This window comes from Zalophus californianus, chromosome 3 (genome assembly GCF_009762305.2).
Source record: "Zalophus californianus isolate mZalCal1 chromosome 3, mZalCal1.pri.v2, whole genome shotgun sequence".
Taxonomy (NCBI): Eukaryota; Metazoa; Chordata; class Mammalia; order Carnivora; family Otariidae; genus Zalophus; species Zalophus californianus.
In genome coordinates this window covers 169,038,314-169,095,785 of record NC_045597.1, presented here as the reverse complement: position 1 = coordinate 169,095,785, position 57,472 = coordinate 169,038,314, and the positions used below count along the sequence as shown (strand labels likewise).

General features: G+C 40.1%; 1 protein-coding gene and 1 pseudogene across 3 annotated transcripts; both read left to right on the top strand.

Annotated features, from left to right (window-relative positions):
• The first annotated feature begins 8,940 nt into the window (after window positions 1-8,940).
• Window positions 8,941-50,710, top strand: LANCL1 (LanC like 1). Of its 3 annotated transcripts, none has more exons than XM_027589715.2 (10): window positions 8,941-9,008; window positions 9,320-9,416; window positions 13,124-13,241; window positions 29,989-30,196; window positions 39,625-39,760; window positions 40,306-40,452; window positions 43,513-43,695; window positions 45,889-46,065; window positions 46,517-46,589; window positions 47,222-50,710. In XM_027589715.2, exons 2-10 carry the CDS (start codon window positions 9,336-9,338, stop codon window positions 47,296-47,298), a joined length of 1,200 nt encoding a protein of 399 aa, XP_027445516.1. In that variant the 5' UTR covers window positions 8,941-9,008; window positions 9,320-9,335; the 3' UTR covers window positions 47,299-50,710. The 3 variants fall into 3 exon arrangements, with proteins under 3 accessions (XP_027445516.1, XP_027445518.1, XP_027445517.1); XM_027589717.2 differs by lacking the exon at window positions 8,941-9,008 and adding an exon at window positions 9,015-9,145; XM_027589716.2 differs by lacking the exon at window positions 8,941-9,008 and adding an exon at window positions 9,015-9,229.
• Window positions 47,768-47,854, top strand: LOC113921057 (annotated as a pseudogene).
• Window positions 50,711-57,472: the final 6,762 nt, after the last annotated feature.

Genomic DNA, 57,472 nt, shown 5'->3' with positions numbered 1-57,472 from the left:
GACAGAGTTTTCATGGTATGGATCTGAATGATAATGATGAGCCCAGACATACGTCGCCATCCTTCCTCACTTTTCAAATAGAAAGGCTGTTTTTGCTCTAACTATGGCACTGGAAACATTATAATAATAGTTTATACTGACAACTGGCTCATCTCCCCACTAAATCAGAGGAGGTGTGTCCTTTCCTCTAACACAAAGGGGAAAGTTATACTCATGATCTAACAAACAGTATAATTCAGCCCTGATCTTTTCTTTTCTTTTTCTTTCTTCTCTTTCAACCTTGGAGAATAACCAAATTTATGCAGCTAAAAAAGAATAATGCAAGCCAGCCAAAGAAAAAGGTTGTAGAGCAAATCAGATATTTAATAAAGAAAGGAAAAGGCCATTTCAAAGCAGATTCAATTAGTTTCATGTCCAAAGGTTTCCCACAGGTCCCCAGCAAAGACCTGTGAGTTATACTGAGTGAGGTTCAGATGCCCTTTTTTTAAAGAACTAGGACATATCCCTATGGTCCCTGACAGAGGCAGGAAAACTGATTTAGTGGCCTAATTCCATTCTCAAAATTTGAAACTCCAGTATTGCATTGGTGCCTTCTGGGCATTTTCCTGACATTTCACTGATGCTAAACTGTTCTCCATTTGGCTTTTTACAAATTGATACATATAGCTGGGAGCACAAACATGTGTAAAGGTAAATTTACTATCCAAACTCTTGAATGAAGAAAGACAAACTGTGGAGGAAAGAAAACAGAAAAAGAGAAATCAGACTTAGCGTTAAAGGGGGCAGGGGTCATCACAATGTACTAAACAACACCTAAGATGATCTTAAACACAAAGACAGCAAGTCATTCAAAGAATGCCAGTGCCAAGAGGTGGCTTGGAGGAACACAGTGTAATTCCCATCAACCTCCTCATACCTCATAACTTAATACGCACAATTAATGCCTTTTCTGTCTTATGTGAAGTGTTTTGCAAATGCAGTTTGAGACAATCCCATTTTGGGTTCCACACCATGAGACAGCTGCCTGAACCACTCCCAAGTATAAATCATGGAGCTGCCACAAAACTCAGACGACTCAAATTGAATCTGTTATATAACAGGATCCACCTATCATTTGTACCAGCTACCTGTAAGACACCAGAGCGCAAATCCTCCTGTTGAATATCTAAATGGCTAAGGGCAAGAAAGAGGTGACCATAAGCTAGCGGGGAAGGGGGGGCGGGGCTCGACAGCTAGAGCCACATGAAAGGCAAGCAGAGTGGCATGTTGCTCAGGAGATTCTTCTGAGAAAGCAATGTGTAGATTCTTTAAGGAAATGAGACGGTAGAAGGTTAAGAATTTATGTGAATTAGACTTCATTTCCAGAAATTATAAGTAACTACTTACAATTACACAAAATGTGCTTTCTCTGTGTGTGTGTTTGTATAGGGCAGGATTCCTTTAGAGAGTAAGGATTTAAAGCAAGCAAAGCCAGCCATAAGTCCTGCTTTAAGCTTGGTTCCTTGAAACTGACCCTGAGAGAGAGGCTACGTGTAGGAGATGATTGCAGAGCACCCTCTGGAATGAGGATGGTGAAGGAGAAGGGGCAGACTGAGCAGTTGGAGGAGCTGATCACAATGCAGTTGCGACAGAGGACCCCACCTAACCCCTGGGCAGCTCTGGATCTAAGATGCCCCTTCAGAGTGATCCCAGATTGAAGCAAAGAGACTGGGCACTTGCAGTCCTCAAAATGACCAGTCATTGGATGCCCTTCAAAGACACTGTTAAGAAAATGAAAAGGCAACCCCCAGCACTACTCTGCCTGGCCCCTGGCATGATGGTCGAGGCTTTATGAAAGAGCTTTGAGCTAGGCCCCATGATGAGAAGGTGTAAAATGGAATTATTCCACCTGAAGAAAATCAAAGTTTTAAAACTTAAAAGAATTGTCCTGACTAGTTGTCCTCCACCTTGCTCAAAAAACGTTTAAACTTCTGGTTGAAAGAGATTTAGGTTCGATCTAAGAAAGAACTCCTGGAAGTATGAGGGTATTAAAAACCCTAATTGACTGGCAAAGGAAATAGGAATGCTCCTTTTCTGGAAGTATCTCCGGTGAAATAGCTACCCATAAGTAGAGATTGTGATAGGTCAGAGTAAACAGACATTTCTTTTTCCTTCCTTTTTTTTTTTCTTTTGTTTTGTTTTTTGTAGCCCAGGAAATACATTAGGGGTTATGATGTGTCAAATATAAACTGGAGGTTATGATAATTCACAGAATTTACTTGTTACCATTTAACACCATAATTTTTATATTCAAGATTCTCTCTCTCTCTCTCCCTCTCTCTGTCTCACCAGTTATTTTTCAAACTTTAGTCAGAAAGACATCATATGGAGAAGTTGTTTTCTTAAAAAATGCAGATTCAACCCAAATCTCCTGACTCAAAATCTGTAGCAGTGAAGTCTGAAGATCTGTATTTTTAATAAGCTCCCAAGGTGACACAATATATCAGAATTACTGCTCTAGAACTTGAAGCCACCCAGGCAAAAATTTTGTATAGCTCCTTGGACTCCAAGTTCTGTCCCTCAGGGGACAGAAAATTCAGCCTGAGAATTTGATCCTTGCTCTCTCAGCCTACCCTGAGAGAAGCCCTGGCCTCCAGCTGTGACGCTCAGCTCAAGGGTTGGATCCAGCTCCTCTCTGCAACTACAGCCCTTGATCTTGTGGCCCCTTTCGTCTGCACGGGAGTCGCTGGCTGACCTGTAATGTGATCAGTTCCAGATGATCCTACGTGGCAGTGGCTGAATTCTTGAAGTTTCCTTCCAGATCTAAGTTAAACTGCTCTATAGGAACAGCTTCTCCCACCTCTTACTATAAACTGAACTCCCATAGTTACTTGCCTGTGCATTTGAACTCTTGCCTCTCGTGGCAAATAGAAAGGAAAAAAGAAGTACAATAAACGTGGCTACCAGGCAAGTCAGAAAATTATGAAGTTTCTCTTTTAAATAACTGAAAAGTACCTGCTGGGAGGCAATTCTGAAGCTTCAAAGAGAGACTATATGGGCCATAGTGTCTCTCTGTTGGTGACTTTCCCCGCCAGGAAATAGGACTGCCAGATATGCCAAAAAAATACCTCAAAATGGGACGATATTTTATGGGGCTTTGGCAATACATCATCTCCATTCCACAGGTGAGTTTTATATGGTTGACTGGGAATGGAAGAAAATGTCATGCTCCTGATTAATAATTCACTGCTGCAAGAAGGCTACTCTTGTAAGGGACACTTTCCATTTCTACCTTCATTATGCATTTTAAGCATATAGAGAAATGGGGACCTGCATAATTTTAACAATGCAACGTAGGTACATATTTTCGACAATAAAGGGGAGAGCTTCTTTTTCATTTTGCTTGTAAAGACATGGGCTAACATGGTTGATCAAGATCCCCTCTCAAATATTAAATGCAGAGAGGAAAAGACAGTTAAAATGTTTGTACATTTTTTACCAACTTTCTGTACTCACAGTCTTTAATCTCCTAAGAAAACCCCAGCACACCTGTGTTTCACATGATCTCGGCTCTCACCCAGCAGGTACATTTAAAGAAAAGAATCTGTCAGCACACTAATAACAGTCCTGACAAGGGAGGGACAAAATGCTGCCAGCACCATAGGAAATACTATCTCTGGGAAATTAAAAGTGTATGGTCGTGTGTATGGTATATGTGTGTTTATGTTCTTATTTCCCTCTCTGGCAATAGCTCCTGTCAATCCATGAATTCTCCACTATGAATGAAATAGAAAATTGCTTCAGTATTAAAAAGTTCCAGCTGGATGTTAAGCCAACAGGATGGTGATTTTCAACTCAGCCTTAGATAACTCTTGCTTTATGCTTCTTTGGGCTGGAAAGGAAATAGTGTACTCTCCACCACAGACGCAATATTTAGGAGAAAAGTGAAAAAAGTAACAGCTATTTGCCTAATTTTGTGTGTGTGTTCTGTTTTGTGAAGGGGGAGAATTTTCTAGGGAAAAAAAGAGAGACTATGGAGTCTTCTGATCTACTTTCTACCAAAGGTCAATGACCTAGTTGCCAAGAATGCTCTAGGGAAATTGTGGGAGGAAAGGGAGAAGGCTTGGTTGCTAGAAGGTCCACATGGCAAAGGAAACACCACAGAAACGGTAAGCATGTTGCCCCTTTGATAGCAGACACATAGTAGCGGTTACTAGAACTGCCATTATGCATTGGAGCCACTAACTGGCCGCCAAAAGTAGTCCTCCCTCTTTCATTGTGGCAGGCCACTCAGCAGCTCAGCAGAAGACTTTATTTTGCAGGCTAGGACAGCTAGAGGTGGCAATGTGACTGACTCCTCATCAGGGGCATAATGTGGAAGTGATGGTTTCCACTCCCTGGTCTGGGGCCAAAGGCACGTGCACCCCTGTGCTTTCCTGACCTTCCCACAAGCTGGAATACAGCTGTGCCATGACCAGTATGGATCTTACAGGCAAGGATAACACACTGAGGGAGGAAAAAACAATAGGATGAAATGAAGAGAAAAATAAATGTATTTATTTCACTGATTATGCTTTTGAGCTTCTTTGTAACTTAGCTTCCACCCTAACTAGTACACATTATAATATTCTGAAACTAAGGTCTTAGAATAGAGCTGAAGAGCCCTCAGACCATATCCATTTTCTCAGTTTAACATAGACCTTACCAGAGTTCTAGAAGTATTCTGTTTCAAAGGCAATAATACAATGATTATTTCCTGAGAGTTTACACAAGGTACTTAAGAAAAGGAACACTATTATATTTTCTCCAAAAAAATTATTTGGAATTTATGGAATGGAATGGGCCTTGAAAAATCAACAATCAAAACTATATTAATCACAAATGTGTTCAGCCATCATAGCCACAGATGAAAATAGTACTCGTATGGGCTGAATTGTGCCCCTCCCCCCACCCCAAATTCATATGTTGGGGTCTTAACTGCCGGTACCTCAGCATGTGGCCGTACTTGGAGATATAGGTTCTTTAACAATGTAACTAAGTGATATGAGGTCGTTAGAGTAGGTACTTATCCATTATGACTGGTGTCCTTCTAAGAAGAGATTAGGAAACAGACACACAGAGACCATGTGAAGACACACAGAGAAGACAGCCATGTGCAAGCTAAGGAGAGAGGCTTCAGAAGAAATCAACCCCGCCAGCACCTTTATCTTGGATAGCCAACCTCCAGAACCGTGAGGCAATAAACTCCTATCAGTTAAGCTACCCAATCTTTTGTTATGACAGCCCTAGAAAACTAACACACGTATGTCAAGGTCAAGCATTTTTCTTTTGAGCCAGAACTAAGGAGAAATTCTTTGGGTTGCTTCTCTAACAAAATGAAACAAGACAAACAAAAGAAATGAATTCTGCATGATTTCTACTAATTCAAATCGATGGGTTCTTCTGGTTAACAAAGAGAGAACTTGTTCATACTTGGATGATATCTGAACTTTCGAAACAATTCTAGACCCTCTCCAAAATAAGTATGGATACATGCCTCATGCTATATTCAAAAGTGAACTCCAGATAGGCTAAAGACATGAATGTAAAAAGTAAAAAGATAATAAAATAAAATGCAGAAAGCCATCTTCGTAGCCTAAGAGTGGATAAAGACTTTCTGGACAGGAAGCTAAATTCTCAAATCACAATGTCGAACTTGGATGGGTTTAACTGCATTAAGATGAAGAATTATAGTACAGTGAAGGATACCCTTGAAAAAGCTAACTGACCAGAGGAGATTCTGCAACATCTAAAGCCAAAAAAGATTAGTATCTACAATAACCTACCCGCCCCCACAAAAAAACAAAAACAACTCCTGCAAATCAACAAGAAAATAATACAATACCCAATAGAAAAATTGGCAAAGGATATGAACAAGTAAATCTCAGAGAATGACCAGATATCTAATAAGTATGAAGCAAAGCTCAACATCCTTAGCAACAAAAATACTGAAAGCTTAACCATCAATGATATTTCCACATTGTCCATTAGAATTGCAAAAACTACAACACTAGATAATAACTAGTTTGGAAAGGACATGGGAATGACAGAAACTATTAGATACTATTGGAGGGAATATAAACTAGTCGAATAGTTCTGGAAAGCATTCTAAAGGGACTAGGGAAACCAAGTATAAGATGTCCTTGGATTCAGTAATCTACTTCTGGGTATAATAGTCCTCCATTATCTGTGGAAGATACGTTCCAAGATCCCCGGTGGATGCCTGAAACCACAGATAGCACCAAATCCTACCTATACTATGTTTTTTCCCCCTAGGCATACATACTTGTGATAAAGTTTAATTTACAACTTAAGCACAGTAAAAGATTAACAACAATAAGTAATGATAGAGAAATTATAAAAATATAATAAAAGTTATGTGAATGTGGTTTCTCTCTGACAAAACATCGTACTGTACTGTATTGTGCTTTACTGTACTCACCCCTCCTCTTCTTCTTATGATGTGAGATGACAAAATGCCAACGTGGTGAGATGAGGCGAGGAGTATGAAGCAGGCATCATGAGGTAGCATTAGGCTACTATTGACCTTCTGACGATTCGCCACAAGAAAGATCATCTGCTTCCAGAGCAAGGCTGACCACGGGGAACTGAAAGTGCAGAAAGCAAGACCGTGGATGAGGGCGGACTGCAGTATTTATCTCAGGGATACTCACATCCAGATCCTTCTGAGAACATGTGCCTGGATATACCTGACTGTATTATTTGTGATGTGGAAGTTAGAAACAATGCCCTTCCCTAGGGGAAAGGATAAGTAAAATGCGGTGGAGACATACTATGAAAATATACTACATTATCTAAAACAACCAATGGTACGCAGAGCAACACAGAGAGAATTAAATCACAAGTGGTTGAGTATTTGTAGCACTATTCCACTTATTAAAAGTATATACCTACAAAACCCATGATACATTTTCCCAAAAGATATACAAACTAAACATATTGTGGTGATTGCCTTCTGGAGGAGAAGAACGGGTGGGAACTGGGAATTAAGAGAAAAATTAAAATAGAATAGGGTCTTGCATGCACTGATAATGTTATACTAAAAACCAAGGAGTATAATTAGCTCATTTCTGCACCTGAGATTCAAACACAGACACACATACAACAAAACTTCCCTCCCCAAGTTCCTCCTGAATTTCTTTCAGTGCATTATTCTAGCAAGGCAAATCTTCAATGAGGACACTGGAATTAATTACACAGTTGCTTAATCTTATTAAACATTTTTGGTTACACTATCTCAGTGTTCACAAGCCACAGGCAATTTGTTGTCCCACCCCTCACAGGGATATCTGGTATTTGGCAATGTCTGCAAACATTTTCGGTTGTCACCACTTGGGGAGTGGGTGCTACTTGCTCCTGGGTGTGCAGGGGCCAGGGATACTGCTAAACATACTGCAATGAACGGGACAGGGTCCCACAACAAAGAAGCATCCTTTTCCAAATATCAACAGGGCTGAGACTGAGAACCCCTACACTATCTCACTACATTTTCCATTTACTTCTTTGGTTTTTGGGAGGCTGCCCTTCAAGCTGACCAAGATGCTCCTTTCCTCCTTCCCATCTTACTCGTCCATTACTCTCCTTCCATCTTCCCCTTCCCACTCTTCTTTTATTTCTGCTCAAGCACAATCTACTGTCTTAGGTTGCCGCTCTCCCTCTAGTAATCATTGATCTACTTAAATACCACACTGATTTTAATTGCTCATAAAACCCGTGAATGAGAAACTGATAGTAAGCCATTAATAATTAAAGACAATTAATTGATAAAATGCCCCTCGCCCCTTTTCCTCTTCTTTCTTATGAGTTGCTCTACCACACACCCATCTATTAAAATAGGAAAGGTACCAATTTGAGAGTCACTGAGGGCCTCTACTAAATCTTCATGAATTGGGTGAAGGAGCTGACTAATATCCTAGAAGACAACAGTTAAAACAACAAACTGGGCAGGAGGGGGTCAGAAGTAGACTTTGAGATGGCAGCCACAAAGGGACAATTTTGGGCCAAGGTGGGGGTGAAGTAGGGATTGAGCTTCACCAACTGGATGTTTGATGCTCAAGTCCTTCACTGAAACAAGAGGAAGGGAAAGAGCAGAGAGAGTGACTATGACTTTTTAACTGAATTCCAGAATCCTCTGAGCAACAGAATGGGACGAATGTGTCCTGAGTGGGATTTAAGTGTAAATGAAAGGACTGATTTTCAGATAATGGAGACTATTAAACATTGAATTCCAATGTTGTGGATATCCTGCTCTGTTGGACTTATTTTTTTTAAGGACTTAAGTATATTGTATTACAGTCCCATGTAGACTAATGAGCAAATCAAAATTCTTAAGAGCCGTGATTTGTGATTTTGTGTCTTTTCCCTGAAGTTTCAATTGCCATTTGATAGTTTATCCCTTGGGCATTCACATCTCTTCTTTAGTGCCTTGGAGGTTCAATTATCATAAATTATCTCCAAAGGACCCATTATCCATTTCTTCAATATACCCTGTTTTTTGTTCTTGATGCTGCTAATGGTGGCAGTGGTGTTTTATTTTCTTTCTTTTCTGAAACAAAAGAAAAAGTCTGGAAGGCCTCTGTAGAGACATTATCCTCCCCATTTTATTCAGTCTGAGCAGTAGAAATATGAATACGTTCAGGCCTCAAAGCAGTCTTTTTTCTTCTCCAGATAAATTCCTAATTCTTATGACTCATCTGGACTTGAATTAATTTTTTTAAATAAAAAAGTTAAAAGAGAAGAAAGGCAGGAAATATCGGGCACATTTGCACGTTACTCTAAGCTCCGTCCCCACTCCATCTACCCAGAAATAAACCACCGGGCGTGATACTTTAGAAATCACCCTCCTGTCTCTTTAACAAACTCTAAATGACAAGAGGGCGGGCCTCCAGAGTGTCGAAGGTTCTGATTGGTCCGGCTGACAGGAAGTGGGCAGTGAAAGCATCGCATCTCTTGGTGTCCGAGGCTGCAGGGTGAGAGGCCGAGGCCTGGCCGGGCTTCAGGACACTGAACCCGCCGCAGCTTCAAATCGTGGGAGTGGGGACGAAGGGTGCAAAACGGGGTCCCTTCATCGCGGTTGGAGCTGGGCCCTGGCAGCCTTTTCGCGGAGGTGCAGCGCCCTAGCAGCCGTGCCGCCGTGGGCCTTGGGTCCGCTTAGACCACCTAGACTGCGCAGTGGCCCAGGAGCTGGAGGGAAGGTGTTGCGCGGGCTCTGGCCGCTGCCTTCGCAACACGGCCGAGGCCCCTGTCTCAACCTAGTTTCTTTTTTTCCCCTCTTCTGCAGGCTCGCTTCCGGCGTCATGGCTCAAAGGGCCTTCCCGAATCCTTATGCCGATTTTAACAAATCCCTGGCCGAAGGCTACTTTGATTCTGCCGGGAGGGTGAGTTTGGGATACATCTGCCTGCATCCCTACCTCCAGCCCCTAGTGTTGAGAAAGGAGCTCAGTTTTTGCCTGAAGGAAAGGGATGAGCATCCCCCTTTAAAAATATACGTAATTTCAAGATAAATATATAAAATACATGTCAAAATAGGTAATTTGAGTTCTACTTCTGTAAGAAGTCATTGTTATTAATATTCATAATTGAAGTAGCCTCAGTCATTAGTAATTTATAAAAATTGGCGAATATGTCGTTTTTCTGTGATTTGGCATTTTTGATCAATTTTGGTTTGCTTTTTAAAGAGAGGGGAGGAGGGGCGTCTGGGTGGCTCAGTCGTTAAGCGTCTGCCTTCTGCTCAGGTCATGATCCCAGGGTCCTGGGATGGAGCCCTGCATCGGGCTCCCTGCTCCGCGGGAGGCCTGCTTCTCCCTCTCCCACTCCCCCTGCTTGTGTTCCTGCTCTGGCTGTCTCTCTGTCAAATACATAAAATAAAATCTTAAAAAAAAAATTAAAGAGAGGGGAGGAGTCCTGGTGGTATGTCACATATGCCATGTTATTGCTTTATATTTGTATGCAAACATGGGCGGGGTCAATGCTGAGAGTAAACGGGGATGTGTGGTAAAGACATCTTTAAACAAAGTGCTGAGAAAAATTAGGGACATAGGCCTGAAATTCTTCCTACTTCTGCCACTCTTTGCAGGACATCCCCACAACTTGGGGGGTGGAGAGCAGGGTGATAGTAACTTAATGTTACTTATAAGCCACAGAGCAAAAGAGAAGCTGGATGTAAGGTACCCCACAGGCCTGTTTGAGTGAACATAATTCTCTCATGCCTCTTTGAGTGAACGTAATTAAGAGGGAATACAATTCTTTTTAAGAATGCCTAGCTGAGAAATTATAAGAGTGTGTTAGGTTGGAAGAGTGATCTCTTTAAAGTACACACATTTTTTTTTTAATTCTACCAGTTTATTTCTTCTAAACTCACCATACGAAAAGCGCTTCACATGAGATATAATGGCCTTAGAGATTTCGTATCTGCCAAGTTAACTTTATGTGGCTCTTTCAGTTCTTCCCTGGAAACATTTGTCATAATGGATTAATTTAACATCAGTAATACAAGTAGGAGGAATGAAAGAGCTGGAGAAGAGTTGTAGGATAGAAGGGTACCAAAATACATAGGAATCGAGTCAATCTGATTTTTTTTTTTTAAGATTTTATTTATTTATTTATTTGAGAGAGAGTGAGCTAGAGAGGGAGAGAGAATCTGAAGCAGACTCCACACTGAGCGCAGAGCCCGACTTGGGGCTCAATCCACAACCAGGAGATCATGACTAGAGCTGAAACCAAGAGTCAGATGGTTAACCGACTGAGCCACCCAGGCACCCCTGATTTTTTTTTTTTAAGACCAAAATTGAACTACACAAGCAAAGCTTCTTTTAATGATCTGACGTCAGATGGCTTCCTTTTAGCCATTTGGACCTGTGTTCTGTCTACCTCTGCAGATCCTGATTTTTTGTCCTGTCTTGTTGGAGGAAGACCTGCTGTTTCATGCAGACTTGGCAAAGAGAACGCTTGAGGGTTTATCCTAATTACAGAAGCCTTCAATAAAATAGAGCTCACTATTCAGACTTTTTATAAATTAAATCCTTTTACAAATTTAACCATTTTAAGAGAGAAAAAAAGATATTCACACATTTAAACTCTGACCCAAAAATAATAAAGTAATTTATCACCTAACACATGGTTTTGGACAGATTCCAGAAAGAAACTAGCATACCAGTTCTAAAATTGTTTAATGTTAAACATCAAGATTCAGACCCTGGAGATCTGTCCTCCTTAATTTGTTAACACATTTCAATAAGGAATTGGTCTGTTTTCTGGCATCCATCAGAAAAAAAGGGCTTTTGGAGACTACAAATTATTGCTAGAGTTTAATTTTGTGGTCTGCCAAAGCAATCAATATTCTCTGGCAGGTCACCTTTATTAAATGCAGTTATGTGACAAATAGAAAGTAACTTCCTTTCCTGAGACTGAGGTGTTCTCATTCTTGGTCTCAAAGTAAGGCCAGGCAAGATGATAAATTATCCATGATCTATGAACAGAAGATGACATGTTCTCATATAGATGTACTCCTCTGTCTAGTTGAGATTTATAGACCTTTTATATTAATATTGAAGTGTATTTTATTAAATGTATTTTCAAGACTTGTTGAAATCTTAACCTCTTGGCAGAAATTGTTAAATAATGGGAGCGTGTCAGTCAAACGATGTGGTTTCTTCTTCAGAGTGTGAAATAAGGGATCATGGTACTTAAGAAAAATTATCCAGATGTGGTTGATAGTCTGATTTGCCTTATCAGAGATGCTCTTCAGAAGTAAAATTTAATATATTTTATAATAATTCTGATACTGCCTTCTTTCTTGTTCCAGTGTTAATATGCCCTCTTTAAAAAATGAGATGATGATGTTAACAGGTAGTAGTTAGGTTTGTTTTTATAATCCTTACATGGTGAAGTGAAATGTTTGTGCCCATGTAATATTCCCCAACATTGTTTTGAAATTTTACTGCTCTGTAAATACTGGGAATCACAGCAGGTTTCTAAAATTGTGGAGAGATACAGTAAAGTGACCTTTTAAGACACTTCATGATTCAGTGTATACAGAACTTGCAAAATATTTTTCAGTTGCCTTTAGGATGAATAAGAGTGCTTTTGTGGACCTCACAGTTTGCCCAGCATCTGTGGGCCTTCGTATGGCCTTCACTACCCCACAGCCCCAGCTTTCGTGTGCTTTTTAAATCCATACCCAAATTATTACTTGTTATAGACCCTTGGACTGCTTAAAATTATAAAAATATCAACAGTTACATCCCTGAACGTGAGAGACCTTAGGCACACGATCTCACTTGATCCTCAAAGTACCTTTTGAAATTGGTGGGGCAGGTATTACTATCCTGACTTTATAAAGGTAATTGAAGCATAAAGAACTTATGAGTAGAGCGCGATCACTTAGCTAACGGTGGATAAAGATGTAGCCAGCCTCATTCATTGGGCAGTATTTATGAAGCCCCTCCTCTGCTAGGCACTGTGCTGGGCATGGGTTTTGTGCTGCTAGGTCTGATGTTCTTGCCACTCTGCCTGAGCCTCCTGATGTCCGTGAATTTATTTTGACTTTCTTATGCTACTTCTACAGTTTTTAAAAATTGTTTATCCATTTTTTATAAATGGATTTTTATAAATGTTTATCCTTATTTTTTAAATAACAAAAGCAACGAGAGTGTTTCCTTAGGGAATTAACATTGCTGCTGCTTGAATAGCTGGAAAATAGCAAACATCTTCTGACTTGTGCTTAATTTATTAAGATGACTTTTATTATAATAAAAAATATCGGCTTAAATAACAGATGCTCCCTATTAATTGGAAATTACTGCATGCCAGTTTTTCATCAGCAGTCTACTTTAGTATTTAATTATAAATTTGATGTAAGACATTTAGTTACAAAATATTTCCTGCCTTGAGTAGGAAAATGTCATAGCATTTTAAAGTTTTATATAAATTTGTGGTTATTAAGAATAAAATAATTTTCCAGTTCTCCCAGGCGGTAGGAGTGGCCTAAGTGGAAATGAAGTACCCTCCTGTGTTGATAGCCTGTAGTCCAGGAAGTTGAGCAGTCCATATTTTTTGATACTTGTTTTCCCTTTAATATCTACAGCTGACTCCTGAGTTCTCACAACGCTTGAACAATAAGATTCGAGAGCTGCTTCAGCAAATGGAGAGGGGCTTGAAGTCGGCAGACCCCCGGGATAGCACTGTTTATACTGGCTGGGCAGGTAGGAAGTGCTGACTGTGAGCTGGCATAAGCAACGTAGAGGAGAGCCAAAGCATCACCTTGGGAGAATGTCTGACTGACTGGGACACCCTCACATGCTTCCTGTGTCTGTGAATGAGTAATTGCTTCCAGGAAAATGTGGTGCTCTCAGCCTCGCCTTGGGATTTGGGTCTCTAACAGTGCTCTGAATCTAGGGCAAGGGAAGCATATTCATGGAATTCATACCTGCCACAAATTTGGATGGCTGCTTGTGGAAAGAAAAATTGATGTTTAGCATTACTTAGTTAATTTGGAGATGGAATGTCAGTGGGAAGAGTTGGGAAGAGTCCCAGAATACAGTGTGTGAAAGAGAAGTAAGGAGAATTAATCCACAGAAAATAAAACATGCCCAGATGTGTCATTTTTTTAAAAAAAGTTACCACATAACAGGGATCCATACGTGAACATAGAGTAAACCAGAGATTCCATGAACTAATCATCTTAATAGTCACTGCTGGTTGGTTTGCATTCACTGTTTTGCTAGTCATTGAGAGGTTGGAGAAAGTTTGGGAAGAAATAGTACATAGATGTCAAAGAAGTGAGAGAGACAGATGAAAGAAGGAACGTTGAAGAACTTCAGTTAGTTTACTAATGAAGAGAGACAGAAAGATAGCTTTATAATCTCAAAGAAGCACAGTTTAGAGACTCAGTGTTTTCCAGTTACTCTGAAAAGGAGATAAGGTGGAACAACCTTTCAGCTCGAGGAATTTAAATTTCATTTTAAGGCAATGGTGCTTGTCATGAGCATGCAGGTTCCTGAGCCTCACAGTGGAGATAATCAGTGTCATAGATCTTGAGCAAGGCCCAGGAATATGCATTTTGCGAGCCTCAGTGGTCCTGATGTAGATAGTCTTCTATGGACTGCACTTTGAGAGCTTTTCTCTGGCAGGAATTTACTAAAAGCAAACCTTTTGGTAATGGCAAGTGATTCTGTCCTTGTGAAGACAGGAAGGCAGATAAAAATCAGAATAAAATTATACTCTCAGGGATGTTTAAAGTCAGTATTTTATAAAGTAAGAGGAATGGACTAGTTAATGTTGGGCCCTCCCTCTTAGCTTAGTTTTATGATTTGGGGTGATTTTAGAAACTTAACACATGATGTGTTAAAGATGAGAATAAATGTGAAAGTATTTTGCTTCAAGAAGGAAGTTATAACAACAGTTAACATTTAAGTGAACATTACTATTCTCTATTTAAAATTATGAGAATTTGAACAAAATAGGACAGGTACAATGCATGGTTATTTTTAGCTTTCCTCTTGATTTCCACATTGTTTAAAGCCCAGACTTGTAGATCTTTTCCTAATAGGAGTTTTTATTATTTTGTTATTCCTGGCAAAAAAAAAAAAAAAAGATACTGAGACAGATGGCTAGATTTAATTCCCTGTCTATAAAAAGAATGAATTAAACCTCTATCCTATTTACTCATTCAGGTGAGCTTATATTATTACATATTATAAGGTACCTTGCTTTAGGGGGAAAAGAAGTAGAGATTGACTTCAGTTTTGAATTAATAGTTTGACAATGTTAGGGAAAACCATCAATCGGGCCCTCTACTGCCAGGGCTATTTGAGAAGCTAAAGGTTAAATAGAAATGGAAATGGAAAAGAAATTTGACTCCAAAGCAAAATGCAAGTGTATTTATAAATTTTTTGGCAATATGAGTTAACAGTGTCATCTCCTTTGAATGCCAGTATCCTTCGATTTTTTATCTTTAAGTATTTATGAAACTTACTGCTGGCTCCTGAAAGCAGTTTATATGGCAAATGTCTTAGGCAAATTGGCATACTAAGCAGTTTAGATTGTTTTATGATGTAGCATAAAATCTGCCAGATAGATTTGCTAATGGCTTTTGAGGCAGGGTCCTGATGTCTCTTAATTGAGCTCTGTTAAAAAAACATTATTCCCACATAAAATGGACTGTCTCCTCCAATGTTTTCATAAGTAAAATGCTTTTCTTCCCCTGCCAGTGTGTAGACAGTCTAAATAGCATGAAACTAAAGTTTCATAAGAAACTAAGCTAATTTGACACATAAAATCATGTCAATATCTTTTCTTCCCATTATTGTATCTTACCACGTATGGTGTCTTTATTATTGCAATTTTATTGCCAGAAAATGCATTCATAAACACTTTAACACAATGAAAATACTTGCTGTTGTGTGTCAAAGCGGTGTTTACATAATTATGTGTAGATTTGTATGTTACTGTGTGTTCCCCATATTATCTTCCAAAGAGTGATACCTTTTAGAAAATAAGGATTCCATTTCTTTTTTTTTTTTTAAAGATTTTATTTATTTATTTGAGAGAGAGAGAATGAGAGATAGAGAGCACAAGAGGGAAGAGGGTCAGAGGGAGAAGCAGACTCCCTGCTGAGCGGGGAGCCCGATGCGGGACTCGATCCCAGGACTCCAGGATCATGACCTGAGTCGAAGGCAGCTGCTTAACCAACTGAGCCACCCAGGCGCCCAAGGATTCCATTTCTTTAACTTTGTTCACCAAATTTAGTGTCATATTTTTATAAATATCTTGTTGCTAACTTGTCCAAAATTATATTATTTTGGGAAACACTAATTTATTGTAGAAAACCTTTAAAACTTGATCACCTTCTTCAACATGGGTATTTATTGAGCATTTGTTGTCAGTCTACAATGAAAGCTTTTGCAAGTTATCATTACGTAGTTTGTATGAGAAAACTTCATGATTATTACTAATTAGAACTTTAAATTAACATCCTATTTTGTTAAGTTTCATTCCCCAATAGAAGTATGATCTGATAGTTAATGCTCCTTCAGATAGAATTAGGATTTAGAATAGGGTTAGGTTCTGCTGCATATACCCAAAAGAATCAAAATTGCAGTGACTTAAATAAAATTATTTTTCTCTTATGTAAAAGAAGACCAGTGTAGTCCAGGGTTGATACAGTGGCCTCAGGATGTCAATAGGAGCCCAGGTCCTTTCTTTCTGTTCCATCATCCCTTAGCCACTGGCTTCTACCCCTTGGCCAGATAGCTGCTGAAGATTCATGCATTTCATCAGCTTTTCAGGCTGCAGAAAGGAAAAAGAGGCAAAAAATGCATTCCTCCCCCCTGGAAGCCCCACTCCACAATTCAATTCTACTTACGTCTCATTGGCTGGAACATAGTTACATGGTCACACCTGTTAGCAAGGAAGGATAGTAAATGTAGTCTATTAGCTGGTTATGTGAACTTGGGGATAAGACCTAGAAATCTCTGCTATTAAGTCCTATATAACAAGAAAAGTTATCCTTTTTTTTTATTCCTATGTTTGCACAAGGCATTTGGACAATGAGCCTTATTTTTTCCATCTGCAAAAAGATCTCTAACGTCTGTCCATTTGGGGGGACTTTTTGTCTATACAGAAAGTATTTTGCCTGTTTTGTGTTTCTAGGGAGACTCATATTTGGAATTTGTTTCAAAATACATATTTTTCAAAATGTATTCATTTTAATTTTGTTTTCACTTTAATAAGTAAGAGTCTTTTCATAAAGCCACCATAGAAAGTATTGTAGGAGTGCCAAATCATAAATAATTTTTCTAGAGCTAGGTGTAACTTACTTCAAGAAAGGGAGTGCAACTGGTTCTAAACTTAATACTGTGAAATGTTAGCATTTTCTCAGCTTGACTGCACACTTCTCTGCCTCCCTTCCACTTCCCCTCAGACTCTTGTTTGCTTGTCACAGGATTATGAAGTTCTTAATTTGTTTGTACCATGCATTAATACATAGTAAACCCCATAGTCATATGATTGTGTTTCTGCTTCATGACTATAAAAAAATACGGAGGTAGGCTGCCCAGTTTCATAAATACCTCATTCATGTTATGACTAGATTAGCCTCAGTTGCTCACTTGATCTTGGAAATGAAAGGAGTTTTAGTGAAGAGATGAAGTACCCATGTGTTTTTAATATTACATACGTACTTAAAACTGAAAAATTGGACTCCCATCATTTTTCCCTTTTTCTGGTCTTTTTAGGAAAAATTGAAACTAATAGTGACAAGAGATGTACTAGAATTTCTGTACCTACTATATATACCTTAGAAAGCACTGTGTGCATGATGCTTTATTGGTAAGGGGGGGTGTGTACAGGTTTAAATAAAAATTTAGAAGAAGCAAATCACTGCTTTAGAAAATACAGTCACTTTACAAACTGTTTTACAACTGAAATCATCTTGGTTTTTATGGTAGAATGGAAGCAGAGGATATAAACAGTGATGAGAACAGTTAACATAGGCATTTAATCGGATTCAGACATCATTTTCACTAAAGCCTACATAGTCACTCCTGTGGGTTGTCAGTGCAGTTTTACAATCAGTATTCCCGACTTTTAAATATTTTTATTCACAAGAGAGAGGTAAAATGCCTTGACCCTAGGAAAGAAAGGAGGAGAGAATTTTTCAAACCTCGTAGCTGTCTCGTATTGGCCAATGAGGCAGTTATGGTAATAAATCGCTCTGGGGTCTCATGCTTATCCAGGAATGAAGTATTGTGAATAATCAATTTTGTAGACAGTAATTGAGAATTAATAAATTACTACTGATGATCAGAAACAAGAATTCAGTAACTTAATAATAAAATATATTGAGTACATTTTGGTTCCCAAGGGAATGAGGATCATCAATATGCAGTTTCATGATCATTTTACTGTTAAAGGACAGGCGTAAAGATTAAAAGTGATTGCCATTAATAAAATGTTGGTAGTATCGACATTTGAATGACAGAAGCCAGAGTGTGTGTGCATGTTATCTCAGTGACTAATGTTATATGCCAGACACCATTCTAAGTGCTTTGCATTAATTAACCTAAATCTCAGAACCACCCTATGGCATGGATACTATTTGCATCCCCGTTTCACAGATGAGAAAACTGAGGCAAAACAAGGCTGAGTACCTATCGAAGGTTACAGAGCCAGTAGTGAGAAAGTTAGGATTCAGCACCTCAAGTCTAGCGTTAGAAGCCTAGTCTTTCCCCCGTGAGAGTGTTTGTCCTCATCTGTGTATATTTACTGTCCACTTCTACATCTGGGTTTACTCCATACATTTGGTAACTGAAGGTCTACTCATAACCGTAAGATGGAGTGATTTGAGCAGTGATAACGTGATGATACTCATGCTATACATTTTAGAAGTGGCTAATGACTAGTCAGTTTTAAGTGTTTGAGAAAAAAATTAAAATAGATGAAACATGAAAGGAATTTGGAAAGAAAGAGGGAAACACGAGTTAGACAGGCAAGAGTAATTACTATTTAAAAGCCTATAGGAAGAAGTTATTTGGGATTGGACGTAAAGTAAACCCTGGAAAGATTTATGGGCATTTGCAGCCAGAAAAATGAAATCTCCAGCATTTTGCTACAGAATTTGCTTCCATGCTTCCTAATCCTGAATTAATATATTCAGCGTGGTTTCAGGATAGAAAATTAACTGGGCCAAAACAGAAGTTTTTTCTCATAATCGCTTGTATTTGAAAAGGCTTGTTGATCTTCGTGTATGAAGTATCACCCATAGTCTGAAAACAGTCAGTAGCTCTTACGGCTGTTAATAAGTGATATTTGACATGAACAGGCCCAGTTGTTTTCACTGACAACCTCTTTTATAAAATTTAGTACATTGAAGTGTAATGCATCATGATATTGATGTATCACATATGCCAGCAATAAGCACTGAATTGTTCCTTCTCAGCCATAATCCTTGCCTGGTAGATCTACCAAGAGTTCTTTATAGAATGCGCTCCCAGCTTGGGAAGCAAGGCAAACATTTGGTTCTTTAGATGTTCCATCAAGAACTGGTCTTTATACCTGTGCACATAGCAGCAGACAGTGCAGAAAAAGAACAGGCATGGAAGCCCCTTAAGATCAAACACGATGGCCAGTTACGGAGTGGTCCTAAGTGGTGTTCGGGAATCTGTTGGGACTCACAGCCCCTGTTTTTGGGCTGCTCTGGGTTTTGTTTCAGGTAGCTATAGGTTCCAGGAAGGAGGAGATTTTAAAGTGCCTTATAAAATAGAAATTACAAAACATTGGTGAGGAATTGTTATTATAAAGAATTAAATGAGCAGATGAAGTATTCTCATGTGAGAAGCGTTTAGGAAAAAAGATTGCTTCCCTTGCTGATAACATAGTAGAAAAGGTAAGTAAACACAAGCGATAGCTGATCTCACTAGTGTCTTTAAGAGAGAATGAGGGAAAGTGCCATCCTCATTTAATTTCATTTTTTCCCACTCTTAACTATGATGATTCCTAAGGGAAATGATGATCAGCTCACACTCAAGGAAAAAAAAATACAGGACTCTAGGGGCTTTAGTTCTAAAAGACATAACCCAATCTTCTATAACCAACTCACAAACTTAATGAGGCTAAGATCAGCATATATTTCCTCTCTTCAAGTATTAGATAACATTTTAAATAAGAGGATATGCAGCATAATCCCTGGAGTAATATTAACTTGCGCTCTAAATGCAAGTCATTAAAGTGTTTCAAGATGCTGTTCCTCTGATCTGTCAAATGTATAGCCTTTGAGCTACAGCCTTAGCATGTGGGGCTTAGTTTCTGCTGATACCAGACTTAGTTGAAAGGAATCACTCTGGCCAGGTATCTTTTCTTTGCAATTGGTCTTTTTATTACATAGCTCTTCAATCAGAGCCAGCATTTCATTGTCTAATTTGAGCCCCAGCCAAGTGTCCTTCACCTTCATGAGAAGCACCTATGCCTCCCAGCCAGAGCTGTCAGGGCAAGCGGAAGGAATAAAGGGCATGGATTTCCACCGGGTTAATTAGAGCCCCTCACAGTGACCACTAGGTAGAGACCTGCCCCAGAATGCTGTCTTTCAGACTGCACTTTCTCTGAAGTTGACGTCATTGTACTGTAGGTTATCTCACGTGGCTTAGCTATAGGCTTGAAACAGCTGTAGGGTTTAAATGCTACCAGTGTGCTTGGGTGAAACACTGAGAGCAGGAAGAAAATGTTGATAGATCAGAAGAAATGGCAGGAGGGAAAGAAAGAAGACAATATCTAAGCAATTTGCCTTTTACAGACGACACCAAGGAGGCTGGGGCTGTGTTTTGTCATTTTTATTCCAGTAACTTGAGCATTTAACACAGTGCCAGGTCCATAGTTGGTGCTTAATAAATATTTATTGAATGAATGTGTGAATGAACTGTCTGCCATTACTATTCTATAGTATACCACCTACACAGATTAAAAACAATAAAGCAAACTAGGTGGAATGAGGAAAGAGTGGAATTCAACTCATTTCATATGTCTTAGGATGTAGAAGAGTCAGTCACATCTCCTTCCCTTGCTTCTGGTCCAATTGAGAAATGAACTCAAAAATTAGAGAGGGTTTATAATATCTGCTTTATACTTGATAAAGCTGGATAGAGAGCCTGTTGTTTAGACCTGGATGTAAAATGGGTTTCTTCTTTTTTGCTGCCTGACTTGAACTTACCTCCTTAGACTCAAACAGCATCTGGATAGTACAAATATGGATTACTACATGAGAAAAAGGAGAAAAAAGAGGGAACACCTAAAGACAGAAGACTCCCAGAAAGCTCAAGAGGAGGGCCAGATGGCACATGTATAGAGAACGTTTTTTTAGTAAGAGGAGCCAGCAAGGGTGGAGAGAGGCAGGAAGATGGGAAGACTGTGCTTCCCTCTGTACTTTGTCTTTTTCAATCGGGCATCAGAGATGAGGCAAAATGACTGATGCAGCACTGGAAATTCACAGTCTAGTGGGGTTGGGTATTTATTGAGTAGTTATTATGTGCTAGAACTTGCAATAATCAGCATGATTCACAGTAACTATGGAGTAGCTACTGTTACTTCCATTTTATAGATAAACATGCTTAGGCACAGAGCGGCTTAGTAAATGAGGTAAAAATCACACAGTGAGTTACTGGTGGCTTCAATCCCAGACATTGATTCCTGAGCCTGAGCCCTTCATGACTACTCTATTGAAAGATTTATCACCTATCAAGGGCAATCGAAATAAAAGACTAGGAGCACTTCCTATTTTGACAGTTGTGAGGCAGGGCACTGAGGGAAGGAGGAGGAAAGTATGAGGTCTCCTTTTTTTTAAGTCTACTTTCCTATTGGACAGTCAGCTCTGGAAATACATAGAAAAGAAAAGAAGACACATCTTCTGAGTGCTTGTTTGCCCTATTTTCTACTTCTTCGTTTGAGAGAACACTATTTAATAAATGGTGCGAAGTCACAACTGGTTTTCTCCCCATGTCACCTGTATTCAAGTACTTGGAGAACAGCAGCTGTTGATGCTTGTGATGCTTGACTTTAAGCTGACAGCTGAGCAGATAATGCTGGTCCAGTGTTTATGTACAGGCTTTGTGGAGAGCACTATGCACAGTAACGACAGTGACTAGGAATGGGAATCCTGCCCTAAAGAAAACGGTAATTTTTTTTTTTTTTTTTGAGACGGAGGGAGGAAAAGAGATGGGGCAGGGCAGAGGGAGAAGGAGAGAGAGAATCCCAAGCAGACTCCCTGCTGAGCGCAGAGCCTGATGCAGGGCTTGATCTCATGACCCTGAGATCATGACTTGAGCCGAAATCAAGAGTCAGATGCTTAGCCAGCTGAGCCACCCAGGCACCTCTAGACAACTGTAATTTTATCGAAAAAATAAAAATGCACTTAGTCAGACATCCTCACAAAATTGAGAAACCATTACAAAATCGTGTATCAGAAAGTACCAACGTGATATAGAAAAACAGGTGATCATACTATATGGGGTTAACTAGAGAAAATGGTCACTTATATTTTCATAAATCTGAAAGGGAAAAAAAACATGGTAATTGATAAACTTTCAAAGTGTTCTTTTACTAGGGAATAGTTTATTTGAAACTACCCATCATCCTTTTAGGGAGTTCCTATTTCCATATCACTCAAAACTATTGAGACCCGTTCTTGGGTATTAGCAGGTACCTCTAGTGACTCCAGCGGTATTTCAATCTGAGCATGACTTTTCCCGCCAGAGTACACGAGGAGAATCTTTAAAAGACCTTGACCTTCAAGGAAATACCTTGTAGAGAGGAGCTACCATGGCAAAGGTTCTTACATCAGTGCAGACTGGTTGTAAAATAAATGAACACTGTTAAGGAATAATCTCTAAAGTGCAGAATTACAGACAAGTGTTTTTGAGAGTTCATACATCTGTGGAGATTTTTATCATGTCCACATACATTTGAGATGCACGAAGGTCTTGATTGGTCAAGATGAATAGGACTAATGATCCCTCAGAAATTCAGAGGCTTAGTATTAATTACTTCTCAACAGCTGGCTATATTTCTAGCACTACTGGGGATAAGTAGCTGAGTAAGGAAATTGCAGATTTAGAAGTGTCCCTAAGCAGTTTACCCTCCCTTCCCAGAGTAATAGCTATAGAAGGAGACAGTAGAAAAATCTAGTTCAGAGCTTCCATGCTAAAAACCAGGACAGATTCCTATTACAGCAAAGTTTTCTTCGGTCCTTATGGTATCGTTTTTTTTCTTTGAAGTAAATTAGTTGTCAGCATTTCAAAAACATTTCTAGGATGAACTGTTGGGGCAGTGCGAGACTTCCTGAACTTCTTACGCACAATGACATCGATCTCTGGTGTTCAGAGCAGACGGAATTTTTAATTTTGTTTACTTTTAATTAACTCAAAGTTTTCTAGACACTTATGGTTAGAAGCTGTCATACTGGACACCACAGTTGGAAGCAACCAAACAAGCTCTGGGAGTTGTAAGATCAAAGTAATATATGTCTGGATTTCTTCTGGCCTCTTGGACCAAAAAGGAGGGATTTTTTGTTTTTGTTTTTATTAAAAGCATCCCCTACCTACATTGTATTAGTGAGTCTTCTAGTCCACTTGCTCTTAAAGTGCATCAGAGAATCACTGACTACTCCAGGAGTCACATCATTCCCCACACCTTTGGAGGACATTTGTCCAGCCTCTCTTCCCTAAACTCCAGATGCATCCAGCTGCCTATTTAAGCTCTCCACTTGGATGTCTGATGAACATCTCAAACCTTCTCTCTGCCTCTTCCCCACTGCCGGGCCCTGTGTTAGACATGTCTAGTGCTCACCCATATCTGGTGTCCCTCTTTCTGAACTCCTAGGAGGGTTAAATCTCTCAACTTCAGTGTCGTTAGGTAAGGCGACCTCTTCTAGTCCAGGGGCTGCAGGGGGAAGCAGCATGTGTCGCTTCCAAGCCAAAGCCTATAATTGCTGGTGTGAGGCCCTGCAGCAACTCTTCATGTGGTACCTATCTGGATCCAGTTCCCTAATAAAGTCCTGCATGTTCAGTTCCTTCTTGGAGGACCTGGACTAACACATAGGGTTATCTTTGAAAAATGCTTTTTGGGGTGCCTGGGTGGCTCCATTGGTTAAGCATCCGACTTTTGATTTCAGTTCAGGTCTTGATCTCAGGGTCGTGAGTTCAAGTCTCACACTGGGCTCCATGCTGGGCATGGAGCCTACTTAAAAAAAAAAAATATGCTTTTGGGGGGGAATACTACTCCTTTACATAAACCAACCATAGATTAGTATCAAGCCTGAATTTCTGTGTCTGGTTTTTAATAATTTGAACCCCTAAGGAGTCTGTCCTTACTAACCATGTCATCCCCTAGCCTTCCCATCCACATGGTCTTGCTCAGGTGATTCCACTTGCTGGGAGTACTATGCACAGGCTCTATTTCAGCCTTCCCCTTTTGGTCCACACCCCATCCATACCTTCTTCTCCTTGATGGTATATTTTTCCCCCTGCAATAGAGGGAATACTCTCTCCACCTCTATCCATTCTTTCTCCATTAAGCCAGTCTCCAAAGTTATGAATAACTAAAGAATGAACATGGCATTTCTAAAACATTTACTGACTTCACCTGCTTGCTTCTAAGAGGCACTTGATTGATTTTTTTACTGACGTGAAATTTATCTGGATTTGCATGTAAAATAGAGGTAGTGTCCCTATTACAACTTTCCTGTACCCTTTAGGAAATGAAGTACAACCAACCAGAATAGGAATAGTCTCTTATTCCTGAAGGAGAGTACTCATTACTTAACAGAATTAGTTATCCCAAATGCTTTATTGGTCATCTTTAATGAGTTTGGGATTAATGGGCAGATAATGGATTAGATTTTGCTTTACTCATTTCTCAGTGTATTTCTCTTCATATGGATTATTTTCCCATTTAGAATATGCCAATAAGTTTAAGTCATATATATGAGCAAATCTAACAAGACAGTAAAATTCAGACCAAAAAAGCATTTGTTTTCATAGCTTAATCACAGTAGTTATCATAGAGCGAACCATCTAAGAAATAGAATATTTAACATCAATTTTATGTCAATGAAAATGTCAAAATCCCTCCAGATTTAAAGGGGGGTGAGGAGCGGGGTTTTTTTTTTTTTCTTTTAATAATCCTAAAACGAGTTGGAGCATAGTTTTACAATTAAATGCAATCAAAACTTAAATCTCACTTCAGTCTTCTCTGTTCTGGAAGAAAAGGTGAAAGGGTAGAAGAAGGAAGCAAATCTCCTTTATCCTACCTTTTGCTTAGAAAAATAATATAGAAGGAAATTTTATCCACTACTCAAATTTAAGCCCAGAATACTCTGGGTAAGTAGCATATCCTGTGATAAAAAAAGGAAACATTAAAAAGATTAAACTCTATACATCATCCTGTGTTGAGTCTCATGACCAGTTTTGATGGTTATCCTAGAAGCTAGTACAGTGTTCTTTCTCATTATGTTAAATGTCCTTTAGAGCCTGGAATCCTACTTGCTAATGAGATTATGAATAGTTAGAACTATAACCCTTCCCTCCCAAACTTGACCCTTCCCTAGAGGCATATTAATATCTTTTTGGATGAGAAGTATATTAAGCCTTGCAGTACTATTTGACTCTTTCCATGAAGAACAAATTTATTTTGGTAAGAATTACATTTGAAAAGTTTGTTAAATCATTTTTTTAAGATTTTGTTTATTTATTTGAGAGAGAGAGAGCACAAACGGGGGAACAGGAGAGGGAGAAGCAGGCTCCCTGCTGAGCAGGGAGCCCAATGTGGAGGTTGATGCCAGGACCCTGGGATCATGACCTGGGCCGAAGGCAGACGCTTAGCTGACTGAGCCACCCAGGCACCTCTGAAAAGAGTTTTTAAAAGCATAGACAGAGGTCAGGGCTGCGAGTATATGTAAGGGGACTGGGTGAGTTTTCCCTGCCGAGCCCTTGAGGTTGTATCTTCTTTTTCTATTTAATTTTATTTTATTATGTTATGTTAGTCACCATACATTACATCACCAGTTTTCAATGCACTGATCCACGATTCATTGTTTTCGTACAACACCCAGTGCTCCATGCAATACGTGCCCTCCTTGATACCCTTCACCAGGCTAACCCATCCTCCCACCCCCCTCCCCTCTAAAACCCTCAGTTTTGTTTCTCAGAGTCCATAGTCTCTCTTCGTTCATCTCTCCTTCTGATCCCCCCCCCCCGCTTCATGTTTCCCTTCCTTCTCCTAATGTCCTCCACACTATTCCTTATGTTCCACAAATAAGTTAAACCATATGATAATTGACTTTCTCTGCTTGACTTATTTCACTTAGCATAATCTCCTCCAGTCCCATTCCTGTTGATGTAAAAGTTGGGTATTCATCCTTTCTGATGGCTGAGTAATACTCCATTATATATATGGACCACATCTTTTTTAATCATTCATCTGTTGAAGGGCATCTTGGCTCTTTCCACAGTTTGGCTATTGCGGACATTGCTGCTATGAACATTGGGGTGCATATGGCCCTTCTTTTCACTACATCTGTTTCTTTGGGGTAAATACCCAGTAGTGCAATTGCTGGGTCATAGGGTAGCTCTATTTTTAATTTTTTGAGGCACCGCCACACTGTTTTCCAAAGTGGCTGTACCAACTTGCATTCCCACCAACAGTATAAGAGGGTTCCCCTTTCTCCACAACCTCTCCAACATTTGCTGTTTCTGGCCTTGTCAATTTTTGCTATTCTAACTGGTGGAAGGTTGTATCTCAATGTGGTTTTGATTTGAATTTCCCTGATGGCTAATGATGATGAACATTTTTTCATGTGTCTGTTAGCCATTTGTATGTCTTTGGAGAAGTGTCTGTTCATGTCCTCTGCCCATTTTTTGACTTGATTATTTGTTTTTTGGGTGTTGAGTTTGAGAAGTTCTTTATAGATCTTGGATACCAGCCCTTTATCTGTACTGTCATTTGCAAATATATTCTCCCTTTCTGTGGATTGCCTCTTTGTTTTGTTGACTGTTTCCTTTGCTGTGCAGAAGCTTTTTATCTTGATGAAGTCCAAATAGTTCATTTTTGCTTTTTGTTTCACTAGCCTTTGGAGATGTATCTTGAAAGAAATTGCTGTGGCCAGTGTCAAAGAGGTTATTGCCTATGTTCTTCTCTAGGATTTTGGTGGATTCCTGTCTCACATTGAGGTCTTTTATCCATTTTGAGTTTATCTTTGTGTATGGTGTTAGAGAATGGTTGAGTTTCATTCTTCTGCATGTGGCTGTCCAATTTTCCCAGCACCATTTATTGAAGAGACTGTCTTTTTTCCATTGCGTATTTTTTCCTGCTTTGTTGAAGATTATTTGACCATAGAGTTGAGGGTCCATATCTGGGCTCTCTATTCTGTTCCATTGGTCTATATGTCTGTTTTTGTGCCAGTACCATGCTGTCTTGGTGATCACGGCTTTGTAATATAGCTTGAAATGAGGCAACGTGGTGCCCCCAGCTTTATTTTTCTTTTTCAACATTTCCTTGGTGATTCAGGGTCTTTTCTGATTCCATACAAATTTTAGGATTGTTTGTTCCAGCACTTTGAAAAATGTCACTGGACTTTTGATCGGGATGGCGTTTGAAGGTATAGATTGCTCTGGTAACATAGACATTTTAACAATGTTTATTCTTCCGATCCATGAGCATGGAATGTTTTTCCATCTTTTTGCGTCTTCAATTTCTTTTATGAGTGTTCTGTAGTTCCTAGAGTATAGATCCTTTACTTCTTTGGTTAGGTTTATTCCGAGGTATCTTATGGTTTTTGGTGCTATTGTAAATGGAATCGTTTCTCTAATTTCTCTTTCTACAGTTGCATTGTTAGTGTATAAGAAAGCAGCTGATTTCTGGGCATTGATTTTGTATCCTGCCACATTATTGAATTGCTGTATGAATTCTAGTAATTTGGGGGTGGAGTCTTTTGGGTTTTCCACATAAAGTACCATGTCATCTGCGAAAAGAGAGAGTTTGACTTCTTTGCCAATTTGAATACCTTTTATTTCTTTTTGTGGTCTGATTGCTGTTGCTAGGACTTATAGTACTATGTTGAACAATAGCGGCGAGAGTGGGCATCCTTGACATGTTCCTGATCTTAAGGGAAAGGCTCCCAGCTTTTCCCCATTGAGGATAATATTCACTGTGGGTTTTTCACGGATGGATTTTATGTACTTGAGGGATGTTCCCTCTATCCTTATACTCTGAAGAGTTTTAATCAGGAAAGGATGCTGTAGGTTGTGTCTTTATTTCCCACCTTGCCAGTTACCTCTCAGCATTCAGTATTACATGCAAAGGTGATGTTTTGTGCATAAATATTGCTAAAGTTTGGAAGACCATAAAGATTGGGTTCAAGGCTTCTAGCCACACACAGTTCCCCATTTTTCTATTAAATTAGGGCATGTGGGACATACAGTATTGAGGAGGCATTAAATGTCTTTGACTTCCATATTTTGTCTTCTACCCTGGACCTAGACTGATTTCTAGAAGGCTTGTCCAGGAAACTTTTTCGAATTGGCAGCAGCACTCCTCACTTGAAACCCTTTTCATCATGGGTGTTTTGTGACAGGAAGTAGACACCGTAAACTGCAAGGTGCAGCAGATTGCTTAATCAAAATATATGGACACTGAGGCCCAGAATGAGACAAAGGAGAGAACCAGAACCTGAGGTTGTAGAATCCCAGAAGCTGGAGAGAGAATTCTGTGCTGATCAAAAAGAAAAAAAGTTTTTCATCTAAATGAAATATTGTGGACTGGAAAAATGACTACCTGTTTGTCGTGAGAAATGCATCCAGCCTTACAATTGCAAACTTTAATGGGTTTTGTTTGTTAAAGATTTAGGCCAAGAGGAATTGATAATGAGAGAGAGACAAAGGTCTAAAAAGGAAAACAATCACTGGGCTTGTATTTAATCACTTCGTATTTTCTCAGACCTCAGTCATGTCATTATCTGGCTGTGGTGCTTACAGAACTTAATTAGGGGAGTTCAGGCAGCAATGGGAATAGGAGGCCAAAATGAAAGGGTAACAATTTAAATGGATCACCAGCAGGTGCCTGGTGTGGATGGAGATGAAGCCATTTAAGAACCTAATTGTAGAGGAAGCTCTTGACATTGATCATTTGTGAAAAGGAGATTTTTCTTTTCTTATATATGTGGTTTTGTACACTTATGTCTACAAACCTTCAGCACTGGTACGTCTGATCATCAGCTTGTGGAATTACTAACACCAATCCACTTTGAAAGAGTTATTAACTTTGGCAGGAAATGAAAATTTGGCCTTAATATACATGTGAAATTGAATTGTCTGTAGCACAAAGCTTTGGAGATTACCCATGCAAAATGAGAAAACTATCTAAATTTAAAATTGTCCTCAGTACAGTGAAAAGTAATTTTGCAGACTGCGTTTTTACTGCACTGAAATCCATGAAGAGATGGGCTCTATTAATTTAGATTTAAACAGAGACTCTGTATCTTCTAAAAATGGTAAATGAGATGGAAAATGTACTTTAAGGGGAGAAATGAGTTTCTGGAAATGCTGCAGGCAAGCAGGTTCTCTACTCCACATCTCTGAGTCTGCCCTGAGACCAGTCGGCTTCAGAGGGAAGGCTCTATCTACTGTGACAGGCATTTGGAATAAGGACATTCAGACAACACCTCAATTATATATATAGCAGGCTTCAAGAACAGGATAAAGAAGCAAGTCAAGTACGGCCCAAAGCAAAAGTTATTGGCAGTTTTTACACCATAATTCCTAAAGTGGCCGGGTCCTTGGCAGAGGAAAAAAAAAAAAATTAAGGAGGGATTGAATTTATTTTCTTAGATGTCACTACCTCACAGTAGTTTTCTTCTAATCTCTGCCTGGAAAGATACCGGAGTAGGGAATTTGGTTACTCTACCTACCTTCTCACTCAAAAACTTAACTTCTTTATAAGGAGAAATTGAGTTTTTCACTCCCTAGTCTTTACATTTTTTTTTAGCTCACAAGAACAAATATTACTTGTTTATTGATTAAAGTAAATGATTATTTGTTAAATAAACAGGTGACTGTTTAGAACCATGGTTTTGATAACCTGTCATGTAACCATCAAGAATAATACATGAACACACAAGAGCCAGAGGGACAAGGATTCATAATAAACTTAGGTTAGAGTTCTCCGAGGGTCTCGGAGTGTCTATTCTTTACGGTTGCAGTGATGAAGAAACAGAGTGAGTGCCTGTGTCTGGTTCTTAGAGCTGCTCAGTAGTAAAGCTGTGTCTAGAACTAAGGTCATCTGAACTTAGGCATAGTTTACATATGTGTTAGGGTTTATCAACAATCAACACTGCGGAGTTGGCAACAAACCGAAGTAATGCAGTCAGCAGCCCATTCCTCATCTTCATGTGATTTTCTTTCTGCTTCTCAGGTATCGCTCTGCTTTACTTACATCTCTATGATGTGTTCGGGGACCCCGCTTACCTCCAGATGGCACACGGCTACGTAAAGCGAAGTCTGAACAGTCTGACCAAGCGCTCCATCACCTTCCTGTGCGGGGACGCAGGCCCCCTGGCGGTGGGCGCCGTGGTGTACCACAGGATGAACAGTGAGAAGCAGGCGGAAGACTGCATCACCCGGTAATCACGTTTCTTTTCAAGGATTATTATCAAGACGTCATTACATATTCATTCTGTATGTGTGTTAGCAAAAGAACATTTTAGTGAAGTTACTTTTCCCTCAGCAGTAAATCTCACTACTGTCATTTGATCACGTCACACCTCATTCCGATGTAGTTAAGGAACAACCAGTAAAATTCCCTATTTTATTGTAAGATGTCATGACACTGAGGGGCGCCTGGGTGGCTCAGTTGGTTAAGCGACTGCCTTCGGCTCGGGTCATGATCCTGGAGTCCCGGGATCGAGTCCCGCATCGGGCTCCCTGCTGGGTGGGGAGTCTGCTTCTCCCTCTGACCCTCTTCCCTCTTGTGCTCTCTGTTTCTCATTCTCCGTCTCTCAAATAAATAAATGCTTAAAAAAAAAAGATGTCATGACACTGACCCACACCAGATCAAACATCAGTTTTATAACAAAAATGAGATCAGAAGCCTAATCCTGGGATTACTAATCCAAGGTGCTATCCAAGATGCTATCCAAGATCAATAATTTGAAAAATGTGGTTCATTTCCTGTGATGGGCTGGGAAAGGCCTCCTCATGGACTACAGACTGACTCAAAATTGCTTTTCTTAGGAGCCAATAACATGCAAATCCAGATTTTTATCTTTAATAGAGATCGGGGAAGCCCACTAGAAGCTTGTGAATTATGAAGAATTACTAAACTTGTGTACTAATAAACTACAATTATTGTTTTACTAGAGTTTATTGAGCACGAAGAATTCTGTTCAGAATTCTGGCAGCCATGCAACTCTGCATGCAGTGCTGTTAGGCTCCCACTGAGTGTGTCCACATGCAGAGAGTTGCAATTCCAGCAAAGGCTTTTGGTTGTGTTTCGTTATTTAATAGCCTTTACTTTATAGAGCAATTTTCAGTTCACAGAAAAATTGAGAGGAGGGTACAGAGATTTCCCATATACATGCATAGCCTCCCCCATTATCAACATTCCCCACTGGAGTGAAAACACTTGTTACAATGGACAGGCACATATCACCCGAAGTCCATGGTTTATATTAGTTACATTAGTTGCATCTTGGTGTTGTGCACTCTGTGGGTTTGGACAAATGTATAGTGACATGTGTCCATCATTATATTGTCATACAGAGTAGTTTCCCTGCCCCGAAAATCCACTGTGCTCTGCCTGTTAATCCCTCTTCCCTGCTCCCTGACCCCTGGCTACTGTTGATCATTTTACAGTCTCCGTAGTTTTGCCTTTTCCAGAATGTCATAGTTGGAAATATTACAATATGTAGTCTTTTCAGATTGGCTTCTTTCACTGAGCGATACGTATTTAAGGCTCCTCTATGTCTTTTCATGGTATGTTAGCTCATTTCTTTTTAGCACTGAGTAAAATTCCGCTGTCTGGATGTACCATAGTTTATCCATTCACCTACTGAAGGACATCTTGGTTGCTTTCAAGTTTTGGCAGTTATGAATAAAGCTAATGTAAACATCCAGTTCTGCAGGGTTTCGTGCAGATGTAAGCGTACAGCTCCTTTGAGTAAATATCAAGGAGTACAATTGCTGGATCATATTGTAAGGGTATGTTTAGTTCTGTAAGAATTTCCAAACTATCTTCCAGAGTGGCTGTACCATTTTGTATTCCCACAAGCAATGAATGAAAGTTCCTCGTGCTCGTGCTCCACATCCTTGCCAGGGTTCTAGATTTTGGCCATTCTAGTAGATGTGTAGTGGTATCTCGTTTTAATTTGCATTTCCCTGATGACGTATGATGTGGAGCATCTTTTTATATACTCCCTTGCCATTAGTATTGCTTCTTTGGTGAAGTGTCTGTTAAGGTCTTTCACCCATTTTTTAATTGGGTCCAGCAACATTTTAATCAGTGATTATCTCCAGTTTGACCATGGTTTTTGATTCCCACTACTTTTTCTTATAAATTTCTATTAGAATGGCATTTTCATCACTGATTTTGTTTGTGGAGGATCTTTGGTGAATTTTACACTGTGCAGTGGTGTGTATTTCATTAACAGGCTTTTGGCCTAAAATTCTAGTAACTAGAGTTTTTTCTACCCCACAAAATTTTATTATGAAAAATTTCAAACATACAGAAATGTTGAAACAGTAGTGAATACCTATATATCTACCCACATAGATTCTACCATTAACATTTTTCTATACTTGCTTTATCACATATCTAATCCATCTATCCATTTCAGAATGAATTGCAGACATCAGTACCCTTCCTTCTAAATATTAAAGCATATATATTGTTTACTAGAGTTCAATATCTGTTTAGTTTTCTTCTTTTCATGTAAAGTTTATACACAATGTGCTGCCCAAGTTTTATGTATATTTGTTGAGTTTTGACAAATGCATTGCAACACAGAAACTACCTTTCTATTTCTTTGCAGCCAGTTTAAAGCCATTAGCCACACATTTGCTTTAGAGGCTCGGACGGAAGTCTCATTCAGTGAGTCACTCTTAAGTATCGCAAAAATAAGCCGTAGTGGTCCCAATGTTTTACATGTAATGCCAGCCTTTCTCAGTGTATGTGCAGCCAGATAGTAATAGTTTGCTGTGTGAAAAATAAAAACAAGATTTAGGTATTCAGACAGGGGACTACGTATTTAAGGCTCCTCCATGTCTTTTCATGGTATGTTAGCTCATTTCTTTTTAGCACTGAGTAAAATTCCGCTGTCTGGATGTACCATAGTTTATCCATTCACCTACTGAAGGACATCTTGGTTGCTTTCAAGTTTTGGCAGTTATGAATAAAGCTAATGTAAACATCCAGTTCTGCAGGGTTACTCAAAGGAGCTGTACGCTTACATCTGCACATCCACCTTTACTGGCTGCTCAGAGTCGTCAGGAGCTTTTGACACATGGGTGAAACTCTAGCGACTCTAGGGAGTAGAATTTGCCAAACTTGCCAAGTAGGTAACTCTTTTCCTCGTGACATTTTAGAGCCTACTGTTGTAAGAAACCATCTTTGGGGCACAGTACCATATATTAATATTGGTTTATTTATAAAACACTCTTAAAAGTAAACTAAAATTTTTTGATACCTTGATAATAAAGATGTTTTTGTTATTTATAGCTTTTTGAAAACTTTTACAATGTTTCAATAGTATTTTATTTATAGCCAGTAGATTTGTTAAGATTAAATATATAGAATGCCGATAGTGAAAATAGGCCATTTATGGCCACAGTTTTGATTTTTCAGATTTCTAGAGTTCATGGCAGAACAGGAAGAAAAAAGGAATTATGTGTAAATTGCTTTCACATCTCCTCCCTTTTAAGGGGAAAATCTGTAAGTTTTTGCAACTCAATTGAAATGATTTGATGTCATCAGATATTTAATAAACCTACTTGGTTGTTTTATTTTTTACTGAACCTTCTTTCTCATATCACATAGGCCTTTGGAGCTATCAGAGACCCACAAGTTCTCTACATGGCCTCTGTGTTGTGCTCATTTTTCAGCTTACCTTTCCTATGGTTTCTTAATATAATAGTCTTTCAGGGGCACCTGGGTGGCTCAGTCATTAAGCGTCTGCCTTTGGCTCAGGTCATGGTCCCAGGGTCCTGGGATCGAGCCCCGCATCGGGCTCCCTGCTCTTTGGAGAGTCTGCTTCTTGCTCTTCCTCTGCCTCTGCCCCTCTCCCCCTGCTTGTGTTCTCTCTCTCTCTGTCTCAAATAAATAAATAAAATCTTAAAAAATATATGTATATATAAAATAGTCTTTCAGAATCATAATTCTGAGTTTTAGAGATCAAAGAAGTCAGTGTTTCCCTAAGGTAGGGATTCTTAAATTTGGGGCCCTGAGAATCTTAGGGCTTCCAAAGGTATAAAATCCCCAAATTGTATTCAGCATGGAGAGAACATTTACACTTTTTTGGAGGAGTCTGCGACTCCCCAAAAAGGAGTGTGTGTGCGTGTGCCCATGTGTCTACTCATGATCAGAATGTCCTGCAGTTGGCTGGGGCAGGTGGCAAGGAAGAGAATCAGTAGCACCAATTTTTCCTACTGTTTGACTTGTACCGGGTTCGTTTTCACCATCCTGCCGCAGAGAGTTGGTGCCACTACTCAGAGAAAGCATTGCCTATTTACAATACCCCACTAAGTCACTAATCGCACAGATACAGTGCTGTGGGGCCGCTCTTCAGAACGACCAAGAGTTTTGGCTTTCTGATCAGGAAGTGTAGACTCTCTTTTGTAGTGTGATGAGTAAGAAAAGTACTTCTTTTTAAAAAGTTACAGGGGCCCCTGGGTGGCTCAGTTGGTTAAGCCGACTGCCTTTGGCTCAGATCATGATCCCAGGGTCCTGGGATCGAGCCCTGCATCGGGCTCCCTGCTCTGCAGGAAGCCTGGTTCTCCCTTACCCGCTCCCCCTGCTTGTGTTCCTTCTCTCGCTGTCTCTCTCTCTGTCAAATAAATAAATAAAATCTTTTTATAAATAAATAAATAAATAAATAAATAAATAAAAAGTTACAAACCTTTAGATGATACAAGGTAAAAACTCTCCCCAGTCAAACCCTGGGGACTTATTGCCAGGAGTGAAACAGAACTTTGCTGGTTTTCTAAGTCTCCATTCTTCCTTCAGTGACATTTCAGTGACCTGTCTCTTCTGAAGACTGGTTGCTATTAATATCAACGTAGCAAAACAAATGGGGCTGCAGTGATGTGCTTCTGGGTTTGAGAGTTTTTGAAAACACATAAAATAACCTTTATGATTTACAAATGCTATCATTTCTTCACTTTATCTTGAGACTATGGCATGTAAAACCTGCATTTAGAAGGCCTACCTTTAGTAATCATCAGACCCAGCTCAGGAGTTTTAATGACTTGAATTCAAATCCAGAAAAAAAAAGGAATACTTCCTTTTTTACCCTAAACTGTAAAGTATTACTTTAACAAGATGCTCTAAGCAATACTTCATTTTCAAGTATTTGAAAGGTATTTGCTATCTACTTTAAACTTCCCAAATGCAAATGAGTTTGGCTGCAAAATAATTGGAATGCTAATTATATATCGCCACCTAGGGATAATACAATCCATAAGGCTGGCAAATAAAGGAAATGTGGTTCAAACACATTTAGGTGAGAACATCTTTGGAGCTCATGCGATAATTATTCCAAGTAACTTCCATAGAGCCATTTGTTTAAAAACTTCACAGGAATTTTTTTTGAATAATTCAATTCCCTTTACAAAAGTAAAGCAAAGTGCTTTTTTATATGTAAATTCTATGCAATTTGATATTAAATTAGTAATAATCATTAAAACTTGATAATAAATTCTTAAATCAAAACTCTGAAATATTCCTTCTGTTTCCTACAACAGTTGAGTTTGTATCTAGTAAAAAGATTTTATTTTCTTAAAATCTCAACATTACTGAGCTGCCAGTTGTGGCATGAGAAAAAAATAGAATTTTTCTTAATAAATGTTTTTTAAGTTCTTTAAAAATATTCGGGTGTGTGTGTGTGTGTGTGTGTGTGTGTGTGTGTGTATTATGATTTTGAAGTAGCAAAATGGCCCATAATTCTGCCATCCAGACAGCCCTGTTGACATTGGGGAAAAATTCAAAGTATACAAGAAAATGAAAAGTAACCTTTGGCCACCATGTCCCTATTCCTAAGATAACCACTATTCCACTGTGAGTTTAGTGCTTATATTTATAGAAGCAAAACCATGCATGTTTAACCAATTTAATGAGATGCCTCCATTTGTTGAGGTATAATATAACTTTGTCAGTAACTGCAATCCGCCGTGCTTTTTCACACCCCTCTTTTCCTGATGGGGAGAGAATTGCCTTAAGGATACTTTTATAACTTTTTCTCAGTCTGTTTCAGAACTGTTAGCCCCTCTCAGTCACTAAAAGCATCTCATTCTGTTATTAAAACATGGTGTTTTCCTCCCCTCACCACAGGCTTATGGAAGTGGAGGCGAGGTTGGGAGAGGGGAATTGTCTGCTCTTTCCCAAGTACCCTCTCTTGGGAGCCAGGACACTCTTTGCTACACCTGTTGGTTATAGCTTGGTGGCAGCACTGGTTAGGTTTTTGTTTGCCTGTTTGTTTTGGGGTCTTTGTAGCTATTAGTGGCCTCCAGAGATTAGCAGTGGGAGCTATATACCCCGTCAGCTCTAACCTTACCACTAAGTATGTTAAAATGAAAGCACAAGCAGTGGACCAAATTCTGCCAGGTAAACCAAGTGTACAGACATTGATCAGGAAGAACATATACACACATACACACAAGTAGTTTCCTGTCCTGTTCTCGGGGCTCAGAGACACACATACACACAAGTAGTTTCCTGTCCTGTTCTCGGGGCTCAGAGACACACATACACACAAGTAGTTTCCTGTCCTGTTCTCGGGGCTCAGAGACACACATACACACAAGTAGTTTCCTGTCCTGTTCTCGTGGCTCAGAGACACACATACACACAAGTAGTTTCCTGTCCTGTTCTCGTGGCTCAGAGACACACATACACACAAGTAGTTTCCTGTCCTGTTCTCGGGGCTCAGAGACACACATACACACAAGTAGTTTCCTGTCCTGTTCTCGTGGCTCAGAGACACACATACACACAAGTAGTTTCCTGTCCTGTTCTCGTGGCTCAGAGACACACATACACACAAGTAGTTTCCTGTCCTGTTCTCGGGGCTCAGAGACTCACATACACACAAGTAGTTTCCTGTCCTGTTCTCGGGGCTCAGAGACACACATACACACAAGTAGTTTCCTGTCCTGTTCTCATGGCTCAGAGAAAACCACACTGTCCCCAGACAACCTTCCGAGGTCTTATCCATCAAACAGTAGTAGGGCCTGTACCCTCCCCCACACCTTCCACTTATCGTCGTCACTCGTTCCGCCAACAAAAAGCCACCTGCTAGCATTTTTTTACTATATTTACCAGCAAATCCTCTGGTGTAGATGTTGATAAAGTTATTTGAAGGGCCAGATGCCTCTGAATGGTGATTCCTGATAAGAACACCTCAAATATAACCAGTCACCTCAGGGGTGTGATTGTGGATACTTCACATGCTTATCGTAGGACTTATATTATATAGTGTTCATATGCTTATAATTCCTAATGCATACACTAAAGTTAGATGAGATACATGCACGGGCACTGGTTATACTTAACTACTTTGAAAGTAAATTACCACATAGATGACAAGAGAGTTTTACAACCAAATCATGGCTTTGTCATCAGGTAGTATGTTTAGTGTCCTAAGCTAGCTGATGACAAAACCATTATTTGGTAGGGCTGATGTCCTCTCATTACTGCTCTTTTCCTGAAATTCCCTGGCTCTTCCCTCATACTTTTCCAGCATGCTAAAGTCATTTTGTCAAGTCTCACCAAAAATTATATTGCTTTAAAACGTAACTTAAATGGTGTCACATTGGATATACAGGATAATTTAGAGATAATTGAGATGTGCTTTCAAAATTTCATGTAAAAAAATCCAAATAACAAAGACATTTTCCCTGTATATCATATTTGCTTTCCTACACGCTCCCCACCCCTCCCCAACAAGCACCCTCAAAAAGAAGAAAGTTTCATTCTCTGAGTTTATGGTTGTTTTCCTGAGCTCATTTTCCAGTGAACCTCACCTGCTTTCTGCTTTCCTGGGGCTTCCCATGTTGGTTCTCTGGAAAGAAATCTGGGGCTTTTGTTACCCTACTCTGCCAAGTATTCCCACCACTGTGCCTGTATCTGGGGCCCAATGATGGGGAGGCGAGAAAGAAGTGAAGCAGTGGGTTCACCCCACCCTCCTGGGACCACCACCTCTCCAGTCTGTGAGGAAGGGTCCCTCCCTCAGAGACTTGGCTTCTGTGAGCAACTCTTGCCTTCATTTCTGCTGCCACCATGAGATTGCTTGTGGCCTGGAGTGTGAGAAAACAGAAGACAAGGAAACATAAAGAAAACTGAGGGGCTGTACCCACTCTCTCTGATATTAGGAGTTCCCTTTCTCATTCTTTCTTGAAACAGAACTAAAGGGCTTCTTCCAGGACTCTCTCTTTCAGCCTTTGGTGCCCACTTCCAGGTTTGGGGCTGTTCTGAATTCAAGCCAGGGGAATACCATTGGTGAAAATATGGTAAACTCACCACTGGTTTGGTGGTGCTTCCAATCCTGGTCTTCCCCACTCTGCCTGCTACTGTTTACTGTTTAGAGTCCTCACATAGCTGCTTTGTGCATTCTCTCCAGGTCCTGGAGCTGCATTTACCAGGAGAGGCAGGGTGGAGTGTGCCTATACCACCTTCCCTGGAGCCAAAACCAAAAACAACTTTTTCTGAAAAGCTGAACTGAGTCTAATGATAGAGAGTTAATAAATTATCATATAGCCATTTGATGGAATACTATGCAGCCATGAGAAAGAATGAGACTACTCTGATACAGAATGTTTGTCAAGATGTATTGTCAAATAGCAAGCCACAGAACATTTGGGGAGATATATTTATAGATATGCATATTGATGCTTACATGTGCATAAAGAAATTCTAGGAATATCCAAGAATCTGGTAACCATGGTTATTTCTGAAAAGGAGGACTGGAAGGGGGAGACTGGGAAGACAGGGAGGCTGACTGATACCTCTGTGCCATTTGCATTACGGTAGATTATGGTAGATCAGGCTGCCGTACAGACGCTTCAGGTAGGCCTGAGGACATATTAAGAAGTAAACCCAAAGAAGGAGGTAACTGGGGTGCAGCAGGCTTTTCATTTTATGGAAATAGATGACCCTTTGAGTTGACTGCATCCTTTCTCCAGACTAAATGCTGTACTGGGCAGCAGTTCTTAGCTTCTCTGACCCCAGCAGCTAGTCTTAGGGCATAGCTCCAGGAGGAACTAGGGAGGCTCCAGGTAGCCTCAACCACACATGCCTTTTCTTTTATTCTTTGAATTTGTCAGTTCCACTGTGAACTGAAGAAAAATGTAGTTGAGGGTTAATTTACCCTTTGTAGTCTGGCTCAGCCCACTTAATGTATAATAATATAATTAATAATATAAATATATGAAAATATTTACCTTTTATATATAAATTAATTTTAATATATTTAAAATGTTTAACTATAATAGTGGGGCACCTGGGTGGCTCAGTCGGTTGGGCATCTGCCTTCGGCTCAGGTCATGATCTCAGGGTCCTGGGATCGAGCCCTGCATCGGTCTCCCTACAAAGTGGGGAGTCTGCTTCTCCCTCTCCCTCTACTGCTCCCCCCACTCCTGCTCTCTCTCACTATCACCCTCTCTCTCTCTCTCCAAAAAATCTTCAAAAAAATAAAATAACTATAATAGTAATTTAATGTATAATCCCTAAATATATATTTGTGTGTGTGTGTGTGTGTGTGTGTGTTTTAAGTGTACCATTTTTAAGTATCTACCACTACCCGATCCCTTCCAAGTTATCTTAGGCATGTATTTTTATTGCCAGGCTAATTCACCTAAACAAGATTGACCTCCATGCTCCAAATGAAATGCTCTATGGACGAATGGGCTACATCCATGCTCTTCTCTTTGTGAATAAGAACTTCGGAGTGGAAAAGATTGCTCAAAACCATATTCAGCAGGTACCACATTTGTGTGCTTTTTGGAGTCCTGTTAGGATCCCAGTTGTTAACTGCCTGAACTCTTGGTTTTGTTTCTCCAATTAGCATACCCCGGGTAGAAGGAAGGTGTGTGTTGGCCTCTAAAGGTCAGGTGGGGTCAGAGAGCTGACAGCATCACGCTGAGTGCATTGGAAACACTTAGAGAGCGACTGGGAGCTAGACGTCCAGCCTGCTCCGTTTGAGAGTGTCACGGCCTTTCGGAAGATGAGGGCCAGATTTCACCTCCCGGGTGCAGATGTCTCCTTTCGTGCCTGAAGAACTCATGCTTTCCTCTGTCACGTGAATTCGCATAAGCTCTAGTGAAGAGTTTAGAATTTCCATACCTCCCTCTTTTAGGCAGAATACAGTCACCCCTGCTTCCTGAGCGTGGAATTAAACTGTGCCCGTCCGTGGCCAGAAGACCCTGTCTGACTCACCGTGTTCTCCATACCTCTTAGCAAAAAGTTCCTTATGGGAAGATTCTTATTTTGATTCTCTCATTATTTTGATCGGTTTTCTCCCTGTAGATTTGTGAAACAGTCTTGACCTCTGGAGAGACCCTCGCCAGAAAGAGAAACTTCACAGCAAAGACTCCACTGATGTATGAATGGTACCAAGAATATTATGTGGGGGCTGCTCATGGCCTGGCAGGAATTTATTACTACCTGATGCAGGTAAGAGGTGAAGGTGGTGGAACCGAGAAATGCGCTTGCTGACTGCCCAGGCCAGGGCGAGAAGACCGAGGCTCCCCCTCTGGCTTTTCATTCTGTCGACCAACTGCCTCACTCTCCTTGCCATTTCCTGGCCTCGACAAACAAGGACAATGTTTGCCAGAGTGCATTTTACAGTGTATAAACATAGAAGGCGCTGTGCCGTGGGATGCTGTCTGATTTGTAGGTGACCCGTACTTGCCTGCTTCGTGCCGCTTTGCAGACTGAAGTGTTTTGACCTATACTTCTATATGAAGTGCTTTCTGCTCTGCTCTGCTCTTTCAGCAAATGCCTTGAATTAATATTTTTGCATAGTATTAGACACCACCCACTGAAATAAATTCCAGAAGTAAGAACAAAATCAATAGAAAACAAATGAGCATATGTTGCCTACGGCTCACTTGGAGAGCAAAGCCACAGAACCTTTTCAATGGATTTTGTGTAACTTACCTGAAAAAATAGCTGAATGCGCTATGCCCAGCCGTTCTTTGGATCTAATACTATTGGGAGACATCAGCCAAAGTCAAATAGACTAAGGAGAAGTAGGATTTACTGCAGCAAGCATAACCTGGAAGGGGAGGTCAGAAGAGGACTTCTCATGAGAGCGTCATTTCTGGGGGCTTATTTAGCTCTCTTTAAAGAGAAATTGGCACTTGTGAATAAGAATTCATAGCAAAAGAAAATTGATTTTTAATGACAGCAGAGGTGCCCCCCTCACCTTCCCAAAGTACAACGCAGCATAAAGAAAAGTGTTTCATTAATATGTTCAACATGAGTGCTCAGATATACATACATTAGCTGGTTGAGTAGCTGGCTGCAATAATGCAAAATCAATGTCAGACCTTCCGTCTCCCTATAACTAAACAATGACAACGAAGCTGAAAAACTCAAGGTTATTATTGCTTGTGAATGCAAAGTCACACTTTGAGTGTTATAGTGGCAGTAAGAGACCAACTTTTGTATTTGTTCTGCCCTTCTCAATTAGGAGTTTTATAATGAGGGATTTTGACGGTTCAGACTTAGACTCCTTTATTTTTCTGGCATCAACCTCCATGGCTCTGTATTTCCAGAAGTAAATATATATCCTTAAGTTTTCAAGAAGGAGAATTCATGTATTGTACAGTTTTGGGGTGAGTTAGAGTCATCTTACTTCCAGCTGCCTCCTTTTGGTGGCAGTGAGAAATCTGGAAACCTACGTTCGGAGTTTTCCATTGGCAGATTATTGTCTATTTGAAACGATTTAACTTTTATTTATTTACTTAAGATTTTATTTATTTATTTGACAGAGAGAGACACAGCGAGAGAGGGAACACAAGCAGGGGGAGTAGGAGAGGGAGAAGCAGGCTTCCTGTGGAGCAGGGAGCCTGATATGGGGCTCGATCCCAGGACCCTGGGATCATGACCTGAGCTGAAGGCAGACACTTAACGATTGAGCCACCCAGGTGCCCCGAAATGATTTAACTTTTAATACTGAAAGTCTATTCCAGTAGGTACTTATGTATCATAAACATAAATAAAAATATTAAACATAAAACATAATATTATGTTTTATCATAATATCATAAACATAAAACAAAATATTATTTGTAGCCCATTTTGGATAATTCCTGCAAATTTGAGGAAAATCCACTCCTTCTACTCTAGCATTTTAAACTGAGCTGGAACAATATTCTCTGGGTAGAGTGAAATCTATATATGCCCTCAAGAACTTAGTGCACATTCAGTACCTGTGCATCACAACACGGGCTATCTCCTTACCCACATGCCCAGCCTCCACCTGACAACAACAACACTTTGAATTTGTTATTTGAAGAAGTCGGTAGTGCATTGAATTAAGAACAGGACCAAAAGGAGAAACTAAACCATTATATCAAAAATGGAGGCTCAGGGTGCCTGGGTGGCTCAGTTGGTTGAGTGTCCAGACTCTTGCTTTCGACTCAGATCATGATCTCATGTTGGGCTCTGTGCTCAGCGGGGAGTCTGCTTGAGATTCTCTCTCCCTCTCCCTCTACCCCTCCCCCAGTACTTGCTCTCGTTATCTCTCTCTCTCTAAAATAAATAAATAAATCTTTAAAAAAAGAAGGCCAAATTCTTTAAAAAAAAAAAAGTTGCTCAAATGCCCTCTGTTAGTGCATCCTATAAATCTGTACATCATTGTATCAAAATAATACTGCATAAATGTCAGTCCCAAATCCTCTGCAGAAGGCTTAATCTAGAGTCACACAGCAGTTTGGGATCTAGATTCCAGGTCTCCTGACTTGTTAGCTTCCTCTTTTTTTGGAAACATCTACCACTTCTCTAAATGTAAAAATGAAAGTTGCACTCACATTGTCTAATGCATCTCTTTGTGGCCTTTAAAGTATGAATAAGGTATTGGGCCATCTGGGTGGCTCAGTTGGTTAAGCGTCCAACTCTTGATCTTAGCTCCGTTCTTGATCGTGAGGTCAAGTCCTGCATTGGGCTCCATGCTGGGTGTGGAGCCTCCTGACAATAAAAATTAAATAAAGTATGCCTAAGGTATTAAAACCTTAAGAAACATCTCTTGTGTTCATGCCTTGACTTAGGAAAATTATTTATACGTATGTATACAATGATAAATATTGAAAAAAAGTATGTACATAAAGTCCCAAGAGTTAAGAGATAGCCTGATTTTAGTATGTTCGAGTAGGTTAAAAAAAATTGGGATGGAATCCAAACCGCCAGTGACTTCTAGTTCCTTTTGGTCATGTTTCATTTCTGGCTTAAAACTAATCCCCGGGGCACCTGGGTGGCTTAGTTGGTTAAGCATCTGATTCTTGATTTTAGCTCAGGTCATGATCTCAGGGTCATGTCATGAATCAAGCCCTGCGTCAGGCTCCACGCTGGGTTGGAGTCTGCTTAGGATTAATTCTCTCTCTCCCTCTGTCTCTCCCACCCCCTCTATCTCTGTCTCCTTCCCTTTAAAACACACACAAAACTTATCCCCAATGCTTAGGAAGATCTGTTTGCTTTAGCAGAACTAATAATTCCCTTTCTCATTTTTAGCCCAGCCTTCAAGTGAACCATGTGAAGTTACAAAGTTTGGTCAAGCCCAGTGTAGATTATGTCTGCCAGCTGAAATTTCCTTCTGGCAATTATCCTCCATGTGTGGATGATAATCGAGATCTTCTAGTCCATTGGTGTCACGGTGCACCTGGAGTGATCTACATGCTCATCCAGGCCTATAAGGTACTGTGAATTTTCTCATTTTCAAAATAATTTGGAAAATGTAACCTAAAACTCCATAACTTACAATTGTTTTTATGCATAATCTTTGAAGAAGCAGTAGAGAAATTACTATTGGATGTACAATCACTTTGCTACATGGATTATAATTCATTCTCACAGTATCCATCTATATCAGAGCAGAGACTATTTCATCGGTCAGGAGACTGTTTCACTGACAGGTAGAATAGCCAAGATTATAGCCTCAGTGGCAGAGCCAAGAGAAGTATCCCAGAAATTCAGTTAAAAATAGAATCTTTCTTGGACACGTGGGTGTTAAGTTGGTTAAGGGTCTGACTTGATTTCGGCTCAGGTCATGATCTCAGGGTTGTGAGATGGAGCCTGCTTAAGATTCTACACCCCCCCCCAAAAAAAAGAAAAAAGAAAAAAAAAAAAACACTGTATAGGGGCACCTGGGTGGTACAGTTGGTTACGTGTCCAGCTCTTGGTTTCAGCTCAGGTCATGATCTCAGATGATTTAAGAGCCCCACACCGGACTCCACACTCGGTGCAGAGTCTGCTTAAGTTTCTCTCTTCCTCTCCTTCTACTCCTCCCCACCACACTTCCTCTCTCACTCTTTTTCTCTCTCTCAAATAAATAAATACATCTTAAAAAAAAGAAATAGAATCTTTCTTGTGCATTGCTGGTAGGATTGTAAAATGGTGTGGCTGCCATAGAAGAGAGTTTGGTAGTTCCTGAAAAAATTAAACATAGAATTAATATATCACTCAGTAATTCAACTCCTAGGTATATACACCCAAAAGATTAAACACAAGGATTCATATAGATTCTTGTACACAAATGTTCCACAACAGCATTATTCACAATAGCCAAAAGGTGGAAACAGTTCAAGTGTCCGTCCTCAGATGAATGGATGGATAGACATACACCCAAAATGCTGTGTGTATGTATACATATATACAATGGAATATTATTGAGCCATATGAAAGAATGAACTTCTGATCCATACTGCAACATGCATGAACCTTGGAAATATTATGCTAAGTGAAATAAGCCAGATGCTAAAGGACAAATCACGTATGATTCCATTTGTATGGTGTGATGGTTAGTATGAGGTATGTAGAGTAGGCAAATTCATACAGAAAGAAAGTAGAATAGAAGTACCAGGGAGTAGTGCTGGGGTGGGAGTGCATTATCACTTAATGGGTACAGACCTTGTTTGGGGTGATGAAAATGATTTGGAAATAGTGGTAATGATTATACAACTTTGTGAAGGTAACGAATGCCACTGAATTATACACTTCAAATGATTAAAATTGTAATTTTTATATTTTCTTTATTTTACTCTAATAAAAGAAATGCGGATACCATTTCTAAAAAGCATGCTATGGCAGAGCCATAGAGAAGAAAGGGGTTTTATTTGAAAGAGAAAAAAAATAGAAGTAAACCAAGATATCTGTGTCCATTGGTGCCAAATCTACAAATTATAAATCTATGGACTATATGTAAATAAGCATTGGCATCTCATATTCTAAATAAGCTTTTAGTATGTCAAATTTTACTTGCAGAAAGTTGGATATAATGGAAAAACTTTTAAACTGCCTTATACTACTTTTAAGAACACTTAGTTTGCAGTGAAATATTAGAAATGTCTACTCAGAATATTTCTTGAGTCTTTGATCAATATATAGAAGATTTTAGGGGTGTATCTCTATTTTTCTGACAAAGTATAGTGTTCTATAATCAAATCCATTTTTGTAATCAATTTTCTAAACAGTTTCTTCTCCAGTATGTGAAGAAATGTCCTAATAGTGAAGGGCATTATTGTTAACCAAAGAAGATAGCGTGTGGTCCTTGGGAAAGTGACTACTGCCAACAGCAAGTCACAAGTAAAATAATGCTGCTTCTCCAGTAACACCTGCGTCCGTAAGCAGAGTGCACATAAAATGTAGATGGCACACAGGCAAGGTCGTGGGCAGTTATTTAAAAGCAAAAAAAGCAAAGCTAGTAAACTTCTGTAATTCGTCCCCATCGACACGACCCTTCTCCCTGGCTCTAAATCCCTGACCCTTTCTTGCCAAGCCACCTCCATCTCACCTCCCTTCTGCCCTCTCCCCTCCTTTCCCATCAGGAAGGAATGTCAGTAGAAGTTTCTTTTACATCTCTTGTAATAAGACTTGCCCTTGGCTCTGCAGGTGTTCCGAGAGGAACAGTACCTCAGCGACGCCTACCAGTGTGCCGATGTGATCTGGCAGTATGGACTGCTGAGGAAGGGGTACGGGTTGTGCCACGGCACTGCGGGGAATGCCTATGCCTTCCTCACGCTCTATAACCTCACGCAGGACAAGAAGTACCTGTACAGGGCCTGTAAGGTAGGCATCACAGCTGTCGGAAGGAAAACACCTTCCCCCTGGGAGACTGGAGAAAGGGCTCTAGTTCAATCTGATTTGATTCATTTATCTTTTGAACCATGAGTGTGTGGAACAAATCCAGTTACGTAAGAAAAGCCTTCAAAAACCATTCAATTAAATTTACCTTCTTGTATAAGGACATAGTTCTACTCAACAGCATTTATGGGCGGGACAAAAGAAAGAAATTCTGCTTTGATAACCGGGGAGACAGTGGCTCAGACAGCTCATAAACTTCCTCCCTCCCGTGCTTCATCCTCTCTTTCAGACCATCTGTTTCTCTATATCAACCCCTTTTTTCTGCCTTGAAGATAGTTTTTGACTTTTCAGAGTAATTCTTAGGGATAATTTCTATCCACTTTTGAGGGTCTCTGGAAGAAGTCGCTACAGTAATTTACCTTGGTCTCACTTTCAGTTTGCTGAGTGGTGCTTAGATTACGGAGAACACGGTTGCAGAACGCCGGACACCCCCTTCTCCCTCTTCGAAGGTATTTTCCACATGTTTACTATTTACTCCACATGTTGCCTTGTAACGTCAGCATCTACTTCTCTGCTTGGTAATCAGTGTATTTGAATTTGAGCTTTATCAAGAAATTAATTTTATAGTCATTTCTTGAACTACTTCTCCTTACTTCCTACTATGAAAACTCAGTATTAAAAATCAGGTAGTACATGGACTCTCTCAGACCTAATCGTAGGAGTCCTACTGGTGACCACTACCTATGGAGCCAAGCACACGCTTGGCATTTTGCAGATGCCATCATAAATCGTCTCAGCGAAAACATACACGCGTCATGATCCCCATCTCACAAATGAGGACCTCAGGTAAGTGGCCCGTGGTGCCATGTGAAGGAGCTGACATGTGATAAATGGCAGGGCTGTGCCTTGAACTTCTCAGGTTCAACCCTCCTTCCTGTCTTCCGCCCAGATGAAGAGACTGAGCACCTCACTAGTGATCTCCTCTAGTGTGGACCGGCAACATGGATAAATACGGGCAGACGCCCCTTGCATGGAAGCCCTTGCCATTTGTATCATGATGTTGTTGATGCTACAGAACGAAGCCACTGTATAAAACGGAGTCATTTGGCGTAATAACTTCTGCCTCTTTTTCTTCCTTCAGGAATGGCTGGCACAATCTATTTCCTGGCTGACCTCCTAGTGCCCACAAAAGCCAAGTTCCCTGCGTTTGAACTATAAAAGGAAAGCCTACCCCCTGCAATGTGCTGCATGACCCTTTCTGTATATCAGACCTGGACTAAGTGCTTTCATTGCTTTTCAAGGAAACGTAGAGTCAAACTGTGTACTCCATTGAGTTGAGTTGTTGTTGTTTTTCAGAACTTGTCTTTGGTTCCTTTTGTTTATCATTTACTTTTATTTAAAAGTATCCAAGGAAATCTTTTAACTTTAACCTCAATTTCTTCCTAAAGGTAGGATGAGTGATATGTACAGTGTTTTGAGGGCATAGGTATATATATTTTTCAGAACTTGGAGGAAATCTCTTACTTAAGCTTATGAATATATAACTATCTGTTGCTGTTCTAAAAATGTTGAAAGGGACTAAAAGTAGATAAATACATGGTTATTGGTGGATATTGCCCTCCACCTTTATAGTATTTTTCCTCCAATAGGGCAGACAGTTTTATGACTGTTTTTCTTTAGGTGGTTGAGCTTTGCGCAGTGGCAGTATCGTAGCCAATGAGGTTTATCCGAGGCGCGATTATTGCTAATTGAAAATCTTTAGGTGGTTGATTGTGAAGGGGGACAAAAATATTAACCATATGCTTCTGAGACAAAAGTTGCACAAGTTGCAGCCTTGGTTTAAGGACCGAAATACCGCTTTTCAAATTCACAGTGCTGGTTTAACTAGAGATAAAGATACTTTCAGGTTTGCTTCCTCTTAGTAGTAAAGCATCCGGGCTCTATAAGCCAGCATTTTTATCAGAAAGTTCTAAAATGCAATGGTGGTTTTGAAAATTCTGATGTGAAGGTCAGTTTCAAGATAAGCTAACAAATATTGTTTCTTCTAAAATAAGCGAGTGCATTTTTGAACGATTTATTTAAATTTGTTTGTTCTTTGGAATTAGTATAAGATCAGGAGACGAGTTTTCTGTATATGAATGTGTTGTGACTTCGGATTTGAGTCCATCCTGTCCACCGACCTTCTGAACTTTGACTTGTGTTTTACTTCCTTGGCAGTGACTGTACTTTAGTGCTCATTCTTTGGTACAAGCCATAAGATATTTTCCTTCCTTTCAATCCATCCGGATGTTTGTGTTTTTACTAAATAGTACAGTACTCTACATCTCTTTAAAAGGGGGGAGGAGGGCTATGTAGCCAATAACTTGAACAAAAACACTAAGCTTTCCACAGAAATGCTATTTATTTAGGAGGTATTAGCCAGTGAAAATGTTTAGAACAAATAGATCCTATCTCTTTGCATATCCTAGGCTTAACTTAAATTCCTCAATTTCTGAGCCCTCGGGATCAGGATCCTATATTTATATGGTAGATGAAGGATCCCTGGTGCTTCACATTCTGTATAAATGTTCCGACTCATCAGCTTCCCCTCCCCGTCCTTCCTTCACTGCCTTTCCCAGGCTGGTTTCATCCTTTCTGTATGTTTCGACTGATTTTAGAACATTTTGCAGCTTTACAAAACAGGGTCTAAGAATTTTAAGTGTGCCTATTTCATGGCTTTCTCAGTCACAAAAGCATGCTATTTTTATTTTAACTTTGAACCAAATCCCACTGGGTATATGTTGGTTCCTGTGGATAGTAGTCCCCTATTATTTCACATTCGGCACCAAAACAGCTTATGTTATTGGAAATTATCAGACCCTTGAAAGGCTACCGACAGAAGGATCTAAAAAAACAGCCCACTGCTCAGTTCCTAGGATTGGCTTATTCCTCTGTGACTCGTGCCAGTTGGGCAAACCTTGTGCCTCTCAGATGTCTAAGTGCTGCGGGTGAGCTGTGCCTTTCTCCCAGGCCGTTCCCATGAGCTGCGGTGGCATTTATAGTAAAGCTAATTTGCCTGGGGCTGGGTGTCCAACTTGAAAGAATAAAACCCACTTAGTTTAGTTAAATGTCTTACTAGACTGTGCCTGCACTTTTAGCTACTATAATTACTAACCAAGGGAAAGAGAGCAAAACACACTTTCTCTTAGCCAGAGGAAACTTAATCGTGGTACATCTCCAAACATCTTGATTAATTTAACCCCAGGAAGACTTCAAGGCAGGGAGAAGAACATTTTGAATAGGATTCTTGTTAATATTTAGATTGCAATTAGGGGCGCCTGGGTGGCTCAGTCGTTAAGCATTTGCCTTTGGCCCAGGTCATGATCCCAGGGTCCTGGAATCGAGCCCCGCACTGGGCTCCCTGCTCAGCGGGGAGCCTGCTTCTCCCTCTGCCTCTGCCTCACGCTCTGCCTACTTGTGCTCTCTTTCTATCTCTCTGTCAGGTAAATAAATAGGATATTTTTTTAAAAATATATTTAGATTGCAATTTAACTACTGCCATCCATCCATTAACAAATTTATCAATACAAACACAATTCAGGTCTCATTTTTTTCTTTAGCTTTTTAGGACTTACGAAACTGGCAGGATTTTCTGTTCCTGCCATTGTTGGTTTTCTTTATGGTTAAGAGGTAAGAAAATTTGATAGGATTTTAAAATCAAGCAAAAGCTATAAAAGTAAGACCAATGCCCTAATACCATTGTGGAAACGGAGAAGCTTTTATACCAGCTTTCTTAGTTTTAAAAGGAAGAGGCATCATTGCAGTTCTATTTCTGTTACATCCTTTCCCTCAGATATTTTCATCTTTTTTTTTTATTATAAAAAACAAAACTTCGCAAAAGTTGCTTCCCAAAAAACTCCACAGTATCTCTTCTCTCCCCATGCCGAGACTTGGGAGTAGAATCTTAAAAGCTTCCTGAGAAGCGTTCATCTAGCCTGTCATGTGTTTCTGTCCCCATAGTGAGGAGACATTACAGAAGCTAACTCTTCGCCATGGAAAACATGGGAACGTTATTACAGCCACTTCCGTCTAGCCCACTGGGCTTTGGTCTTTCATCCTTAGAGTCACTGGTCTCCTTTTCATCTTTGATGTCAGTTCTGATTATTTGGCATCAAAGCCTTCGTGGTAGGAAGAGTTTGAGGTAAGTGGATCCAAGACCACTTTGCTTCTCATTTCCACTTCCCTACATAACTGAATTGAGAGACATACTCTGCTCCTACGTCCCTGGGTTCATTTGTGTCTGATCTTCCAGTGCTCTGCATTCTGCTGGCTGATCTAAAATACAGAATGTGAAGAGTGAACATTTACTCATCTACTTCTTTGGCTGCTGGAACTCATCTGCAGTCCTTTATTACTCATACTGATTTCTGATTCCACTTCTGCTTTCCCTAAATAGGTCGGAGCATCCTATTTGCCTATTGCTGAGTTGTAGAACTTTCTCTCCTGGAGGTGTAAAACAGAGTGTTTGGGATATTCAGGGATATTCGCCCCAACATTATATTGCCATTTACTGGGAAGGGTTGGGTTCATAAGTATTTCTGTGTTCTGTAAAGGATTTCACTTAATGGTTCTCAATAAAATTTTATTAGGACTCTATGTGTCAGGTGCTTTCTGTTTGCTTTGGTTTAAACTTAAGAAATATTTTCCTGGGGCGCCTGGGTGGCTCAGTTGCTTAAGCAACTGCCTTCGGCTCAGGTCATGATCCTGGAGTCCCGGGATCGAGTCCCACATCAGGCTTCCTGCTCGGCGGGGAGTCTGCTTCTCCCTCTGACCCTCTTCCCTCTCGTGCTTTCTATCTCTCATTCTCTCTCTCTCTCAAATAAATAAATAAAATCTTTAAAAAATATATATTTTCCTTATATGGTAAAGGGAGGCTTTTTCTCTATACACTCATTCCCTAGGGTTTGTTCCTGACTTTTTCTTCATTGTCTTTGTCAAACAAGATCTGCGGTACTTTCTGAAAATGGATTTAGAGGGAAATATTTTTAAATCTGATTATGATGGAATTAGGAGGAGTCTAGTAGGATCCAAACAAGTGAGTTAACCATCTCATACATATGAGAATCCACCCTGTGGTTAATGACTAAAGACCTAGCTCTAGAAATTGATTTCCCTGCTGACCACTTCTGAAAGGAACTTTGAATAGAGGACAAGATTAAATGAGGCATAATTATAAAATGTATATTCAGAGGTTGGACAGGAGTTCTGCTGAATCACCTGGCAGGACTTATGCCCATGCCACAAGCTGTGTGGTGTCACTTAGCACAACAGAGATTTGCCAAATTATAAAATACTTGTTTTCATCGCTGAATTAGATTTTGTCCTCTGGTACATATGATTAAAATGCCCTTCATACCCCTAGTCTAGTGTTTGAATGACTCATGATAGTAAGGATAAATGCACAGTTGGGTTTATTTCATTCCTTTGAACGAATGAATGTATAGATGGTGATAATCACATCTTTAGATGCGGGCAATGAGGCATGGAGAGGACAGTGCCTCACCGAGGCCTCCCAGAGACTCCAAAGTGATGCCTGGAGCATTCGCACTAACTCGCCACAAGATTACCTTGCAGTGCAGAAGGCCAGCCAGCGCCGTTCTCCGCTCTACGCTCCCTGGCTCATCCTCCGAATGGAAGGAAAACAATGACAAGCACATTAAATTGCACCACAGTTGTGAGCTCATGAACAAACAAAACTTGAAGAACTAATTTGTCCCCTGCGACTTTCCCACAGTAGTTTGATTTATTTTTTCCTAACTCTGAATTAGAAAAGAACTTGGCCTCCCTCCTCCTTATACTCTCTGACTAGAATAAGAATTTTTTTTGTGTCATTTATTTTTCCCTCGATCATTCCCACTGTGGACTCTGTGTCATTAAAAGTTTCATGTATTCTCTGTAAGCATCACTGAAACAGAAAAACCTACAAGTCAGTCCCCTGATAATTTGCTCTCTTATTCTGTTTCCCATCCACACTCGCCCTTTTCCTTCTAAAGCTGAGGGTCAATTAACAAAGCAAGAGAACATTGGCTTTTTTACAATGGAGAACATATTGGCTTCATTGGTCCCATTATGTAAACTATCGAAACACAATTTTCCAGAAGCCCTGTGCTTGTGCATCCTCGGGGACTTATTTGACAATTTTGTGAGTAATGGGAGAAAGCAGCAAACACAATAAACCAAGAGGTAAAATAATGAGAATAGAGAAATGGATCTTAGCAGGACCACTGCTCATAATCGCCCAGTTTAATTTCACATTTCGACATTACGTTAACTTCTCAGGCACATGCAAATGACAACCATGGTGACATTAAATCTGCAGCTAATGTTTTATCCTCTACAAATACGTGTTCGAGAAAGCATTTGTGAGGCTCTTAGTCATTATGCAGGGAAAGGCAGGACTCTTGATAAATCCGTTTATAAAATAGTGCCACAGTTGCTTAATTTCTCTTCTCTGATGGAGCTGGGATAGTAAGAAAGGCATCTGTAACCCCAAAAATACTGATGTGGTTCACTGTGAAAGTTGATGGTTAATATCGATCTCTCGAGATTTAGCACTGAGGGATTAACATGGGTACCGCCTTCCTGGTTTAATCCAAACTGGTAGCACTGTTGCTATACTGGAAACATGCCATTTCATTTAAACATTCCATGAGCAATGCTTTAAAACCGTGTTATCCCCCAACTGGACTAAATGTCACCGTCTGCACGCAAGTTGCCTGGCAGGGGCTTTCTTTGTGCATGGGATGGGGACCCCTCCTCTGACGACTCAGTCGGGTGAGGAAGACCAGTGATGAGACAAGCAGTTACAAGGCAATGTATTCGAATATTCCTGTTCATCCCCGACCTACTTTTTCTTGTTCCACAAATTTCAAGAATGCCCAGGTCTTTCATGTGAACCATGTGTCTGGCTATTTGGAGATACTGGGGTTTATAATCCTGCAGGGAAGAAGACACTTTGAAAGCCACTCAGCCCGTCCAGAAACACTCAAGAGTTCCTGATGATGGGTGAGATGGAAGGAAATTTGAGGAGCCAAAGTCACTTGCCCCCAAAATTACTTTGACTCAGTTGGTTGACTTCTCAAAAACTCCCAGCACCAGCATTATGAATGATTTAGGTTAAATCCACGTATGTCCCTCTGGAATCCAGTTAAAATGCAAGAATGTTCAAAAAGGTAGTTCTTCAACCAGCTATTAGTTATTAGTAACTTAGTACTTAGTTTCATGACCTATGCAGCAATTAAATTGAAGAACTTCAACCCGAACAATAATTGTGCTACTAGCATATGCTAGGTACAGCGTTTAGCTAGGATTAGGAAGATAAGATGATACCTGCTCACAAAAGACGTTGAAACCTAGAGATCAATATAAAAAATAATTTTCAACATGATAAGGAACCTCACCAGGACTGGCTTTCCTTGAGCAATTGGGGGGGGGCGCAGGAGACGGAAGTATAGGAGAGTCAAGGAAACTCGTTTTAGGAAAAAAAAAAAAAAACTGAGGTCAGGGCATTTTAACCACATATGCATACAAACTACCTGGGGATCTTTTTAAAATGATTCCAAAATGTCCATCTGATGGGGCCTGAGATTCTGTAGTTTTAACAAGCTCTGAGACCATACCCGTACTGCTGTCCACAGAGGCTACTTTGAGAACAATGGACCCGGGTAGTCCAGCATGGAATCCCGACTCAGCAAAGAAGGAAGGAAGGTCAGGAGTTGGCCATAGAGTTGAAAGAACTGACTTACTGTGTGTCAGTCAAAGAGCATAAGCACCAGTAGCAGAAGCGTCAAAGAGCTGGAACGGTTGGAGTCTAATTTGTGATGTGACACAATTCCACATAATGTCCAGGCAATAAGGTCTGGGGGTGATTAGTTTTCTGTGCTGGTTATCATAGCAGGTGAAAGAAGCAGACTTGGAACAAATATGTATCTATAATTTTATTGGGAAAATTGCCAAAGATTTGGTGTCTTTTCAATCCAAAGAGTCGTAGGCTTCTGGTAATAGAATCATATGGAAGACGTCTATACTAAAGAATTAATTTGAGTCATCTGGAATCATCAAGGTTTGTATGAGGAAAATGAGACCCCTCTGCCCTTTGTTTAGAACTTACAAGGAGCCATAATTGGCCAGCCAACTTTTGGAAGGTGTTTGAAATGCAAAAGCAGGTCTTCACATTCCTTTTTCCACTTTTTTTTTTTTTTTCTGAGCATGTTCTGAGTAGTAAATGTACGCTAGAGGTGTCGTTTGCCTTTATTTGCCATCATCTGTCATTTGCCATGTTTCCTAAATGAGAATTCCATAAAATGGTACGTCTCTATAGTGCCTCAGGGGCCATTTATCAAGGGACACTTCAGAGCGAAAGAACAGGGCTGATCCAGGAAGCTTGGAAACTTCATTAGAAATAGAAAATACGGGACCCCTGGGTGGCTCCGTTGGTTGGGCGTCTGCCTTTGGCTCAGGTCGTGATCCCAGTGGGTCCTTGGGATCGAATCCCACATGGGGCTCCTTGCTCAGCGGGGAGCCTGCTTCTCCCTCTGCTTGTGTGCTTGCGCTCTCTCTCTCTCTCTCTCTCTCTCTGACAAATAAATAAAAATCTTTAAAAAATAAAAAAATTTCAAAAAAATAGAAAATACATGTTAGTTCTCAACTCCTAAACTGAAAGGTTGATACAAGTGAGTATGGTCATATACTCCTATTCTTATATTAAGCTTTCTCGGTGTCTCCTGGGTGTTCTGTACTAGGAACCGATCCAAGTTTAGGTAATTCACATTACCAGTGCATATACTACCACTTATTACAGAGAATGTTTATCTTTTACAAGTTCTCACCTGCCCAGGTAAAGTTGAGTCGCATTCACATTCTATTGAAATATACTAAAAGGACTCTCTGTAGGTCTGGCTTTGATGGCCTTTTCCTGTTTCCTTGAAAAGGCCAATTTATCCACTTTTCTACTTCTCACTCCTTCGAATTGCCCCTGAATATCTTAATTCAGTTAATGGTGTTACCTGGCTGCTTCAGCCAAAAAGTGAATTAACATTCTCAGATTTTTGGTTCTCAAAATGCAGTCTCCAGACCGGCAACATTAAGTAGCATTACCCAAAACTTGTTGGAAATGCACATTCTAAGAGCCCAACCAAGACCTACTAAGTTATGACCTCTTGTGATGGGACTCAGCCATCTGCCCCCAGTAATTCTGATCACAGTCAAGTTTGAGAACCATTAAATTTTAAAACAGGTTAACATTACATGTTCTATAGACATTCAATTTACAATTTAGAGTTTTCGATTTGCTGTGTTCTTATATTTTAGCGCACACACATATATTTGTAGACCCATGAAATATTCCTAAGGCCCAAGGCACTATGTATTTCCTAGCGGACAAAATGATGTCGTTCTGGTTTATTACCGCCAAAGAAGATGTTCTGGGAACAATAGGTACAGTGCAATCATCTTGCTGCTAAGAGAAGAGACACTGTGGATAAAATATTTTCTGAAATAATCTGTTTAGATATATGTCTTTCCCCACCAGACCCTCCACTTCTTGCAAGAAGGGGCCCTATCTAAGTTCTGGAGCCACTGCGTATACGCAATGTACAGCATACACAGAGTGCTCTGAAAATGTAGCGCAAACGCAAAACTGAAATACGGTTTGACCAGCTAAAGAAATGGACTTAGAAACCTTTACTTAGATTTATTACATGCTGATTAATGAGCTTATGTTTAGCTTAGTTCTATTTTCTATTTGTTGAGTACAGCTTTGCTTGGTTGGTTGAATTAAGAGTAACCATCTTAGTAAAACCCCCGAGCATTACTGAGTTGGTAACAATGGTAAGGAGTTGATAACAATGAAAAACAGGTTTTGTCCAGCAGATGTCAGTAGAGCTCAGTTTAATAATTTCAATTGTTAATGAACTTGGTGAAAAATTAATGGAGTTGATGAGAGGGGAAAACACTTGCAGCCGGAATAGCATTTCTTTGTTGACATTTAAGAAATGGCATCTATGTCAAAAACTCCTTACAACAACTAAGGCATATTGGAAATGCTGCAAGTATTGACTTCGAAACATGTGACTCCAAAACGAACATGGCCTTAATGGTAAATTTCTTCCACTTCCAAGTTCCAAGTATTTTTACCTGGACATCAGGTTATTGATAACTAGAGCCAAAATCATGAGAGATGAGAGGAGTACAAGGCTGTATACATAAGATTATTCCAACATGGATTATGATGCTGGTTGAGCCTGTTTTCTGAAGAGCAGAACTCTTATTTCACTGCACCAATTATCTGGACTTCTTTCGGGAGAGTAATATTAAACGATACTTTTACACTTTTAGAAATAGAAAGACCTTTCCAAGGCTGTACATTTAAAAGCACAGGGGGCAAGTTAAAACAGAGCCCAAAGTGCTGTGTGTGTGTGTGTGTGTGTGTGTGTGTGTGTGTGTGTTTTACTGAAGGAAAATTCACTTCAAATTCACCAAACCCAAAGTGTTTTGAAAGAGACTGATGCGGGGCGCCTGGGTGGCTCAGTCGGTTGAGCGTCTGCCTTCGGCTCAGGTCATGATCCCAGGGTCCTGGGATGGAGCCCCATGTCTGGCTCCCTGCTCAGTGGAGAGCCTGCTTCTCCCTCCGCTCCTCCGCCCATCACTTGTGCTCCCTCTCCTCCCATCCCTCTCACTCTCTAAAAAATAATTTTTAAAAAAAGAAAAGAAAGAGACTGATGAAGCCATCACACCAGAAATATTCTAATTATCATTAGTTTCATTAGGCTTTTCCTAGCTCTGAGTGTCTAATTTGTTTATACCTAAGAAAAGTCAGCAGATCTTTCTGGTAAGCCTCAAAAGGCACATCTCTACTAAGGATGTCCTGGAATCAAGCCCTCTTGCCTTTGGCCTTGGACCCTCCCCTCGGGCTCCAGTGTTCTTCTCTATACCGCAACCACACTCTCCTTTCATTGCCTTGAGGATAGATTTGTGAAGTCAGACCCAAGGACCTCAGGGGTCACAGACCGGAGGCTCTCACACTGCCCCAGGGCTAGGGCCGGAGATACGCGTGAAGGTGGATTGAGAGGCTGTTAGCATTTGGCCACGTTTCCTTCAGAGCGGGTCCTTGCTAATTGAGTAGCTATTTCCCATTTATTGACTTATTCCCAGCCAAAAGTAAATGAAATGGCTCTTTTGAAGCTCAATCCCCTCCAAAACACGTACACCCCCCCCCCCACACACACACACACCCACACACAATCCCAACCTCAGGGCTCTGCCACAATCTTCTTCATCTCCCTCCTTCCTGTTCCCAGGAAAGTAGGCCTCACACCACCCTGAGTCCTGGGGTACCATTCACGATGGATAGGTA

Bases quoted from the DNA above. Each gene is read 5' to 3' on its own strand.
- LANCL1 (XM_027589715.2), top strand. From the start codon at position 9,336: ATGGCTCAAAGGGCCTTCCCGAATCCTTATGCCGATTTTAACAAATCC. The intron at 13,242-29,988 runs GTAGGAAGTGCT...TCTGCTTCTCAG, and splicing joins TGTTTATACTGGCTGGGCAG to GTATCGCTCTGCTTTACTTA. The intron at 46,590-47,221 runs GTATTTTCCACA...TTCTTCCTTCAG, and splicing joins CCCCTTCTCCCTCTTCGAAG to GAATGGCTGGCACAATCTAT.